Genomic DNA, 72,089 nt, shown 5'->3' with positions numbered 1-72,089 from the left:
GCTAGAAGCCATGAAATCTGAAATGGATTCGATGTACACAAACCAAGTCTGGGAACTTGTGGAGCCACCCGAAGGTATAGTACCTATAGGGAACAAATGGGTCTATAAGAGAAAGATTGGTTCTGATGGCAAGGTCGAAACCTTCAAAGCTAGGCTAGTGGCGAAAGGGTATCGCCAAAGGCAGGGAATTGACTATGAGGAGACTTTCTCGCCTGTAGCCATGCTCAAATCCATTAGGATTTTATTAGCCATAGCAGCATACCTTGACTATGAAATCTGGCAGATGGACGTCAAGACAGCTTTTCTTAATGGTTACATTGAGGAAAACGTTTATATGGATCAGCCCAAAGGTTTTGTATCTGAGGGTGAGCAACATAAAGTGTGCAAGCTTAAGAGATCCATCTATGGTCTTAAGCAAGCTTCGAGGAATTGGAATATCCGATTTGATGATGCAATCAAAACGTTTGGTTTCATTAGAAATGAGGATGAACCGTGTGTTTACAAAAAGGTCAGTGGAAGTGCAGCCACCTTCCTAATTTTGTATGTTGACGACATCTTATTATTGGGCAATGACATAGGGATGCTTAGTTCTGTAAAATTATGGTTGTCAAACACCTTCTCTATGAAGGATTTGGGAGAAGCGACCTATATTCTAGGAATTCGTATCTATAGAGATAGAGTGAAAAGAACTATAGGGTTATCCCAGAGTCTTTATATAAACAAGATATTCAAAAAATTCAATATGCTTGAATCTAAGAAAGGACTGTTACCTGCTAGACATGGCATTCACCTATCGAAAAAGATGTCACCTCAGACATCTGAAGATAGAGAAAGAATGGCTAAGATACCATATGCTTCGGCAATTGAAAGTCTAGTGTATGCAATGTTGTGTACAAGACCAGACATAGCTTACGCTGTTAGCATTACTAGCAGGTTTCAGTCTAATCCAGGTTTAGAACACTGGGTTGCAGTCAAGGCAATCTTTAAGTACTTAAGAAGGACTAAAGATATGATCTTGACTTATGGAGGAGGTGATTTAAGAATAGATGGTTTTACAGATTCTGATTTTCAATCAGATGTAGATGATAGAAAATCTATCTCTGGGTTCATTTTTCTCTGTAATGGAGGAGCAGTGAGTTGGAAAAGTTCCAAACAAGATACGACTGCTGATTCTTCTACGGAAGCTGAGTATATTGCTGCATCAAATGCAGCAAAGGAAGCTGTTTGGATGAGAAAGTTCGTCACAGAACTAGGAGTGGTTCCTACCATTGAATTGCCGGTACCTCTCTACTGTGACAATAATGGTGCAATAGCTCAGGCTAAGGAACCGAGGTCTCACCAGAAGTCCAAACATATTGGGCGTCGTTTCCATATTATCCGAGAGATAATCGGAAGAGGTGATGTCACCGTGCACAAGATAGCTTCAGCTGATAACGTAGCTGATCCGCTTACTAAGGCCATGACACAACGACAGTTAGATCACCATCTTGAGAAGATGGGACTCAAATATTGTATTGAATGGCTCTAGTGCAAGTGGGAGACTGTTAGCAGTATGCCCTAGAGCATTAATAATTATTGTCTTGATTAAAATAAAATGGCACTTCTTGATTCAATTATTCTTAGTTTAGATTTGATTGAATGTTGTCCATTATTATTTGTTAAGGTTCCATTCTCATGTGATGAGAATATGAGTGACGGAAAAACTTGTTACAAATAATATTAAATTGTTCCTAATCATAGGATTATTAATTGGGCAAGTTTAATCCAGAAGATTAGTCTCATATTTATTTTCTATGATTAATATGAGATATTAATGATAATAGAATGGCGAGTCTCATACCATTAAGTATGTGATACTAGAACAAATATGAGAGGCACTTGTGTGACAAGTTGGCTTGAACACTGACTAATTTAAATAATGAATCGTTAGCTTATTAATGTCAATGATTCATTATTGATTGCAATGGTGCATGTGATCCTCAGACCTGAGATGACACGGTTGGCTCATTCATGGGTGGTTAAAGTCTATCAATGCAGAAAATACTTGTTCTAATCACGGATGAGTATTGGCATGTGGTACCTCTAATTAGTTATGCATGGAGCCAAGTGTTTATGCAAAATGGGATCTATTATTCCATCATGAATGGTTTGATATCTTATGAAATATATCAATCTTGACTAAAGGAGTTCTTGGCCAAGACAAATTGATTCATGTAGATGATCAATTTTATAGTCAAGTAATTTGATAGATTAAGTCATACGATTGAGTTTTAGAGTTTGACATTATTACTAAACTGAACTCAATGGGGATATAGTAATAGAAGGATTTTTATGCAAAACAATTGCAGTCATGGTTCACATAAAAGGATTCCAATCTTTCATCACCGGTTGGGTGTCATGATATGCTACTAGGCATCACTCATGAACTATGTTAACTTGAGGTATATTTGGAGAACTTCTCAAGTGTTAGAAATGTTCTAACTAACGTTAATAGGCTAACGTTTATTACATTGCCAACTGGGTAATGGACCTAGATAGTCACACATAAAAGGATTTGAACTGATAGGGAAGTTGATTAGAATGGGTTTAGACTTTGATAAGGATGCTAGCACATCTTGAAACCCAAGCTAGACGGAATTTGGAGTTGGTATTTGAGTATGACTCAAATATTATAAAGATGAAAATAATAGTTAATATAATTATATTAATTGTGTTTATATTTTGATGTGATCAAAACTAAAACATGAATTAAATAATTGTATTCTATTTTTGATTTGATCAAGATAAGAATAAAAATATAAATCGGTTGTTATGGTTTGATAAAGATGATATAAGATATTGATCTAATCAAAACAACTGTATAAATAAGCCTTATTGACAAAGAGTTGTTAAGGGGTCTACTAGGGTGCAAAACAATCACGATTGTTTTGGAAAAGGAACAAAGCAATATCGTTGTTTCTTCACTACCGAAACAAAACTCCAAAATTCTGTTACCTATTAGTTTGAGTCTGTGTGGACGAACTAGAGGCCTGACGTGTGGAAGGCTTATTGCTGGAATTCAAACATCTACATCAGGCATCGCATATTCGTCTGAACAAGTAAGTACTTATTTGTTTTGAAATATCAAGGCCTGAATCAAATTGCAACTTCAAGCAAGAAGAACAAAACAAAACTGTTTGCTCATTCCGCTGTGCAAATAATTTTTCTTTCAGTTATGTGGCTTATTTTTTATCCATTTGATCTTGTTTTTGAATGGAATCTCTAAGTGATAAGCTGGACTTGTTGATGTGTGCACGGACCTTAGCCCAAGTAATGATCCAGTTCGAGTTCCATTGGGTCCAGTCACATGAGCACGGGCCAAACACTTCAAGGAGTCACTTCAAGCTCTTGTGCGAAATGTTCAAGACCAACAAGGAGTCCATTGGGATATTGAAGGCTTGGAAGGTGATAATCAAGTTGTCTACATGATGATCCAAGCCCACAAAGAGAGCCCATGAAGGGTTGGCCGACTAGGCCTTGGGCCTTAGTGCTAGGTTTCAATTGCTTTGAGTTAGATTAGATTGTTTTATTGAGTTATGGGTCGGCCCACCTTGTCCAAGGAGTGGCCGAACCTCCTTTCCTATTTTCCTTAGGGTTTCATTAGTCCCTTAGCCTATATAAAGGCTTACTTTGTACGGTTAAAGGGTACACAATTTTCATAATAAAATTCTGATTTGTTTCTCTTCAATTATTGAGAGTATTCAATCCTTTACTTGCTTTTGGCAAGGGTTCTTGAGCAATCTCGCGAAGGTCCTTGATTGTTCTACCGACCTATCCATTAGAGTAATCACCTCTGTTGGAGTCGTCATTTTACTACCCTTCAACCAATTCGTGTCGTCCGCTTTGGTTTTAAGTCCCGCAATCCAAGCGTTAGACAACCTCGCTAGATCCTTGGGCAAACGTGCTACGTGTCTCGAAACGTGTTGATCGAGAACCGTATCAGTTGGATTCAGAGCTTAGGTGGAGGTATCTTTCGTTATATCTTTGTTTTTCGTAGTTGTGTCGTAGGGTTTTTGTGTTTTGTCTGCTGCCTTGTTAATAAAAAAAAAAACGACAATGTTCATCGTTACTGTTCACCGACACTGTTCATAGTTACTGTTCACCGATACTGTTCACGTTACTATTCATCCGAACACAAAATCTGTTGGTGTGTTATCCCTTTTGTGTTTGTGTCTAGTTTGTCAATTGATTAATTAAATTGTCTTCTTTCGATTTTCTTCTTGTGAGAATTTCGTTCCTTTACTTGCTTTTGGCAAGGGTTCTTGAGCAATCTCGCGTTGTCCTTGATTGTTCGTCCGACCTATCCACTTGAGTATTCACCTCGATTGGAGTCATTGTTCTACCACCTTAAACCAACTTGTGTCGTCCGTGTTGATTTTAGGTCCCACAATCCAAGCGTTGGACAACCTCGCTAGATCCTTGGGCAAACGTGCTACGTGTCTCGAAACGTGTTGATCGAGGACCGTATCACTTGTACTGATATGTTTGGGGGGGAAAGAAAGATTGAAAATTCAGTCAAGAAGAAAAAATTCTTCATGATTTTGCAGCTGTCACCGTTTCTTCTCCACAACAATGGAGGAAGTATAGAGCGCATGCACACACGCGCGCATGAAACATCGATTTTTTTTTTTTTTTTAAAATGGGCTGATGGGCCCTTCTTGTTTTCTTTTTCTTCCAGGCTTTTTGTGGTTTTTGTCTTGGGTTTTTTGGGAGATTTGGCTTGGGTTTTGGGGAGATTTTTTATTGGATTTAAAACAAAACAAAACATATTCTATTTTCATTTTCTTTTCTCCGACAAAATAAAATAAAATGATTATTTAAACAAGGGTAAAAAATAAAAAAACCCCCTGTGGTAAACCTAATACACAGAAAAGCCCCCCGTGGTTTCAAAATATACAACACGACTCCTCATACTTTGAACTAAATTGTAAAGGTGACGGAATCCGTTAAACTTAACGGAAATGGTCAAAATGACCAAAATACCCTGATATAATTAAGCAAAAGACAGCTCAAAAAAATCATTTGTTTTATTTTCTAAATAGAGAGAATTGAGGGTTAAGGGGTAGAATTGGTATTTTCGATAAAAAATAGGTATAAAAATTTTTTTTAGGTTCCAATAAGTCATTTCCGTTAAGTTTAACGGATTCCCTCACTTTTACAATTTAGTTCAAAGCATGAGATGTCGTATTGTATATTTTGAAACTATAGGGGGTTTTTCTGTGTATTAGACTTACCACAGGGGGCTTTTTTGTTTTAACCCTTTAAACAATGATAAAGACACTATAAAAATTAATAAAATTTTTGGAAAAATTTGGTATCTACAATATTCATTTGGATTTCTCTTCACACTGTCATTTTTCTGTTGACATTGAGCTCCTAATAGATGACATCCAAAGGGGTCGAATGTGGCATTTTGCTTTCTTTATCCAAAACCATTTGATCAAATATGTATTCTGGCTTGTTTAGGGTCTCTAAGTCCTTGTTCATAATTCAACAAAGGTTGTTTTTCATTGCATACCATTTTACTCTATTTTGTGTAATTATGTATGAAACCATGTTGTTTAAAATTTTCATGTATCTCATTTATTTCATTGGATTTTGCCAAAAACAATCCCTATAATTTATCGCAAAAGGTTACTAGGAAAAGATATTGTGATAGATGGTGAAACATGACTCACCGATACTGAAAATTGAGGAGTTTCAAAGCAGATGGTAGAACAGTTATGAGTAAAGCATCTTTTCGACATTAAAAGCTCATGTTTACACGGTTGCCGAGACCAAAGAGACCACATGGTGGTGGCATTGTTTTATCACAATTGTTTCCTTTTTCTTTTGTAGGTGAGATTATGTGAATACTATTTATGTCTTCTCAAAAGGATGAGAAATGCATCACTTGTTTAGTAAAAGCATGAATTACATTGGGGCAAATTTTTAAAGTAGTGAACTCCAATTTTGACAATGCATCCCAAATTGGCTTTGTGAAATTTTTTTTTTGAAAAATTGAAAGGATAGCAACTTATGTACTCGCTTCTCAAATCCCTTAAAGGGAGAATTTTCATTTGTACATTTCCAGTTTCAAAACTTGTCACTTTTGACATTTTTCAATAAAAAAGAAAAAGAAAAAATTATTTCTTTCATTTTTCTTCTTCTAAAGTTAAAAATCAAAAGATTGCAAAATCCATCGAGTAAGTCTGTCATCAAATGCATTTTTTGTTTATTATGTTTGAATTGCATGCATTTCACTTTTCAAGTTTGATAACCCAAAACTTTCATTTTATTTCTCCTGCTAGTTGTTTCGGTTGAAGTCTAATCCTACCAACTATCTAGGTTTGGTGTGCATTTTCTTTCCTCGCATTAGTTGCTTGGACTCGAGTCTAATTCCACCAGTAATCTAGGCCCGGGGTGCATTTTTTTTTTATTTCTTCCGCTAGTTGCTTAGATTCAATTCTAATCCCACCAGTAATCTAGACTTGGAATGCATTTTCTTTTCTCCTACTAGTTGCTGAGATCCGGGTCTAATCCCACCAGTAATTTAGGCCTAGGATGTTATTGTTTGGGTTGGGATCTAATTCCACCAGTAATCTTTGTTTGGGGTGCATTTTTTATTTTTCTCACTAGTTGTTTGGATTTGGGTCTAATCCCACCAGTAATCTAGGTCAAGGGTGCTTTTTCATTTCTCTCGCTAGTTGTTTTGGCTTGAGTATAATCCCATGAGTAATCTAGGCCTAGGATGCATTTTTTATTTCTCTCATTAGTTGTTTGGATTCGTATCTAATCCCATCATTAATCTAGGCCTAGCGTGCATTTTTTATTTCTCTCGCTAGTTGATCGGACTCAGATCTAATCCCACCAGTAATCTAGACTTGGAGTGCTTTTTCATTTCTCTCGATAGTTGTTTTGACTCGGGTCTAATTCCACCAATAATTTAGGCTTGGGATCCATTTTTTATTTCTCTCATTAGTTGTTTGGATTTGGGTCTAATCCCACGAGTAATCTAGGCTTGAGGTGCTTTTTTATTTCTCTCGCTAGTTGTTTGGGCTTGGGTCTAATCCCACCAATAATCTAGGTCTGGGGTGCATTTTCATTTCTCCTACTAGTTATTTGGACTTAGATCTAATCCTACCAGTAATCTAGGCATGGGGTGCATTTTCATTCTTTCCACTAGTATTTTTGGATTCGGATCTAATTTCATCAGTAGTCTAGACTTGGGGCATATTTTCACTCCTGCTAGGTGTTTGGATTTGGGTTCAATCCCACCAAACAGTTTAGATTCAGGAATTACCTTTAATTTACTGTTGACGAGTCCCAACGTTCACTATGCACATTTCCATCTCCCTTCTTGGCAATCACCATTTAATTTACTATTGGCAAATCTCAGTGTCCACGGTCTCCCTTTTTTTTTTTTTTTTTTTTTTTTAATCAAAACCTTTATTAATGGTAAGAAAATTACAATGGAGAGGAGCTAAAACGCCCTGTCATGAAAAACAGTCCTACATAGTAACTAAGGCTTCCATTGCCGGCGAATGTAAGGATAGCTAACTCTGTCTAACTGAAGAAGCCCACGAATGTCCCTTGGAAAAGAGGTAGCACAGTAGGATGAGGACGCACGAGACGTGCTGGCTAATTTGGCAAGCGAGTCCGCCACAGCATTGAGCTCTCTGTAGCAATGATGCAAGACCGAGGTGAAGTCCTCAAGTAGATGTCGAATGTGGCAGACCACCCCCCAAATCCTCCACGGACACTTCATCTCACGTCGTACTACCTTGAGGAGAGTCAGCGAGTCAATTTCAATCTCAACGTGGGGGAAGCCATGAGATTTGCAAAGCTGTAACCCTTCGAGGAGAGCCATTGCTTCAGCACTCATATTGGTCTGCCAACCATAGAAAGTGGAAAAACCATAGAGTAGCCTCCCCTCGCTATCCCGGATGAGGCCTCCTCCCCCCGCATCTCCCGGGTTCCCAAGAGAAGAACCATCAACGGTCTCCCTTCTTAGAATATAACTACGTTCTTTTGCGCACTTTTTCTTATTATCAAAATTCACTTTTCTTCGTTGGTTTGATTAGCAATTGTGTTCCATCACGCATTATATGTTTATTCTTCAGAAGTTATGAGAGCTCAGACTTCTTTGTTCAACAAAGATCACAAATGGGTGGCGCACTTGTTTCATCATTGTTCATTTGCATTAGAACTATATTTGACCAGATTCCCATGACGAGATACATAGGCAGTTCTACAAGAGTTCGGTCACATCTTTTGCAATTTTATTGTATCATTTTTGTCCAATAATTTTAATTGAGTGTTGGCTTGTTTCTTTTAGCCTAGGTGCAGTTAGAAGAGATAGGTAAGTAATTTGGTGTCTACGTTTTTGTTTTGAATTTTTTCGAAACTTCAGACAAAGAAGGGCAAAGATGTAGATACCAAATTTTTATTTTTTATTTTTTTTGTTTTGATCTTTAATTTTGTCAAGATATTTATTTGCTTATTAATTATTCATTTTCATATATGCAAATGTGAGTTTTATTTTTTTTCTTCTTTTTGAGAAAAAAAGAAAGAAAAAAAGAAAAAAAATCCTAAGAAAATCTACACACTTTAATCATTTCCTTTTCAACCAATACATTATTAACCCATTTTAACACTCAATCTCCCATTTCCCTTTCTTTTCATTTGGTACAAAATCCATCATTAACCAACCTAATCCCACCACCAACTCTTTTTTTCTTAATTTACCCACTAACACAAAAAATTCAAGTTTTCTCTTGATTCTCTCTCCCTCTCTTGGTCTCAATCTTTTTCTTTGGATTTTTCCCTCAAGACACACCATCACACAAAAAACACAAGAAAATCACTCTCATCTCTCGGCTCCTTCTCTCCCTCCCTCAATTTTCTCACAACACACACACCATCACACACTTCCACACACAACTCTCTTTCTCAGCTCCCTCTCTCCCTCCTTTCACACATATCTGCCACGAATCAAGCATAAAAGAAAGCAAGAAGGTTTGGAAATTTTATCAAACAAACTTCAACCAAGAGACTACAACATTCTTAAGGTGTTTTCAATTTTATTTTTCATATTAAATTCACATTTTGGTTGTTTAATTTTCTCCTGCTTTTGCTGATTTCTTTTGTTGTTGTGTTATTGAAACTTTGGGAGGGCTCATAAACAAGATTAAGGAAAAGAAAATGTTTTTGTGTATGCATGTTAAGTGTTAGTTTTGGTTCAGATTCAACATATAAGTAAAGAGTGATGTGTTAACAAGTTTCTTGAACAAGAACTTGCCCAAAATTATTACGAAAAAGTGGAAATCAAGGCTGGAATATCTTCCCCTATTTGGACAGCAAAGGCAGAATTTTCCCACAAGAATTTTCCAAACATTTCTCCATCAAATCTTCCCAATTTTCCCATAACAAATCCGTGAACATATCAAACAATATATAGCCAAGATTGTTAGCAAGAGAAACCATGAAAATTTGCACACAAACAACCCTTAACAAAAGATCAAACACTTGGTGGACATAGAGATTTCTTCCATTTTCACCAACAAATCACTAGAAATATAACTCAAATCCTCAAGGGTTTCATCAATCCTTAACCCTTGGATATCAAGAAACAAATTCTTGGCCAAAATTTTCAAGATTCAAACATACAAGAGACTATCAAGCTTCTAGTACCAAAACTTCCATAAAATTTCAAATCCACCATGGATCTTCCAAGATTTAACCTAAATCCACTTGAAATGTAAAAGAATGAAGTAGATTAACCACTTACCTCTTCAAAGCTCAAACCCTAGCAAGATCTACCCAAGATGATGGCAAGATCAACCCCTAGGAGATTCTTTCTCCCAAAATCTTCCAAAAGTGTAAGTAGGTTGGTGGAAGAAAGCTTGGATCTTCAAAATTTTTCAAGAAAAGTGAAGTTTTCTCCCTCTCTCTCCCTCTCAATTTCGGCCAGCCAAGGTAGAAAAATGAAGGCCTCCTGGTTGTTTTTTTTGATCTAAAATACTAGCCACAAGAAAGGTTTCTCCAAGTCAACTTTGAATAGTGTCCAATAGTGTCTTCCACTTAAACTTTCTTACTATCACTACAAGAAATTTGGTCATTAGTGACAACATTTCTCAGTGACGAAAAAAAATCATCACAGAATGGGGTCCTTTAACCACAATACAACAAGTTGTCACAATTGAGTCAAAGGAGCCAACACATTAGTGACGATCTTGCATTGTCGTCACAATTTGATTCCCGCCAAGAGTCATGGAGAGAGCGGGAATTGCAATAGTGATGACTTTCTAAAAGTCGTCAGTATTTATAGTCCTTTCTTTGACAACTTTGCAATTGTTGTCATTGATAACATTGTATAGCCGTTAGTGACAACCTAGTTTTGTCACTGTTTGATTTAAAATATTTATGGTTTTTTGCAACTATTACTGCTAATTTTTTGTAATCATTATGTGTTCTCTAATGATTTTTAACTGTTATATAGTTATGAGCCTCCTTATTAGTTTAATTTTCTTGTATATGTAATAACTTCATTAGAATAAAAAATAATTAAAAAATAAAAATTCATTAGTGTAAATAAACTTGTGACTACTTAACTTAGAATGATTATTAGCTAATTTGATATGAATATAAATAAGATTTTTCAAATTGAACTAGTTATCGAAGTGGATAAATCCTAAACTCCATAGTTAATTAACTAATACACTTTATGTATTGGTTTAATTGTGCATTTTTTTCTTATTTGAAGATAATGGATTAATATTGAAGTTTTATATTGGATTTTAATTGAATGTGCGCTATTTAAAATGTGCTTTGTTAATTGAATATGCTCTATTTAAAATATACTAAAAATTAATGACAACCTATTTAAAATTTTGCCACTCATACTAAAATTTTTAATCATACTAAAATTTTTAAATTTGTGACACAAAAATAATGAATAAAAATGAAATCTATATTTCAAATACAATTATAAAAGACAAAATTTCACAAATTTTTCTTGTGTAAAATGGGGGGAATTATGATGTACAAATCTAGTTAAAATTCAAGACAAAAACAAAGTGGCGCAAATTTTAAAATTCAAGACAAAAAATGAGGTGCAAATTTGTCAAGTCTCTTATACCATGTAGATGCAAAACAAAAACTTTTCTAAGTGTTGAACTCTCTCTCAGACTCTCACAAATCACCTCACTTTTACTCAGACCGTCAGACGCCCACACTCACCTCGACCTCGACCTCCACTTCCACCTCCACCACACTCGCTCTCTCTGACGATTGAAGACCAGTGAAGTACCCTGGCTCTTTGGCATTGAAGACCAAGTAATTTTCCAAGTCTCTGCGGCAAAGGTTAGTTCTTTCCCTCTCTTCTTTGTCCCTAAGATAATTTGCAAATATTTTGGCCCTAAGCTTGTTTTTTTTTTTATTTTCTGAAAATTTCTACCTGCATTCTTGTTGAACCTGCATTGAGGATGTAATTTTATGGTTATTTACATGATTAATCTTTTCATCCCCTAAAATTTTATTGCCCTAAATTTTAACTTAAGGAAAAAATTAAGGAAAAATTTTTGCCTAGTTATCGTGAATCCCCTAGATTAATTGTATCCTCTACTTCTTGGCCCACTTGGGAAGGACTTGCTGCTTCCCAACTATTTTTTGTACAAAACCCAGCTACGGCTGGACTTGGTAGGGGGAGAATTGAACAAAAATTCACCAGCAGTTGGAAAATTCGGGTTATTGTCGTTGGTAGTGTAAAATGTTGATCACACTTTCTGATTCTTTCCTTCATTAGACAAACCTATCCAACAAACTTAGAAACCATTAAATTAGATGTGTTTTGCCACTAGTTTTCGGGGTTGGATTAGTTTATCTAACAAGCTAATTGGGGCTTTTGTATGGGTACGCAGAACAGGAACAGATTGGAAGTTATGTTCTTGATTTGACCCAGTTTTTTTCCTCCTGAAATTGAATATGATTGTGTAGGCTGGGTATGTCCGTATGTGTCATATGGAGGGGTTGTTCATGACTAGAAATCTGCTTCGGTTATTCTTTTTCAGACTTGGGAGTTGATGTTGTATAGTTTGAGATGTATAATTTTAGGAGTGGCTTAAATTAATTGGAGCTTTCTTTTGCATCTTTTGTAATGGTACATAATCTATCTTGTTTTTAATGAATTGTTGTTATTGTACCTGCCATGGACTTTAGTGAAAATGTGTTTTATTTGATTGGGTTTTCATTGTTAGTATTTGGCAAATTTAAGTTTCCATACATAGTGATCTGTCTTCAGTGTAATATTATATGTTCTTATTCTTGATGTTAGGATAAAGGGCTGCATAAATATGGATAGGAGCTGGATGTCAATTAAGAATTACCTAGATCCTAAATATTTAGATGGAGTCAATGAATTTATTAGGTTTGCTTTTTAAGATAAGGATCCTGATTGTAAGCTTCCATATCCTAATTGTCCTGAATACGTTGAAGAATCTGATTGGTTGTACTTATGTGACTACTTTTGTAGTCCAGAATTTAAGGTACTGGGACATATATGTCTTTATTATTCTGATGAAGGTTTGAAATCACAAGTGTAGGTGATAAGTGAGCGAAATAAGATAAATAGATCAAAACAAAAAATTGCTCATACAGTTGGAACAAAATCTTTTCTACGGCATAAAGCTGAACAGGTAATTAAATATACTAGCTGGTCTTTTATATTGCAAGTCTGGTTCACTAACTATTGCTGTGCTACAGGAAGCAAAAGAGGGAAGGTTAATTGGACCGATCGAGCTAAATGGCATGACTCATTTTAGTAGGAAGAAGAATGCAATGGTTGACGACACATCAGCTCAAAACTCAGTAAGCAAAATACCACTTTTAGCTTCAATATCATTGTTTCACATCTCCAATACACAAATGAACTCCATAAATCTGTGCTTGTAGAGAAAGATAAAGGAGCTGCAGTTGGAATCTCAAGCTAGTGGTGCGGCTAGGACTGAAGAAGACATATGTATTGAAGTAACTGGGCATGTACCTGGATATGTAGGTGGTCGTGGTCTCTCCAAAGCTAGCTTAATTGCATAAAAACTGGTGGAGATAGATGAATTCAAGAAAAGAGCTGAATAGGCTGAAAAGTGCTTAGTTGAGTTGGAAATTCAAGTCCAAACTCAGCAGCAACTTATGCAAAGGCTGGAGAACCGACAAGCTGAAATGCAAAACCAACAAATTGAAATGCAAGACCTTCTTAAGGCTTTCAAAGTTGAATTGCAGTCTAGGAAGTAAGGCAATAAGAGTATATCTGGCAACGATAAATGGTAAACAATCTTTCTCATACATGCGTTTGAATTAGCCTCATGGCTGTAGAAACTATGATTGGGTTTTCGTACCACTTGGTGAATTACTTAGAGATTAATGATATAAGCTGATATCATTTGCTACAAGTTTGGAAGTTTTTATAATTGTTATCTCGACATCTCTAATAATATGTATGACCTTGAAATAGCCTCTCCTTTGGGATAAGTCTGATGAATGAAGGCCTTTAAATGTGATGGATGTCCATAAACATATGACCAGACTATATGTCCAGATTGTTCTTGATTCAAATTTCCTTTGTTAAACTTGCAGTGAAAAATTTTCAACACTGTCCACTTTGATGTAAAGCATCCTGGTGGTTTACTATGTTGATCAAATTTTGTAGATAATAGATGAAAGCCAATGTCATCTATTGGCCCTGTTTTCATATATGAAAATGTCTTTCTTCTTTAATTTTGTTTCTTTTCTTCCTTTGGTTTTTTGTTGTGGCCAATTATAATTTGCTCTTCCAAATCAATTCTGAAAATATGTTGTTCTATATGAAAATGTACTATTTTATATGGCCCGTATACACTAACCTTTTGCTATAAGTGATGCTAGACTAATATTGGTCAAGAGTATTGATGACCTATTATAAACCTTGATTGCTAATTGTGTACTCTTCGCTGAGAAACAGCACTCATATATAAGACAAATATTTATGTGCTTATTTGTGGGAAAGTGGATCGGAAAATTGATGGTTTCTCTCATTGCTTATATCTACTTAATATGCGGCTGATCACTTGTACTATGTTGCAAGCAACTTGCCTAGAAGCCTCTTATAGGGAGATAGTAAAAGATGGCTTTTGCCAAAACTATATTGTTTCAATAGCCTTTTGCAATGAACTTTACTTGAATTGAAGCTATGTACACAACCAATTGATTAACAATGATTTGTTATGTACTTAATTTGTTATGTTCATGTGAATCAACTGCATTTTTGGGTAGATAAGCTAATCAAAGTTACATTTACTTTGATGTTTTGCTCATCTCCGTATTTACTACTTATTTTTCTTCCTTAATGCAGAAAATAGCTGTTCATTCAACCTTTTTGGAAGATCAATGAATACTATTGAAATTTCCAGCACTAGAGTCCATGCCTTTGACTGACCGACATTGGAGATGAATATGTCTTTTGTTCATGCAGCTCACTTACGAGTTTTCTATTTCTTTATTTCAGTAGTCTTTTGTAAAACGACCTTAATTTGATGTAAAATTTTGGGATGCCTAGACCCCTTATCGAAACATTTATTTTGCGATGTAGAACCTATATGACATTTGGAGATAATTTGTGGTATATTGGCATGCAACTTCTAATGCAATTACAACTTTTATTTGTTTTTTAATGGCATGCAAGATATATTATTTTTCATTTTTAGATATAATTGTAGCAGGAAAATCTTCAAATTTCATGGTGATAAAGTGTTGTCACTGAATCAAAATTCTCCAGTGATAACAACCTGTTGTCATAGAATTAAAAAGTGTTTAGTGACAACAAAAGTTGTCTGTAATTAGTCTATACCAATAACAACTATGAATTAGTTTTAGTAACGACATTGCTTTGTACATCATTGACAAGATACTATGTCATCACTAAAATTACAACAATTATTGACGACACTAGTTGTCGCAAAACAGTCCCATTCACTGACGACTTTTAGGGTCGTCACTATGTACTTTTACCGACGGGCCTTCAGTGACGACTCTATGACAACTAGAAAGTTGTCAATAAAAGTTATCAGTGACGACTTTTTATTTTTTTGTGACAAAAATGGCTTATCACTGAAGACCAATTTTCTTGTAGTGTATCAATCCTTAGCTTTTCCAACCTTCTTTTAACTTCTAAAATCTTTCTTAACTTCACTAATATCTCAACTTATAATTTTCTAGGATTTTGGCCTAATTCACTAATAAGTTGCAAAATCAACAATTTTCAAGAAATTAATTGCTCAAAAGTTAAAATATGCAAGTAAGAGAAACTAATTTAACAATTAACAAGTAAATCACTAAATGAATTCAAAATTTATAAAAATATAATTTAAATAAAAATGCAAATAGTTGGGAGGTGAGAAAAAATAATTTTCTGGGTCATCACACATTGACTACAACCTTTCTTAGCCTTTAATTAAAACAAAATTTGACCAAAAACCTATCATTTTCTTCCTTGACTTGGCTGAACCTTTGAGAGAAAAAAAAGGGAAGAGAAATTTCATCTTCAACCTCTAATTCTTCTTCAATGTTGAGTTTTCATCTTAATCTTTCAATCTACTCCATAAAAATTGACATTTAGGGAGGATCAAGGGCTTTGGAGGAAGGATTTTGGAGAAAAAATCTCTTCGTTTCCATATCTTCATAGGGTTTCAAGGTACCCATATCAAGAAGCCTTCTTTTCTTTTAATACTTGCATATGAGTGGATTTAGAGCTTGATTTTTGGTGATTTTCATGGAAAATTTCATGGTTTAAGTGATGATTGAAAATTTCAGCTTTGATGGTGAAATTTCAACTTGATATGATGATTTGAGCATGGCCATGATCTAGTAACTTTGCCATGTGAATTTTCTAGCTTTTATATGTTCTTTTAGCTCATTATAGAAATTTCAGCTTGTGACCATGAATTTCAGCTTAGGGTTTGCATTTTTCCAGCTTTGGTATGATGATATATGGGCTGGATATTTGTACATTTTGGCTAGCCTCATAGTCTAGAACTAGAGTCTTTTATAACCTAGAACTTATGGTCTTTAATTGTGGTGGATTAGATCTTTGATGGGTTTCTTTGAAACCTTGATTTAGGTAGATGACTTGAGAAAAAATTTCTATTTTGAAAGCTTCTTGCTAACCGAAACTTTTGAGTGCTGTTAGCCCTTATTTTTCAAAACTTTTGGGGTAAATCTTTCTCCACAAACTTTGTTAGACATTAAATTTTGATTGTGAGTTGGATTTGAATCAAAAAAATCACGAGCTTAAGTGGGAAGGTTGACTCAAGTGTTGCTGAAAATTTTTCCCGCAGGAGACTCTGAGCAGTCTTGGGAAATCTGTTATATCTTGGTGGAAAAAAATCTGAATTGAGTCCCATTTGTTGTATTTGAAATTAGACTCATAGTTTTTTAACCGTGTAAAATTCATGGTTTAGTTCACTTTCTATAAATACCAGAAAAATTTCCAAGTGGGCTGAAAATCCAAAACTATCCTATTTTTGCACTCAGTTGAGCAGTGAATTGAGGTTGAGATTTGACTAAGTTATGGGCTGAATTTTATGAAGGTGTCTTCTAGAGAGTTGTAGTTTTTGGAGTCTATTTTCTAACGGTATAAGATTTATGATTTTTGGACTTACGAAATTCAAGTTATGACTTTTCAAAGAGCATTACAAAAATTGGGATTTTTCTTATGAAATGACAAACAAAACTTGGAAGGTTTTGGCCGAATCTTGGATGGAAATTTGTCTCATTTCCTCTAACTTTAAAGTGAAATTTTGCTCAATATAGCTTGCTAATCAATTGCCCTCGAATGTGCTTTTAAAAGGAGCAACAAGTTCGAATTAAAAGGGGTGAAAAGTGGAGCGTCATGCTAAGAGTTTTGTGGGAAATTTCACTTGTTTGATGTTCAAAACTTGGAGGATTTGTTGGTGTTTTTGCTAAGAAATAAATGATGGTTTGGTGAAGTTTTGACTTCATAAGTTTAGTAAACTTGAACGCTCATTTATATATATCAAAACTTGGGCAAAAGATTAGGAGTTAAGGAAGTGAAAGTGGTTTTTCCCTCCCATGTGTGTTTTGTTAAACTCTTGAGCGGTTTGGCTAACTTTTGAATCGAAAACTCTTGCCACGTTTTGACTTACAAATGGAGCACTTTTGAATGGTCCTTTGAGTGTTACCTTAGTGGTTAAGTGAAGAGAGTTTCTCTCTTAATTTGACAAGAGATTGATCATGCCTGAGAGAAGGGTCTGTGAGGACCCGTAATTTTCTTAATTTCTAGGTTTTAATTTCTTTTAATTATACGTTTTTCCACCTTTTCTTTATTCGAAAAATTGTGCAAATAAATTTTATGAGTAAATATAGCTTTTAAATGATTTTTCTAGTATCGGTTAGTTTTTGAGGAATTAAGAACGTATAACGGACGTAGGAACCGCTAGTGCGGAAAGTTCGGAAAAATTCGGCCAGTTCGGTTAAGTTTTGGATACTGGGTTTAATTTACCGGGTGTTATTAGATATTTAGAGGTGCCAAGTGCATAGGTGTGAGAAAGACAAAAAGGTTAGGCATGATATTAATGAGAGGGACAAGTGTCTTGACATGTGTCACTTAGAGATTAAATCCTACATTTGACTTACTATTCATCTTTTTACCATTTTACTAAATAAACCCAAAATTTGACCAAAAACTCTTCATCTTCAAGCTTCATATGGCCGAACCTCTTGCTCCAAGAAAAGAGAGAAAAGCTTCCAAGTTTCTTGCTCCAATCTTGCCCAATCTCACAAACTAACCGTTTAATCTTGAATTCCTTCCATAAAACCTCTTCACTTAGTGTTTGTGAGTTGTTTGGTGGAGTTGTTTGGGAAGCTAAGGTGACAAGTTGCTCTCCCTCTTGTTTTACTAAGGTGAGTAGTGGATGAACCCCTCTCCTCCTTTAATTGATGCTTAAATCATGCTTAGTGGTAGTATAAGATGCAAGTTTATGGATTAATTTTTGATTTGTGGTTGAAATGATGAAGTTTTATTATTTTTGGGGATTTTTCTGTTTTAATATAAACATGATTGTGTGGCTATCTATGATGATTGGAAATGGTCTATAATGACTTAAGGAGGTGGGAAAAGTGATTAATTGCAACCAATTTCTGTTTTGGAAGAAAATTGAAAAACCTAGGGTTCTTAAGGGAGCGTTCTGTCCGAATTTTTAGGTCCTAGATAGAGGCAGAATTGGCCTTAGCTCAAAGCATAAAAGTTGTAGAGAATGACATTTTAGAGGTGCCTACAAAATTTCAGGTCAATCGGAGTAGTGTAGAATGAGATAAGTCGAAATTACTATTGCTGTTCTGGTTTTACCCGAAATTGAGAACTGCGCCTGTAATTGGTTGTTTTGCCTGGAATTTCTTCCGAATTGGTTGTTGAGGCCTTCTGATGAAATTTAGTCCTGTTTCTTAGCGTTCAGTTGGTTTTGGAATTTCTGGATTTGGAGTTGTAGAGCCTGAGTTATGATGTTTCCGCTAGAATGCGTTTTGGTGAATCTGTTTTACGTTGTTGATGTAGTATCTTGCATTTTTGACCTGTTTGCACTCAAAACTGGGTTGAGTGACCTTCTGTGATGTTGTAGCCCTGTCTTTTAGCTTCGATATGGTGGGTCTTTCACCCTCATCCGATAAGTATAGTGAAATTTGTGCCATTACCACAAAATGAGGACAAAAACTATTTTTTCAGGGCCAAAGCTAGTTACATTTCCGAAATTTCTGGTTTCCTCTAATGCTTATATATGCTTATGGAACCCTATTGTGATCGTGTTGGCATCGGTATGTGACTTGTAATTGAGTCTTCTTGTGCTTATTGGAATATTCTAGGGCTTGACTTTTATTTCCGGTTATTTTCCTAGCTAACTTTTGTACTTGGATAACCTTGAGCCTATTGAATGGCTGTGGTGATGAATGTATATTGAGTATGACTTTGGGAGTTGATTGAGGAAAATAATGAAGCCGTGATGGCTGGAAAAGTAAGAAATTTAGGGGAAGTGCTGTCCAATTTTTTCTAGGCCAATTGGTTCCTTTAAGTTTGAATTGGCTTGTGATAGAAATGAAGGGCTTTTGGGTTGTTGAACCTAGGTCTTCATGTTACCTTTTTGTTCCCAAAAATCATGTTTTGTAATTATTTGGCGAGGCATACGACTAGTAGTCGAGCCTCACATGTGCATTTTGTTTACTCGATTCTGGATGTGAAACCTTCAATTGGTTTACTTTGATTATTTTAGGGTTTCTTGGCGATTAAAGCCAATCCGAAGTGAAAACTTTTGAGGTATCTGTACTTGAACCGGTGAGTGTACCACTCCCCTCCATTGCTGTTTAACTTGATTTCTGCTCTGCAATCTGTTTAATTTGTTTGAGACGAGGGTGTACTTTATCACACTCGTTCTCTTGTCTGTTCATATGCCAATTTTGGTGTCAATCTGAATCTGTATCTGTATCTGATATCTGTATCTGTATCTGTATCTGTATCTGTTCGGACGTCGTTTGGAAACTTGTAACCAACGACCTTTCTGTGACTTATGAGCTCAAATCCTGTGGCTAAGTTATTCGAGTCGGGCCGGCAAGGGCCTGGACGATTAGATAACGAACCACGGTAGTCTGTTTTGGGATCTTTGGGTATTGAGACCCTTGATTCCGGTATACTCGAGTATTACCATTTCTGTTTCTGTTGAGGTGAGCGGGCCCGGTAAAGGGGTGTTTGGTGGACGGAATTTGGTGTAAAGTGGGGTCTACGGACGTGTTGGTTCTATATACGTTGACGGAGAGTCAACCGGCTTGGATCAAGTACTGCGCTGGAAAGCTGGCTCCTGAGAGCCACCTGTATCCTTCCTATTTGAGTTCTTGTGTTTACCTGTCTTACTTTATAGCGAGCATGTGTATCTGGTTTGTATAACGTGAAATACCTGATTTTTCTGCTACATGTTTGGTACCTCATTGGGCGTAAGCTCACCCCCTCCTCGTTATCATTGTTTTCCTTACAGGAACCTCTTTTGGAAATCATGATTTTGAGAAGCGAGTTGAGCTAGTTAGAAAATCTTTTGTTCTTTTGTATAGCTCCTCGAGAATGAGCAAACCTTAAATGTATTTCGTTTCACTGGTTCCATTTGAATTGTAAACCTAGTGACATGTATATATGAAAGCGTTTTCCCCATGTTTAAGCTTGGCGGTCTTCAATCGCTCATTTCGTTTGGGTCCTCTCGCGTAATATCGGATTTGTGTGATTCGACTCCGTAGTCCTGGCGAGAGTTGGGCAGGCGGTCCGCTGAACCCTTTGGTTCGCCTTAGGGTGAGGTGGGGCTGTCATAGGGTCGAGGGGAAATTGTTTGGCCTTGGTTGAACGATTATAGGTAATCGTTGATTGTGCATGTCTCAAGTATTCAATAGGAATTCGAAGGAAATCCCGAGGAGAACTTGTGAAAGCCTTCCTTGTCTTGCTTAATTGACTATTGTTGAGTGTTCCAACTGCATGTTCCATGCTCATTGTTGCTAGAAATTTGTTAGACTCTCGATTTGACATTTCATAGGCGAGTGTGTACTTTATCGCACTTGACCTAACTTGACTAAACACTTGATATCTCATTCATGCATGTACAAGTAATTTGATTTGCATGTGACCTGTATCTTGACTTGAAATACTTGAAATGCTTGAAAATGTGACATGCTGGCCATTACTTGTGACTTGATCATAGCTAGGCGAGTGTGTCCATACATCCATGAACTTGAAATAATCGATCCTGCGTGCGAACTTGCATGTATATGTGCATGATTGTAGACCGGCTACATTTTTCTTGCAACGGTTGATTGTAGACTGGCTGCATTCTTTTTGCAGCGATTGAACTAGGCCCTTGTACCCTTATTCGAGACGTCGGCTAAGTGGGACCTTGGGTTACTGATGCATATGCGTGAATGTAGGTCGGTAACGGCTGAACTGAGCCCTCGTTGGACCTCTTGCTTGAGACTGGCCTCAGAGTGGTCGGGTAAGTTGGGCAACCTTGGATAAAGGACGAAACTCCTAACCTGTTTACTCCTGACTGGAATTTATGACTTGAACTCTTGACATTTCTGAATATAGAGCATTAAGTGATGACTAACATCTCTAATCATTACCTGCGTGAGCGTTGGATGACAGCCAACGACTCCACTCTTGAATACTTGAATACTTGGGGCTATAAACCAGATCTTGAATACCTGAATATCTGGGGCTATAAGCCCAACCCAGGGCTAGTTGGTCGAATTGAGTTGGCAAGGGATTGGTTGAGGAGATCGATGAACCTTGGGTACTTCTTTGACGTTTGGACTCGGTAGGGGGATGATTGTGAGAACCCTCATTTAAAAATATAAATTCTCCTAAACTACTTGCCTTGCCCTTAGATTAAATCATTTAAAACATTTCCTTGCATTGCATTGCACTACCTTTTATTTGAAATGTAACATTTCCTTGACTTGGCATTATTTTATTTCACTATATATATACTATGACCAAATATCCTTTTTGTTGTGGTTGGAACTTTATGTGATAGTTAAGGGTGTTATATTTGACATTGAAAACATTTGGAGGGTAGCAACCTTATTTGGCAAAGTTTAGAAGAAGAATGGCCAAGATTGAGTCATATGGCAAAGCCCTAGCTTTTCTTGTTTTTTAACCCTAGCCTGATCTTGAGCAAAAATCAAAAGTGAAGGAACCTAGGTTAGTTGAGTGAACTACCTTCAACTCTAGTGTGTGATTCAAGCTTGAAGCCTTGGTTTTGGTGGCTTTTGGGGTGATTCAAGATTCACTTAAGAGAGGTATATGATCCTTAAATCTTAGCTTTCTTGTGTTATATCAAGTGTTTGAGGTTTTGATGGCAAACTAGGAGTTGTATGGATGTTATTTGTGGTTAAATTTCTTAAGCTAAACAAGTGGAAGTAGGGTTGGTTGTTTAGCATGTCATGTGTTTGATATTTTGTTTAAGCTTTGCTTATGTTTTTTCTTGATGTATTAACATGTTTTGGATCCTTTTAAAGTTAGGGATAACTCTTGGAATATTGTTTGAGTTAGCTTTAATGAAAGGATGGAAGTTGGAGTTGCATGTGAACTTGTGGACCGTTTTGTTTTCTCTTGGCTGACCGGCCTTGGAGTGAAGGTTTCTCCTTGATTTTTATGACTCATTTGCACCTTAATTAAGTCTAGGAAACTTGGCTAAACATTGGTTAAGCTTATGTGTGAGTTGAGATGGAAATGAAGCAAGTAAAGTGGTTGTTTTGGGCAAGTTAGTGGACTGTTTTGGTTCTTCCTTGTTGGCTAGACTGTTTTGGTTCACTTAATCATTTTGTGTGTTGCATTTTAAGCTTCAATGGTGCTAGATAACTTGATCCCCTGTATATGAACACTAAGGGATTGAATTGCTTGAATTTGAGCCAAAACAAGTGAAGTTGGCAAGAAGAGATAGGGCAACTTTGTTAGGGTTTTGAGCTGATCAGAACAGAAAAATCAGCTAACTTCCCCAGACTGCTAGTATTGATAGGAGAGGAAATAGAGTCTGAATTTTATACCGTTGGAAAGCCTTCGAGTCTAGTTTTCTATGCTATCAACAGCACATGATTCCGACTTTCCTATAGTGAGATATGGACGCTTTCCCGAAACTGCGTGGGCGTGACTGTTTTACCCGTGAAGACACTTATGAACTTAGATGAGATTTTTCTTTTGCTCAACTTTCTTGTACTTGTCAAACTCATTTTCTTATGAACTTTTACTACATTTTAGGCCTTACTTGCATGGTGTTTTGAGTCGATTTAACAACCCACTTGGTCACTTAATGAACTTACTTTTGGGTTGGAAATGAATCTGGATTGTTAACGATTTCACTCGTTGCCCTAGGATTGGGAAACAGAGGTGAACGTAACCACGGAACTTGACATTTGAACTCTGCATTTCTTGACAGGTGAGTGTTCGATTGCCTGCTAACTGTCTATGTGAAATATCTGAATACTTGATCTGTGACTGGTTGAGCTAAACATTTGTTTTGACAAATTTGAGGCGAGCGTGTACTTTATCACACTCGACCTCTTTCGATTCCACTAAGGCTCTGTATACTGCTATTATAAGATGTGATTTCTCTATATTTGACTGTATGTGAGTTGTTTGAGTGATATCCCATCAACTACTATGACTGTTTGGGTACCTAATCTCATAGGTGAGTTGGTTGTATCGAGCCAGTAAGGGCTTAGTCGAGAAAGCCGATAAACCTGAGGACTGTTTACTGAATCTGAAATCTGGTATACTCGAGTATTACCTAATTACTGTTTGAGGTGTTCGAGTCCGGTAAGGGGATTGACTGGTGGATAGGATTTGGAGAAAGTGGTGTTCTACGGACAGTATATTCTTTAAATGCAAACGTTGACGGAGAGTCAACGGATTCTCGTATGATCAAGCTTAAGTGGATTTGGCTTTTGGAAGCCACCCGTATCCTTGAATTGAACTGTGATTAAATTGTTATAGTACAATACGGTGTTTACTTGTTTATATTACACCTTTAATTGGCTATGTGCTTACATGTTTATTTGGAACCTCACTGAGCTTTAACTCACCCCACTCCTTTTATTTACCTTAACAGATCTGGGATGGAACTGTGGTCGAGAACTTTCATAACTTTACCTTTACCTTGAACTTGTACTTTGGATTGTAACCTTTTGTTTAGAAGACTTTACCTTTGACTCTTGTAAGGTTGAATTTGTAAGTTTGCCGCATACTATATAAATTAAGTGTAGAACTATAAGTTTGACATTTAGGTCTATATTCTAAGTTTGGAAAGTGGCGTGGCGATTATATTTCCGTTATAATCTGTACCCTTTATTTCGAAAATATTTCATTAGTTTTCTTAGGTTGCTAGTTTATTAGTTGACTGAGTTCCGGCGAGAGTTGAGCAGGTAGTTCGCTAATCCTTAGGGTTCGCCTTGAGGAGAGGTGGGGCTGTCATAGGTGGTATCAGAGCCTAGGTTTGAAGTGGCCTTGGCGTATTAGAAATTTTTGACTTTAAGATTTTATTTGATCATTTTTCCTTAAGAGTACTTAAGTCTTATCTATGCTTTGTGTAGGATGGATGGACCTAGTGGCCCTAGTGGTAGTAAGGTTGATGAGCAGCCCGTGCTCCATTACCGATGATTAGATACTAGATCAGGCCAGGAGGAGCTGCCGTGCATTGGAGTCCAACTAACCGGTATCGGCATTGCGAGTGTCGACACACTTACGCCTATCCCAATCCAGTAGTTTTGGCTGTGGTGGAAGAAAGAAAGGTGCTAGCAAAGGATAATGCTAGGCTTGAAGCTGAAGTGAATCAATTAAAGGAAACTATTAAAATGCAAGCCGACCGGATTAAGGAACTTGAGGATGATGTAGTTGAGGGTCAAGAAAGGACAAATGACCTCTGTGTGCAACTTGGAGCAGCCCAGGAGCGGCTGGTTAGGGGAACAATGAAGGTGAGGACTAGAGCTGAGTTGATCCTGAATATTTGTGGAGACTTACTTGGGGACTTAAGCGATGAGGCTTCTAACATAGGAGACGAGGCAAGAGCTGAACCTGTCCAGGATGGGAGGTCAGCTAGTCCCGTGGCGGACTAAGTCTTGACTGCTAGGTTACTATTTTTGGTGATTTTGACTATTGTACATAGAAAGGTTAGGGGATGTGGTGGCTCGATGGTTGTACAGCTTTTTTTTGACTCGATGGTTGTGTGACATGGCTTGATGAACTATGCCTGTACTTTTGGGGCTCATGCTTGATACTTTTGGCTTTGTTAGTTTGTAAATAACTGATATTAGCTTTTGAATGTATATTAACTTTGACTTTGACTTTATTTCGATTTTGGCGTTTAAATGCTGTGTTTTCACTTGCTTATCATGATTTTGACTTTATTTCCCTTTGACTTTTGATTATGCACAAGTATCTATTATATACAAATACTTCCATTAGTTAAAATCCTTGGACCCTAGACCAGTGAGAAATAATGGAGGGTAGACGACAACGTGGTTGGGGCCGTGGACATGGACCCAGGCAAGTCCAGGATCAAGAAGAGGAATAAGGATCTATAACAAATCAAAACTAAGGACCTGGACATGAAGAAGGGGACCAGTTAGCTACGGCAATCAATCGTATGACTTATTTGTTAGCTCGATTGGTTGACCAGCAAGGTCAAGTGCCTGGTAATCAGTAAAGGGACCCTGAAGTAGGTGAAGATAGGACCTTAGAACGGTTCCAAAAGTTTTCTCCTCCTAAATTTCTTGGAGGACCAGATCCCGAAATTGCCAAGAACTGGTTTGAAAGAATGGTGGATATATTTGCTGCATTATACTACACCGAAGAAAGGCAAGTGACTTTCGCCATTTTCCAGTTGGAAGGCCTGGCTCGTTCCTGGTAAGACAGAGGGCAAACCCCACGTACTTGATTTAATTTCACTAGGGAATTTAACGAGAAGTTCCTTCCGCCTTTAATTCAGGAGAAAAGAGAGGATGAATTTATCAAACTGCGTCAAGGTACTTTTGTGACGCCCCCACTTCTCCCTAAGGCGAACCAAAGGGTATCCGCGGGAACGCCTGCCCAGCTTTCGCCAGGACTCGGTACAATTTCCATTCAAGCTTAATACAATACTAGTCATTACCACGAAGTAAAGTAAAAAAAAAAATGCGGAAACGATCGAACTTAACAATATATAACAACCATCCAGTCCTTACATCAGGTTCTCAAAAGCTACATCAGTTCCAAAATATACATAGCCAAGAGGTCTAATCAAGTACATTGAAACCCTAAAACAAAAGTACATCCCATGGGTTTCTTCGAGTCTTACTCCAAGTCCAATCCTGTTAAGGAAAACAAATTTACGGGGAGAGCAATCGCTCGTGAGGCCAAGAAACACACATGCAAGCACGTTGTCCAAATAACAATTCCAAATCAATAAGTGAAACAATAATATTCGAGTAATTAACAATTCAGTGAAATGTAAACAGAAACAATTCAAGGATATGATAGTCCTTAGGAGCTAATTTTCACTTGCTTTGCAAACCTCAGTCGTATATGTTCCCGTGATGATTTTTCGTCAACCGGGTCGATATTTCCAATCCGTAGAACTCCGCTTACTTCTCATGTCCGTCCACCGTACACCGGACCGGGCCCGCACGACATTTATAAGGCGATACTCCACGAGTATGCCAAGTGAGATCTCTCCAATAGATCAAGCTTATCATGTAATTCTCATGGCTCACCGAGATTCCCGATCAAACCCATGCCGGCTCGAGTCCCATGGTCGGCCTATGAGTTTGGGCGTCCCCCATGTACATTTGAGAGTCGAGGAGATTCACTCCAACGACGTATGCAGCCATAGCATACCATTTCATTTCATTCAAGCATTCAATCATTTCATTTCATTCAATCAAGTCATTCAAAATTCATTCGTTTCATTTCGATCATGAGTCATTCATTTCAAATAAGAACGAGTGTGGTAAAGTACATACTCATTTCATTTTCAAAATCTCTAATCAATTATAACAATTAAGCATGTATCAAGTATTCATACACTTGATGTGAGGACTCGTAAAAAAATTCCTTGTTTTATATCATTTAATTCTATTTCTTTTCCTACATTTTCTTTATTTTATTTTACTATTTTAATTTTCTAGACATTTTATAAGTGAATATAATTTTTTAAAATATTTTTCTAGTATAAGTTAGTTCGGGTCAATTTGGAAGTGTATTAAGGACGTGGGACCCGCTAATGCGGTTAGTGCGATAAAATTTTAGACGACTAGGTTAAGTTTCGTATTGAGGAATATTATTTTACAAGGTGCTAGGAGATAATTAGAGGTTAGCTAGATAGATTAACCATTGGAAGAAAGAAGATAAGCTTGAACCATTAAAAGTACCATGTGTCACGACCCGATTGGATGGTGGACTTGACCAACTTTTCTTCACCTTTACTAAATACAAAATTTGACCAAGATCATCTTCATTTTTTCTTGAGCTGGCCGAACCTCTTAGAGGAAGAAACAAGAGAAACTTTTCAACCTCAACTTCAAGTCCTTGCTTCAATCTTGATTTCCAACCATTGAAATTGTAGATTACTCCATCAAAGTTGCTTACTAAGGAGGATTAAAGCTTCTAGTGGAGGAATTTGTGAAAGGAAAACCCTAAGTTATCATCTTTCTTGTGGTGTCAAGGTACTTTGCTTACAAAGTTCCTCTTTGTTCATGCTAATGTCAAATTAGTGACTTGTGGTGGCTAAATAGGTTGTTTTATGGAAGATTTCAAGGATTAAAGTGGAGTTATATAAATTTCTAATTTTTTTGGGAATTTTTCTGTTTTCATATGATGGGTATGATTGGCCTTGGATTGATAGCTCTAAATTGTGTTAAATGGAGCCGTTGTGCATTAATTGCGGTTGTTTGCGAAAAAGTTTCAGTTTTGTGCGGAAATTTCAGTTTTAGGGTTCCAATCTGCCCTGTTCTGACTGGCTTTATTCATGCATGTTAGAGGCCGAATCAGGCTTAGGTTAAAACATGAAAGTTGTAGAAAATGGTGTTAACTAGTTGCCTACAAAATTTCAGTTCGATCCGAGCAATGTATCATGTGAAATGACCAAAATACCCTTGAATGCCCACAAACCTTGTTTCACGGACTGTTATCTGTCCTCACTGAAATTTCAATTTTTGACCATGAAAATGCATGATTTGGCTTTGGAGGTATTCATAAGAAATGTAGGTATATGTCTTGGCTTCGAAACGCCATAAGATTCGTTTCAATCCGATAAATGTAGCTTCAGTTGTGGTTATTGTGCCGAAAGGTGTGTTTTATAGTCTATGATTTGTATGTGGTTGATTTGAGATGAATTGGTGTTGATTGTAGGGTGGAAAAGTAAGGAAATGTAGGGGATATTCTGTCCAAATTTTGGGAATGTTGGATTTCTTCGAGTTTGGTTTGGTTTGGGATATATATAAGAAGGGCTTTTGGGGTTGTTCGAGCCCTAGGTTTTCATGTTACCTTTTCGTCCCAAAAGCATATTTTGCACCCTTGCATTAGTAATTATTTGGCGAGATCTACGACTTGTAATCGAGTCTCATTTGTGCATTTTATCTACTAGATTTGTGGCTATGGGAACCATAATTGTTTACCTTGGTTATTCTAGGGTTTCTTGGTGATTAGAGCCCTACTTTGGTTGAACTTTTGAAGTATCCTTGCTTTAACTGGTGAGTGTACCACTCCCCTGAATTATTGCTAAACTGGTTATCTGTACTTGCAAATTGCTATTTGAGTGTCTTTACCGACTGTTTATTTTGTACGAGACGAGTGTGTACTTTATTGCACTCGTTCTCTGGCCTGTGTGACTTGTTTCCTGTATATACTTGAATCTGTTACTTGCGCTTGATATGATGTCGTTTGGAAGTGTATCCAATGACCTTCCTATTAAATCTGAGCTCAATCTCATGGGGAGTCAATTGAATCAAGCCAGCAAGGGCTTGGTTGAGGAAAATTGACAATCCATGGGTGCCTGTTCTTGAGAAATCTTTGGGTATTGGAGACTCTAGATTTCCGGTATACTCGAGTATTACCATTCCTGTTCTTGTTTGGCGTTCGGGCCCGGTAAGGGGTATGTTTGGTGAACGGGATTTTGGCGTAAGCGGGGTCTACGGACATGTGTGTTTCATTAAACGTTGACGGAGGGTCAACGAGGCTGGATCAAGTATTGCAACGGGGATTTGGCTCCTGAGAGCCACTTGTATCCTTTAAATTGTGGTGTTCGTTCATTTCTCTTATTTGATGTGTATATGTGCCCTAAAAGTGATTTCTCATGATTTCTACTGGTTATACTTTTGGTGCCTCATTGAGCTTCTAGGTCACCCCATTCCGTTATCCTTGTTTTTGTGAGGACCCATAATTTTATTATTTCAAAATATTATTAAATTGGTCATTTTAAAAATATTTCGTACTCGAGTTACCCAAAAAATTACTAAAGTACATGAATTTCTCGAAAATAAATTTTACCGATTGGTTCTTTAAGCGCATATTATTTTAATGCCCAAATTTTAGACTACTAGTAATGTACTATTAATGTACTAGGGAAATTACCTCAGAGGTTTAGTGCACAAAAGTTGCAAACGATCGCGAAAATTGGACACGCGAAGACCCTAAACGGACCTAGCATGAGTTGACACTTAGACTTAACCATTAAGTCACCAATTCTCTCCACTTTCATTACAAAATCTGATTGCACTCTCTCTCCTCTCTTCGCTCTCTCTGTTTGGCCGAAAATAGGAAGAAAAAAAGGGAAGAAAAATCTAGCCAAAATCCTTACAAAATTACTTCAATCCACTTCCAAATTTCATCATCCATTAGAGGGCTTTGATCCTAGCTTGGAAGAGGGGGCTGTTCATCGGTTTTCTTGGAGGAATTTCGGTCAAAATTTCTGCCCTAAAGCTGTCCAATAAGTTCTTGAGGTAACTCACTCACCCACACTTCAATCTTGCAAAATTATAGCTCAAATGGAGCAAAGGTAGCATGGGTTTGCAACCTATGGCAGAATTTTGGTTGATTGGTTGAGTAATTATTTTATTGCAATTTCATGACATGCTGGACGGCTTGAGGATGCTTATTGGTGGCTGATTTGATGAATTAACATGTTGTGGTTGCTGATATTGTGCTATGTTACATGTATATAGAATGATTGATGGAATGAAGTTGGAAGAAAGTTAGAAATTTGGAGAAGGTGCTGTCCGAAATTTCAAGGACTTGCTGCCCTGTTTTGCTTTGATATTTTCGTGCATAATTTGGCTACAAATGTGAGTGATATATGTTGTGTTATGTGTGTGGTGGTTGTCTACAAAAAAAAATTAGCCAATTTGGTTGGATAAATTTTGAGTTATGAGCAAAGAGGCAAAACTGGACTAGGTCCAGAAATTTTCTGACCAGTGATCTTGTGGAGATCATAACATTTTTCTCGATGATCAAAATTGAGTGCCATTTGCGGCATTTGAAAGTAGACTCTTAGAGCTTTAAAATGGTACCAAGCTCATTTTCTAGTTCGTCCCGAGCGATTCGTGGCGAGTTTTGAAAGTTGGCTGCCTGTTTATTACTGTTCATCCGAGACTGTCCAGAAAATCCATTTTGTTGCTTGATTTTGAACCGCTTATGTCTGGATTTTGGAAATGATTTCTTCTACATAAATATATCCTTGTGAACCTAGTTTCTAACACCACCAACCGTTTTCAATTTCACTGAGAATCGAGTGAGATACGGCCTAATTAGCGAAGTGCATTAAATCTGGAAAATTTCTGGAAAGGCCAACAGTCCAGGAATTTTAGCGAACTTCAACTTTTTATTTCTTGAGCTAGGAACATCGGAATCGAGTTCCGTTTTTTTTTATTTGAAACCTGGATTGGAACTTTACATGCATATCAAATTTCAAAGGCTGGTTTTGATTCTATGATTTTTGGCAAAATTCCAAAGTTATTGGAAAAACTTGGACTGTTTTGACCTATCTTCAATGAATAGTAAACTTTCTTGGAGAAATTGACTTGTTTCTGATTTGATTCTTGGAAAGTGACCTTCTACAAAGTTGTTATGCTTCGAATGAAGTTTCTGACGGTGTAAAATTTTCCATTTTTAGACTTTCCGAACTTCCAGGACTGATTTTTCCAAGAATGACTCGAAAAGTGAAAATTTCCAATTTGGACCTAAATGTTCTTTTAAGGGCCTAGGTTACATTTTTACAACTCTTAGAGCATTTCAAACCTATTTTCATGGTGAACTTGAGTTCACCTATCACTTGAGACCTCATTTGAAAGTCGGTTCCTTATGAACTGAAATACTTTGTAAACTTGAATTTTGGAGTCAAAATTGACTATTTCTTTTCTTTACACGAATACTGTATGGCCTGGAATTTGAGATACAATGCATTATTGCATACTTTCAGGATCTCAAGAGGACTTCGAGGGAACTCCCGGCGAAGCGTCTTAGAGCTAATTTCTCGATCTTTGACTTTTGATACTTGGTGAGTGTCAAGTGCATGTTTACTTGCACTTCACTTGAGATTTGTTGCCTACATGAACTCTACTTGAACTTGTTGTTACATGAACTATACTTGTTGACAGAAGTGTGTACTTTACCACACTTCATCTCCCTTACTTGGATCAATACATGACTTGCTAAATGAATTACATGAAATTACTGGATTTTACATGTACATGACCTGAAGTCGAATGCAGAGAAAATCTCATCGACTAAAACTTGATTTGTTTTGAAAACCTGACCTGTGGGGACGCCCAAACCCAATGGTTAAACCTCGTAATCTCGCAGTCAATCGTGAGGTCTTGGTCAGGAAAACTTGGTAAACCTTGGGATCGGAAGCTTGATCTTTTGAGATCTTGTTTGGCATACTTGTATAGTATCGCCTTTACGTGCCTGTTGGTTACGAATCCGAGAGGGTGAAATGATGGATGGAGGGAAGTAAGTGGAGATCTACAGATTGGATATTTATTCGGTTGACGGAGTGTCACCCCTGGTTCGTGGATGGGGACTATGGCAAATAATCTGGAAATGAGCTCCGGAGAGCTCCAGTATCCTTGAATTGTTTGTGTTTATGAGTACTTGCCAATACTTGAAACTACATGACAATTACTTTTGATCACTTGATCATGTTACTTGAACTACGTGCGCATATTTTATTTTATTTTATTTTTTTTCTTGGCCTCACTGAGCGATTGCTCACCCCATTAGTTGTTTTCCTTAACAGGAATCTGGATCGGAGATGTTTTGAAGAGATCGACTTGTTTTTTTGATATTTTAGAACTTTGGAAATGAAATTTAAGGGCTGGTTATGGACTTGTATTTTGGAAATCTGAATGTATATGTCGGATTCTTGTGTTGTAAGTTTGAATATATTGAAGGAAACGAATTTTATTTAATTTGTCTCATTTAGCCATTAATTGCTCGTTAGTTTAGGTATGAATGGACCTGAGTCCTGGCGAGAGCTAGGCAGACGCCCCGCCGATACCCTTGGGTACGCCCTTGGGAGAAGTAGGGGCGTCACAGTTTTCCTTACAGGGGACCATCTTTTGGACCAATGATCATTTTGAAGAATGAAATGAGCTAGTATAAATACTCTTTTGTATAGCTCCTCGAGAGTTGGAAAACCCTAAATGTACCTTGATCCAAATATTTCCCTTTTGACTTGTAAATTACAAACATATGTATATAAAACTGTTTAATCATGTTCATGCATTATATTTGGTTTGGAAATGTTTATTCGATTGGGTTCCAGCCGCATTGTGACGTGGCAGTCACTGTTCATCCGCGGCCTGTTTTCGTTCTTCATTTCATTTTTTTTTAATGGTCGTTGTAGCGCTCGAACACTGTATTATCTTTCGAAACAAGTATTTCAGGGTGTGATTAGCTTAGTAGTCCTGGCGGCACTTCCATTTCGCTTGATTTTTCGTGGAACGTTGTACCAAAGATTGATTATATCTTTTAGTTCGGCTCAATTGGGTTCTAAATGTTTATCTTCTCGAAGTTCTTTTGAGCGTTTGGTAGGGTTTACGTTTGTTCCGGATCCGTAGTCCCCGGCGAGAGTTGGGCAGGCGGTCCGCCGAACCCTTTGGTTCGCCTTAGGGTGAGGTAGGGCTGTCACGGGTGGTATCAGAGCCGCTTCGCGTGGTCTCTGCGCGGAGTGAGTTTGGGGCCAAGTGGTGTTGTGGTTTCGCTCATGTGAATGAGTAGAAGGGACTAAGTACTCTTTTGAGCATAAGCTATGAATCACGGTGTATTCTAGGTTTCAAAACATTATTCTGGTACTTGGAGACTATAGATACATATGTCAGGTAGGAATTACAAATGTAGATGATTTACTCTTGGGACTGGCCAGCTCGAGTGGTGAATTATCTTATTTTGGATTCTTGTACCCGAATACGAAAAGGGATGAAAGCCTAGGTTAGAAATGACTTGGGCGAATTAGAAATCTGATTCTACGGAACTTTATATGATATGTGGATGATTAACCCTACCTAAGATATAAATTGTGATATTCTTTTAGATTATGGATGGAACCCTAGGGGGGAGCTTTTCGTTAGTTGCTTTTGTACTCTTGGTCTAGTCCATAGTGTGTACTATTGAATGACCCCCTTACCTCCATAGGATTTCATTTGCTTGTATCTGACTGACTGTTACTGTGTGATTTGTTTGATATAGTCGTGTTATATGTATATTGCTTTTGAATTGATTCAGACGTATTATATATGTCGCGCCCCACTTTTTGATTCGTGTGGTGTGGTGTGTGAGTAGTGGAATGTGAATGTGTGTAAAATGAAAAGTAAAAGGCCATGGGACTTTGAGAATGCGACGATTTGGCCAAACAAGGTTCGAAAAAGGGTTTTTTGAATAAAAAACGGAGTCGCCACTTGGTATAGAGTTAGGGTGTACCAAGTCACCCAAAAAGTGATTTTTTAAAGAAAAGGTAGAAAGAAACCCCTTTTAAACGACTCCTAGTCCACGTAAACCAACGAAAAAGGTTCGGGAGTCACATTTGACGAAGGGGAAGGCAAGGATAAAAATCCAAGGCACCCCTTCGACCTAGCCAAGGCTAGTTGCGTGATTTAGCCCCACTTTTCCCAATTTTTCTACCAAAAATATGTTATTGCACGTTTTGGATTTGACTAGATGAATGCAAAAAGAAAGAAAAAATGCAAACCTAAATTCTAAAATGTCTCTTGTAAGGTTTTTGGTCCCAACCACATGAGTTGTGGCGGCCAATAAAAGAAAACCTTATAGAGGTCGATTAATGCAAATGATGGCTAAAGTGCAAGTGTGCAAGTGTATAAAAAGGTGCACGTGTGAAATTGTATGAAAAATCCAAGTGTTTGTGTGCAAGTGTATGAAAAGGTGCATGTGTGAAATTGTATGAAAAATCCAAGTGTTCGTGTGCAAGTGTATGAAATATAGTGATAAGTGCATATAGGTATAATTAAGTGCAATTTTGTGAAGTAGAAATCAAAATGAACAATAAGGAAAGGAAAAGTGATGAGGAAATGTGAATTGAAAAAAATGAGTAAGTGATAAATGAGAATGAATGAACCTAAAGGAATGCATCAGGTCGGGTATGGGAATGACTCCTAACTTTTTCGACTTCGATTTTCCCTTTGATTAGAAAGCAAAACTAGCGTGCTAAGGCTATCGAGTAGCCACACTCGCTCGTTTCCCTTATCAGAAGGGGACTCTTCAGGCAAATGTACCCTAACTAGCATGAGATGCAAGACCTAAAGTGAGGGGAAAGGGGAATCGAGGAGCATGCCAGATGATAAAACTAAGGAAAAATGCATGATATGTAGTGGACAGGCAAATAATGCATTAATGAAAAACAAAGGAAAAATCCTATTGGGTCTAGCGTTGGGCTAGCCCTTTCTATGAATTCCTAATGAAATAATGAGCCACGACTAGCATTGGACTAGTGTGGTGACGTACATTCATCCATCACATTCATTCATGGCTATGGAAAGCGATTAGACATGCCAAACACCTATAAGCACATAGCACATAACAATTAGCATGCTCGACTAAATGCAAGAACCTAATAAAGCAAATTAACACATAGCAACAAAAACAAGCAATCAAGCTAATAAACCTATTACATTTGCTAGCTAGGCACAATGTCTTCAATAGGTCTTCATCAAGTGCTCCCCAAGCCCTATCTATTACAAGCCAAGAGGTGTACACATACCCCATAATGAATAACTTTAAAAAAAGGGAAAAGGGAAAATGGACAAGAAAGCTCGCCAAGCCCTATCTATTACAAGCCAAGAGGTGTACACATACCCCATAATGAATAACTTAAATAAAAGTAAAGTAAATGAAATAAATGCAAGGAATTAAAGAAGGGCAAGGAAAGCGAAGTAGACATGCATATTCACATAACACGTAGGAGCACGTAGGAGAAATGAAAGTTAAGGAGATAGAGGTTACCTCCCTTGCAATTAGGCCCCAATGAAGTGAAACCACTTATTTATCCTCCAAAATAAAAGAAATGGTCAAGGTACCAATTTATTTGGGAAAATTAAAGGAAATAGGCAAACCCAAGCTCACTTGGTCATAAAGCCCCTAACGTCATGACTTAAGTGCAATTGACAAAGCATGGTAGTTAATTGAAGCAAAGCAAGCAATGAAATTGCAAAAATTAAAACTACGAAGGACCAAATTGATGACATTATTCAATTGGTTGGGCCATAGTAGGACAAGGGGAGACTTGGGGGCCAAAGTGTAATTTTTGAAAATTATTTCATGCAATCTTCATGCAGGCTACGTAAACACAAAGTTTCTGCAGCTATTTTCTATTAAGCTTGAATCAGCCAAGAATGAAAACTGCTGCACTTCTCATTTCCAAGTTTTGATCAAAACCATTCCATCTAAACATATAACCATTCCAGCATGTAGGGTTAAGACAACAACTCTTATTGCAAGATTAAGACAGCAAATCTGGGATGATAGCTGCTAGGGGGCAACGGCTAAACAGACTGCAGCAAAAGACTCGACAACCCCAAAACAAGAGTGCAGCAAAAATCTGCTGCACTTCTCTATGACTTTACAACTTATTAACTACCCAGAAATATTACATTAGATTTCAAAAAAAACATAAAAAACATCATAAACATTAGGTTAAACCATGCAAGCTAATAACCCATATAGTTAACAAATACTCTAAACCAAAATGACTGGATAGGAATGCAGCAAAAAAAATGACACTTGCGGCTATACTACGGTAGCTAGCAGTTTCATTTCTTCCTTACCCAGTTCAGGGGTATTCATGCAAGATGACACAAGACTGGACATTTCCTAAACTAAACAGCCATAGCCATGGAAGTTCAGGAAACAACAGCAAAAGGAAGAAAAATGCAGTCCGGCCGAATCGTCAAAGCTGCAGCAGAATTTCTGCCATGAATTTTGCAGCTCATTCCACGCGGTTTCTCCAAACAAATTGCACCAAGCTCATGGTTTATCAATTCAAAACAATAAAAGTCTCAACCCATTTAATCAACAAAATCTGGACAAGGTTACTGATTTGTCGACAAAGAGAAAACAAAAACATGCAACAACAAACAAAAACATGAAACCAGAAACAAACAAATGTGCTCAGACTTTGGTTAGAACAGCTAAGATCCTAAAAGGCAAAGAAGGCCACGGCTGCCACGGCTTTTAACTACTTATTGTAGTCTAATGATATGCTGCACCTTGCTACTTAAAATGGTAAACAAGCATATACATGGCATCATCATCACCCAACACGCCAAAGCAAAAGAAAAACTAAGCCCAGCAAGTGCTTGCCACAACGATCAAACAACAAACCAACCAAAGGAAAACTCAACCCATCCCAGGAACTTCAGCAAAAACCATCACTCGACAACTCTTAACGGAACTAAACACTTCAAGCTAACAAAATGGAACCCAAATCAGAAGGTAAATACCAAACACATGATTAACATTCAGGCTTCGCCCAGATAGCATGCGATAATCTTAACCAGACAAACAATCACAAATATAGAAAAACATGGTATTTCACTCAAATATAGACAATCAAAACAGACAGGTTAAATGAGTAATTGTTGCAGCCAAACAAAGAAAAAGAAAACGACATACCTGAACTGCTACAACAAATTGAAAGTTTCAGTCCTGTTGCAGTTGGGTGGTGGTGGTGCTGGTGGTAGTCGACGGACAGCAGCAGCAGCAAATGCGGACTGGTGGTGGGAGGTTCGCGAGGGGTGGTTATGGCGATGAGCAGCGATTGCTCTGCTTTCCTTTTCTTTGTTTCTATCTCTCCGATCCTCTCTCTCTCATCGCCTCCCCTACTCTATCTCTCAGCCAGTAAACCCTCCTATCTGTTTCTTTTCTAGCTCTCTTCCGCCACTCTCTACTCTCTTCACGGGTTGTCCTCTCCCTCAAACCCCCGAAGCTGCTTTCTTCTCTTTGCAGCCTTTCCTCTGCCGTCCTTCCTATCCCCCCTCCAGATTATCTCAGCTTTCCAGCCCCCAAAACCTTTTCTTTCATTCCCTTCTTTAGACTTCCGTCCGTCCTCTGTCCAGCCGTCCTCGATGCCCGTAGCTTTCCTCTGCGTTTTTCTCTATCCCTAGCCGTCACTCCCCAGCCTTCCTCTATCTCCCCCTCCGAATCCTCCTCTTTTCTTTTTTTCTACTGCCCTTGACTCTCTCTTCCATCCTCTCTTTTGCGGCTGCTGCTTCCTTCCTTTTTATACCCAGTTAACCACCCCCAAAACCCTGTGTTCAATGGTCAGCAATCATCCCCGTCCAGCCCCCTTTTTCTTGGCCATTTGATCAGCCTCCCTTCGTCCTTTGCACGCTGCAATAAAAATGCAGCGTGCAAGCGGCGACATTTTTTCAACTTTACAACTAATTAATTAAACAAAATTGATAATAATAATAATAATAATAATAATAATAATAAAAAACAACTTAATTAACATTGGATAACAATAAATAAACTAGAAACAACAAAATGCAACTTCCATTTTCCTTTTTTCATTTTCCATTTTTCATTGTTTTTCTTCTTTTTTCCTTTTTTTTTCAAAATAACTTTACAAAAATAAGTAAGATGCTAAAAGATTGATTTTAAAAGACATAAAACATATTTTTTGGAACACTTTTCTTTTTCCTTTGAGAAATTCTAGCTAAAATGGCTAAAATAACTAAAACTAAAAGTAAATAAAACTAAATGTGACAATTAAAAAAAAGAACAAATAAAAATGAATAGTAAATAAATAAATAAATAATAAAACACCAAAAATTTGGTGTCTACAATATATATATCTGACTGACTGACCTCGCTAGTTTGTATCTTGTATTCGCGCCTCGAGCCTAGATTAGTTAATCCAATGGAAGGAACTCGTAGTGGACGAGGCCGGGGCCGTGGACGTAGGCAACCCTCGAATAAAGGAGGAAATCGGGAACCAATGCCTGAACCCAACCCTGAACCTAGAGTGGATCCTAACGTTCAGGTAGCTGCGGCTATCCAGCGCATGACTGATCTTTTAGCTCATGTAGTCGAGCATCAAGGCCAAAACCCTACTCCTCAACCTGGAAACCCTGGTAACCATATAGAGGGAGAAGATAGGGCCCTCGAACGATTTCAGAAGTTCTCCCCACTGAAATTCCTTGGAGGACCAGACCCTGATGTGGCCGAGCGGTGGCTAGAGAAGATGATTAATATTTTTGCGGCGTTGCACTATACTGAGGAAAGACAAGTGACATTTGCTGTCTGCCAACTGGAGGGAGCAGCCCGTTCTTGGTGGAATGTAATAAGACTGAAATGGGAAAGAGTACAAATACCGAGAACGTGGGCGAATTTCATGATAGAGTTCAACGTGAAGTATTTCTCACCCCTAATTCAAGAAAAGAAAGAAGATGAGTTCATTAGGCTTCGTCAGGGAGCTCAAATTGTCGTCGAATATGAGAGCCAGTTCACTAGGTTGTCGAAGTTCGCTCCCGAGCTGATCATGACTGAGCAAAGGAGGATAAGGCGTTTTGTCCAGGGCTTAAATGTTGAGATTCAGAAGGATCTGGCTGTAGCCCAACTGAGTGCCTCCAGTGGCGCGGTGGAAAAAGTTCAACGAGTTGAAAGCGCGAGGTTGCAAGTTAGAACCTTTCAGGCGAGAAAAAGAGTTACTCTTGAAAGCAGCGTAGGACAAGAGGATACGAGTACACCTCCCAAGCTCGAAAAGGGAACTGGAGGGTTAAGATTTCCTGGAATGTCAAGTGATGCTTCACAGAGAGGCTCGGGCTCTGCTTCCCATGGTCCATGCGGGTACTGTGGAAAGCCGAATCACACGGAGGATGTCTGCTGGAAAAAAGGAAAAAAATGTCTACGTTGCGGGAGTGCAGATAATCAAATTGCTAATTGCCCATGCAGATCTTGAGAAGGGAGTGGGAATCGACAATCAACCAAGACCAACCCTAACCAGTCGAAGGGAGTGGGAATCGACAATCAACCAAGACCAACCCTAACCAGTCGAAGGGGGAAGTGACTGGATCGAAGGTGTCGACTCAAGTGTATTCCCTAGAGTCACATCAAGCTCCTGACTCGTCTGAGGACGTAGAAGGTATGATCCGCCATTTACGTTAGATTTTAATAGATCCCGTTCATAAGAAAATTTCGAGAAGGAAATTTCTTTAAGGGGAGAGAATGTGAGGACCCGTAAAAAAATTCCTTGTTTTATATCATTTAATTCTATTTCTTTTCCTGCATTTTCTTATATTTTATTTTACTATTTTAATTTTCTAGACATTTTATAAGTGAATATAATTTTTAAAAATATTTTTCTAGTATAAGTTAGTTCGGGTCAATTTGGAAGTGTATTAAGGACGTGGGACCCGCTAGTGCGGTTAGTGCGATAAAATTTTAGACGACTAGGTTAAGTTTCGTATTGAGGAATATTATTTTATAAGGTGCTAGGAAATAATTAGAGGTTAGCTAGTAGATTAACCATTGGAAGAAAGAAGATAAGCTTGAACCATTAAAAGTACCATGTGTCGCGACCCGATTGGATGGTGGACTTGACCAACTTTTCTTCACCTTTACTAAATACAAAATTTGACCAAGATCATCTTCATTTTTTCTTGAGCTGGCTGAACCTCGTAGAGGAAGAAACAAGAGAAACTTTTCAACCTCAACTTCAAGTCCTTGCTTCAATCTTGATTTCCAACCATTGAAATTGTAGATTACTCCATCAAAGTTGCTTACTAAAGAGGATTAAAGCTTCTAGGGGAGGGATTTGTGAAAGGAAAACCCTAAGTTGTCATCTTTCTTGAGGTGTCAAGGTACTTTGCTTACAAAGTTCCTCTTTGTTCATGCTAATGTCAAATTAGTGACTTGTGGTGGCTAAATAGGTTGTTTTATGGAAGATTTCATGGATTAAAGTGGAGTTATATAAATTTCTAATTTTTTTGGGGATTTTTCTGTTTTTATATGATGGGTATGATTGGCCTTGGATTGATAGCTCTAAATTGTGTTAAATGGAGCCGTTGTGCGTTAATTGCGGTTGTTTGCGAAAAATTTCAGTTTTGTGCGGAAATTTCAGTTTTAGGGTTCCAATCTGCCCTGTTCTGACCGGCTTTATTCATGCATGTTACAGGCCGAATCAGGCTTAGGTTAAAACATAAAAGTTGTATAAAATGGTGTTAGCTAGTAGCCTACAAAATTTCAGCTCGATCCGAGCATTGTATCATGTGAAATGACCAAAATACCCTTGACTGCCCACAAACCTTGTTTCACGGACAGTTATCTGTCCTCACTGAAATTTCAATTTTTGACCATGAAAATGCATGATTTGGCTTTGGAGGTATTCATAAGAAATGTAGGTATATGTCTTGGCTTCGAAACGCCATAAGATTCGTTTCAATCCGATAAATGTAGCTTCAGTTGTGGTTATTGTGCCGAAAGGTGTGTTTTATAGTCTATGATTTGTATGTGGTTGATTTGAGATGAATTGGTGTTGATTGTAGGATGGAAAAGTAAGGAAATGTAGGGGATATGCTGTCCAAATTTTGGTAATGTTGGATTTCTTCGAGTTTGGTTTGGTTTGGGATATATATAAGAAGGGCTTTTGGGGTTGTTCGAGCCCTAGGTCTTCATGTTACCTTTTCGTCCCAAAAGCATGTTTTGCACCCTTGCATTTGTAATTATTTGGCGTGGTCTACGACTTGTAATCGAGCCTCATTTGTGCATTTTATTTACTGGATTTGTGGCTATGGGAACCATAATTGTTTACCTTGGTTATTCTAGGGTTTCTTGGTGATTAGAGCCCTACTTTGGTTGAACTTTTGAAGTATCCTTGCTTTAACTGGTGAGTGTACCACTCCCCTGAATTATTGCTAAACTGGTTATCTGTACTTGCAAATTGCTATTTGAGTGTCTTTACCGACTGTTTATTTTGTACGAGATGAGTGTGTACTTTATCACACTCGTTCTCTGGCCTGTGTGGCTTGTTTCCTGTATATACTTGAATCTGTTATTTGCGCCTGATATGATGTCGTTTGGAAGTGTATCCAACGACCTTCCTGTTAAATCTGAGCTCAATCTCATGGGGAGTCAATTGAATCAAGCCAGCAAGGGCTTGGTTGAGAAAAATTGACAATCCATGGGTGCCTGTTCTTGAGAATTCTTTGGGTATTGGAGACTCTAGATTTCCGGTATACTCGAGTATTACCATTCCTGTTCCTGTTTGGCGTTCGGTCCCGGTAAGGGGTATGTTTGGTGAACGGGATTTTGGCGTAAGCGGGGTCTACGGACATGTGTGTTTCATTAAACGTTGACGGAGGGTCAACGAGGCTGGATCAAGTATTGCAGCGGAGATTTGGCTCCTGAGAGCCACCTGTATCTTTTAAATTGTGGTGTTCGTTCATTTCTCTTATTTGATGTGTAGATGTGCACTAAAAGTGATTTCTCATGATTTCTACTGGTAATACTTTTGGTACCTCATTGAGCTTCTAGCTCACCCCCTTCCGTTATCCTTGTTTTCCTTACAGGGGACCATCTTTTGGACCAATGATAATTTTGAAGAATGAAATGAGCTAGTATAAATACTCTTTTGTATAGCTTCTCGGGAGTTGGAAAATCCTAAATGTACCTTGATCCAAATATTTCCCTTTCGACTTGTAAATTACAAACGTATGTATATAAAACTGTTTAATCATGTTCATGCATTATATTTGATTTGGAAATGTTTATTCGATTGGGTTCCGACCGGATTGTGACGTGGTAGTCTCTTCATCCGCGGCCTGTTTTCGTTCTTCGTTTCGTTTCTCTTTAACGGTCGTTGTAGCGCTTGAACACTGTATTATCTTTTGGAACAAGTATTTCAGGGTGTGATTAGCTTAGTAGTCCTGGCGGCACTTCCATTTCGTTTGATTTTTCGTGGAACGTTGTACCAAAGATTGATTATATCTTTTAGTTCGGCTCAATTGGGTTCTAAATGTTTATCTTCTCGAAGTTCTTTGAGCGTTTGGTAGGGTTTACGTTTGTTCCGGATCCGTAGTCCCCGGCGAGAGTTGGGCAGGCCGTCCGCCGAACCCTTTGGTTCGCCTTAGGGTGAGGTGGGGCTGTCACACTTGACACTCACCAATACAAGAAACAAGGAAGTGTCCACTTGAAGGTTCAGGCGTTCACCGTAGGATCCTCTTGAAGGTCCTCTTGGGTGCCTGAGTAATTGATAATAAACTATCACTTGTACATCCCAATTATCATGGAAGATCGTACACATTTACAATCTAAAAAATATCGTGAAGACGAGCCTAAAATCTTCTTGTAAATCAAGGGTTTAAAATGGGGTCCAAGAACACAAGAAAATCTGATTTTTATCCTTAAAATCTTTGGATGGAAGTAAGTTGGTATGAAATCATGTAAATTATTTTCCAAATGAACGACCGAAACCGGACTGAGAAGGGAGACATCACAATCCGGTCGGATTTCTGGCCGGATTCGAGGCAGAGGGCAACCGAATTTTTTTTCAATTTTCACCACCAATCCGGCCAAGAACTGGTCGGACATATGGCTGGATTCTGTGTCGCACCCCATTTTTTGATAAAAAATAAGAATAGTATAATAAGTGAGTGAGATATGGTTTGAAAAATAGTGATGTGTGTGAAAAAGAAAAAGGCCATGGGACTTTGAAATGCGACTGTTTGGCCAAAATAGTAATCTAAAAAGGTTTTGATGAGAGTGTAGGAGTCGTCACTTGGTATCGAGTTAGGGTGTACCAAGTCACCCAAAAAATGTGGATTTAAATGTAAAACCTTTTTAGATTGACTCCAAAATCTACGATATATCAGAGAAAAAATGGTTCGGGGGTCGCAGTTGAAGAGAGGGAAGGCAAAGACAATGTCTAAGGCACCCTCTCAACCTAGCCTAAGCTAGTTACAATGTGACAGCCCCACCTCCCCCTAAGGCGAACCAAAGGGCTCGGCAGACCGCCTGCCCAGCTCTCGCCGGGACTCACTACAGTCCTCAAATAAAATACATCACTCACATCCAATAACATAGGGTACAACCTCAAGAATAAACGAAATAACATTTTTCAAACTTAGAACGAGATAAGATACATTACAAATCTCAAGTAAGGGTATCATTCCCCGAATAAGACAAAAGTCCTCAGTTCTCAAATAATTACATCAAATACTTATCAAGTGAATCGAATTCAAATTATATATGAGATATCCCTTCAGACACTAATAACTCAATACAAGCGCTTTCTTTGGCCTCGAGCCCTGTGGGGAAAAATTATTTTTGGGGGTCACTAATTAAGCCTCAGAACTTCCACTTCCAAACCTGTTAAGGAAAACAAATTGGGGTGAGCTAATGCTCAGTGAGGCCAAGGGAAAAACATGCAAGCATGCTAGCAAAGACACAATATAAAGCAATAACTCGAGTAACAAGTAACTGCGAAACGTTAAGCAACTAGGGAATTTAATCACAATAAAAGGATACGGGAGCTCTCAGGAGCTAATCCACGCGCGATCCAAGCTCAGGTAGTTGACCCTCCGTCAACTTTCACAGTTATCCATGTAGAACTCCACTTACTACCTCTAGCCACCATGACACCCTCTTGGATCCGTAACCAAACAAGCATGTAGGTGGTATCACTTAACAAGTATACCTAGCAAGACCCCTTATTTGGATCAAGTTATAACACTTCCCAAGGTTCACCAAGTTTCTCGACCAAGCCCTTGCCGGCTCGAGTTACAAGGCTAGCCAATGGGTTGGGGCGTCCCCCCCCCATTCACTTTTAGGTCGATGAGACAAAGCTCCTATCGACAAGATTTGGTCATAGCATTGAGACGGGATGAGCGGTACCTCCTACCCTAAAAGGGCATGATACATTCTGCCGCTCAATGCTCACGAAAAACACTTTCATTTGCATTCACATGTAACACGTATCACTTATCAAGCAAGCAATTTCATGAAAGAGAGGACAAGGGCGATAAAGTACGCCCTAGCCTCATTAACTAGCAAGTACAAGAATCATTTCATTTAAACACTTCACATGCACTTGATACTCACCAAGTATCAAAAGTCAAAGTTTGAGAAATTAGCTCTAAGACGCTTCGCCGGGAGTTCCCTCGAAGTCCTCTTGAGATCCTGAAAGTATGCAATAATGCATTGTATCTCAAATTCCAGGCCATACAGTATTCGTGTAAAGAAAAGAAATAGTCAATTTTGACTCCAAAATTAAAGTTTCCAAAGTATTTCAGTTCATAAGGAACCGACTTTCAAATGAGGTCTCAAGTGATAGGTGAACTCAAGTTCACGATGAAAATAGGTTTGAAATGCTCTAAGAGTTCTAAAAATGTAACCTAGGCCCTTAAAAGAACATTTAGGTCCAAATTGGAAATTTTCACTTTTCGAGTCATTCTTGGAAATATCAGTCCGGAAGTTCGGAAAGTCTAAAAATGGCAAATTTTACACCGTCAAAAACTTCATTCGAAGCATAACAACTTTGTAGAAGGTCACTTTCCAAGAATCAAATCAGAAACAAGTCAATTTCTCCAAGAAAGTTTACTATTCATTGAAGATAGGTCAAAACAGTCCAAGTTTTTCCAATAATTTTGGAATTTCGCTTAAAATCATAGAATCAAAACCAGCCTTTGAAATTTGATATGCATGTAAAGTACCAATCCAAGTTTCAAATGAAAAAAATGGAACTCGATTCCAATGTTCCTAGCTCAAGAAATAAAAAGTTGAAGTTCGCTAAAATTCCTGGACTGTTGGCCTTTCCAGAAATTTTCCAGATTTAATGCACTTCGCTAATTAGGCCGTATCTTACTCAATTCTCAGTGATATTGAAAATGGTTGGTGGTGTTTGAAACTAGGTTCACAAGGATATATTTATGTAGAAGAAATCATTTCCAAAATCCAGACATAAGCGGTTCAAAATCAAGCAACAAAATGGATTTTCTGGACAGTCTCGGATGAACAGTAATAAACAGACAGCCAACTTTCAAAACTCGCCACGAATCGCTCGGGACGAACTAGAAAATAAGCTTGGTACCGTTTTAAAGCTCTAAGAGTCTACTTTCAAATTCCACAAATGGCACTCAATTTCGATCAATGAGCAAAACGTTATAGCTACACAAAGGTTGCTGGTCAGAAAATTCTGGAGCTTGTTCCAGTTTTGCTTCTTTACTTGTAACTCAAAATTTAACCAACCATTTGGGTTGATTTTTGGTAGACAACCACAATACACATAGCACAACATATCTACACCAATTTGGAAGCTCAATTAACACCAGAAAATTTTCGAAATTACAGGGCAGCAGCAAACAAGAAAGTCGGGCAGCAAGTCAGAAATTTCAGACAGTACCTTTTCCAAATTTCTAACTTTCTTCCAACTTCATTCCATCAATCATTCTATATACATGCAACATAGCACAATATCAGCAACCACAACATGTTAATTCATCACATCAGCCACCAATAAACATCCTCAAACCCTCGAGCATGTCTTGGAATTGCAAGAACATAATTACTCAACCAATCAACCCAAATTCTACCATAGGTTGCAAACCCATGCTACCTTTGCTCCATTTGAGCTATAATTTTGCAAGATTGAAGTGTGGGTGAGCGAGTTACCTCAAGAACTTAGTTGGACAGCTTTAGGGCAGAAATCTTGACCAAAATTCCTCCAAGAAAACCGATGAACAGCCCCCTCTTCCAAGCTAGGATCAAAGCCCTCTAATGGATGATGAAATTTGGAAGTGGATTGAAGTAATTTTGTAAGGATTTTGGCTAGATTTTTCTTCCCTTTTCTTCTTCCTATTTTCAGCCAAACAGAGAGAGTGAAGAGAGGCGAGAGAGTGAAATTAGATTTTGTAATGACAGTGGAGAGAATTGGTGACTTAATGGTTAAGTCTAAGTGTCAACTCATGCTAGGTCCGTTTAGGGTCTTCGCATGTCCAATTTTCGCGCTCGTTTGCAACTTTTGTGCACTAAACCTCTGAGGTAATTTCCCTAGGACATTACTAGTAGTCTAATATCATGTTCTTAAAATCTCCAATTAATCAAATTAATGTGGCTGTCGGGGTCTTTTCGGCACGCGCGCGTATAAAGGTCAAACTTAAGGGTTTTCTCGTTTGAACTTGGAAATTCAACTTATTCGATTCTAAAACTCTAAAATCTGATAATCCAAGTATATATTGACGTGCGCGGAGTATACATATACAATTAAGCTCATCCTAATCAAGTTTTACATTTATAAACTCCTAAATACCCCACACGCGATTTATCGCAAGTATACGAATCGTGAGCGAGTATAGGGTATTAAGGGTCGATCCCACAAGGAAGATTGCAATTACCGGTACTACTAAAGCTTCTCTATTATTTAGACTATCAATTAATGATAAGAAATTTAACCTACTGCACTTATACAAGAAATTAACAAATGAAAGTTCCTTAGGTTGTGGTATCCCTAACTACTCATGCAAGTGCTATATTTGGATCATTGAGTACTACATTTAGGCTAATTATGGTGTAATTTCCTTATGCATTTGAATCCTACTTTCGTAGTGAATCAATTATACCTATAACTAATCCATACCTATTTTCATGGTTATGAAATTAGCTACAAGTTCATTTCTTCAATGAAATTACATGATATGAATCACCAAAAACCACATAAGTGCACCTCTACTTTCGTGAGTGTACTCCTTATGTTTAGCACTTCTTGAACTAGTGTTAAATCTCAATTTTCATTGCAGAAACAACACCTTAGATCATCACAATCAATGGTACCAGATTAATCATGATTTAAAGAGCTAAAATGCTAAATAGCTTGCTCAAATCATAGCAGTCAAATAGCCAAATAATAAGCACTAACAATCATAGAAAGTTCAACCAAACCCAAGGTATAAACTTTAGAAACACATAATGAACACAAAATCCAGAACTTGTATATTAACTAAACTTGGAATCAAATACAAAAGATAAAGAGTTTGGAAGGAATACAACCCTTGTCACATGAGCTTTCTTCCTTGCTTTCTTCATCCTCCATCTTCATCCTAATCTAGATAATAAACAAGAATGGAAAGCTACACTACTCTATACTAAGCTAAACTAACACTTGGGAGATGAAAGAGCTACATTTCTGCAACTTCAAGCTTCTCCCGTATGTCTCTCTATTTTTTGCTATGAACTCCCCATTCTCTTATTTTTGCAATGCATTTTGCTATTTAATGATGAAAGGTAGTCAAGAAATGAGGATTACATCTCCCTTTTACAGCTGGGAATGTTTCTCACATGTATAGCATCCAATGTGAGTTGGTGGAGGTGAAATTGAGTTTTACGCGTACAGAGCAGCCTTTTCTGACCTGTGATCCGAGCTGCTACAGTACCTCGGATCCGTATGGATCCGAGCTCGGATCCACTAACCCAGAAACAACCGAGGGTTCGGATGAATAGTGGATCCGAGTGTGGATCACTTGCTCTGTTTTTGGTCCAACTTCAACCGATCTTTTCTTGATGATAAAAGCTGATTTAGCTCTTGACCAAAACATAAAACTTGTAGCCCTTTGAGTTAGCTTTCCAATGCATCAAGAATCACCTCATTTGGATCTGTGTAGGCTGAGAAATGACTGAAATACCCTTACCTGCTCATTGCCCTGTTCCAGTTTCGACCAGTAGAAATTTGCTATTGTAATTCGGCATTTTGACCTGGAAAACCTTCAAACTGGATTTAGATGTCTTCACCAAAGTTGTAGATCTATCTCTTATCTTCAAATGGGTTCAAGAATCATCCCAATCCGATCATTGTAACTCAAGTTATAGCCGAAATACGAAAATGTGTCAAAACTGTCAAAATACACAAAATCCAAGTAAAAAGTGATAAAAACCTCATTTAATCACTTAAAAGCATTTTTCACCAATTATAGCCAAAATGATTCATATTCTTCCAATAATATAACCAAAGTGACTAAAAATAATATAAAATGTCATACAATTATTACGTAAATTAGTCACTTATCATATATATTTGACAATAAAAAAATCACGATAAGCAATTCATCTTGAATAAATTTGGGCATTAAAATAATATGCGCGTAAAGAACCAATCGGTAAAATTTATTTTCGAGAAATTCATGTACTTTAGTATTTTTTTTTTTGGGTAACTCGAGTACGAAATATTTTTAAAATGACCAATTTAACAATATTTTGAAATAATAAAATTATGGGTCCTCACATCCTCTCCCCTTAAGAGAATTTCGTCCTCGAAATTCATACCTTAACTCAAAAACTCCAGATGTCACTTTTGCATCCCACTCTTACGAATTGTAAAACTTATTTGACATTAAATATCACGTAAGTCTTGTATTCTTAATCTGTTCACGACGAGCGAGATAACAATTCTTTCATGCGGTTCATAGATTCAATTGCCTTAAGAAATTTGTCAATTCAAGAACAAATGATGTAATAGCCCCTTTTAAATTGGTATACGCAATGCACTTTACATATCTCGTAGATCAAATTCGATAAGATCTTATTAGCACACAAGTTTTGTCCTACTGGATCTTAACCCTAATAATCTTTCAAAATAGGTAGTAAGAGCCCTCAAGAATCCATAACTTCAAAAATCATATCCGGTTCCGTATACATGTATGCAGATATCGAGGTACTAAATGAAACCTTAAATTCAATAATATCTTATTGTAGTCCCAAGTCATTTATGAGTATTACCACCAATTTTTTTTAACCCGAATACGACTTAAAGACCCAAATCCATTAATGCTACTGGTGTATTCATTACTCCCAATGGCATAATTGAATTTCAAAGTGCTTACTTTTCTGATGAACTAGCCTTAATCACATCTTCCTCTAGAATCCTCAATTAGTTGTAGTCCTGTATTAAATCTAACTTGGAAAGTACAACAGTCTCTTGTAGATACTCAAATGATTCATTTATGCAAGGTAAAAGATTTTTATTCCTAATACCCACTTGATTCCAGCCTCGATATTATAGACATGGCCTTCTCACAAGGCTATAAGCGTAACAAAATTTAGATATACGAATAAGTCATGAAGTTGATTAAATGCAAAGTAAACTTTCATTTGCTATAAAAGACCATAATAATTTCATCAAGTTAGGATAAGTTTATCAAATCATTTCAAAAGAAAAGGGAATAAACAAGATTGTAGCAAAACATGCTAAGTCATCCATGTTCAAAGCAACAAAAGATTTCATCCATTTGCTTAATCCTGACTGTCAGCCTATCAACAACTCAAAGCATCTAAATGAGTAGCAAATCAAAATTTAAAACTTAACTATCCACAACCTATAAATTCTCATGCATCTAAGTCATCCAGGTATATTTACTCTTACCTCTCCACGAATTTGATACGTAAGAAAATCCACACACACGAATAAAGTAATACCCCTTGATATAATGATATGTACTTCCATTCTAAGGTCTTACTCACGTATGTAGTGAAACCATAAATTATACAACATATGAAACAAGTTCCAAACCCTGACTAAAAACTGTTACGCACTAGTAGGACCAGAATCCTTTTCCTCAAAAGTTTGTCTAAATCAAACCAATCATGACCTACAAGATAAAGTCGAGACTTTTGATGTATTTTGAATGTATCTGTGGCAAAATGTAATTCAAAATTTTCAAAATTAGAGTTAAAGATACAAATTTTCTTCATGATCCAAAACTAAATTTTCTTAGTAAGAGATTTCAAATAATGTTTAACCACAATCATCAATACATATTTCAAATCTCTCAAATAAATTTAAGAAGATTAATCATGCAACTTAATGCATGAATTTTAAAACATATACATAATAATCATAACATATACATGGAGGGTGTTCCAACACTTTTCCTCAAAGTTTCAAGTTAAACCTATCTTCGGGTAAAGCGTATATTTTAGAAAATACCTTTAAGAAAGATAAATAGACATGCAGGTTCATATTCGCATAACCTGTGATCCAACACCTTTACCACCCTTTTATATCCAAACCAAGAGCTAACTCTACTAGTACATAAAACCCAATCATTTCTAATCTCTGATTCATAACAAATAGGCATTCATGTTCCTAAGAAAAGATTCGAACTTGAACTCTATCTGATTTCGATTCTCAAACGAGTTCAAAATGTGTATACATATATATATATAAATTTTGTGAAAAAGTAAAACAAGTGAATCTGGGTATAGTAATAGTCAAGTAAAATTGAAAGCGCTTTTGTTCAAGTAGAACAAATAGGTAATGAGTTCAAGTCATCTCACCAAACCAACGAAATACTTTTGGAGTTCAAACTTTCACAAAAGTTGAAATATGGCCATAGGACCACTCATAATATACGTATAAAGCAACTATTAAAATTTCGCACAGGAAAATCTCACTAAGTTCCCAACTAGGTTAATCCATTATACACTGGTAGATCTAATCTTCTGGTTTATTCTCGATTCATATTCAGTACTAGGGTCTCATTAAATTATATAAGACTATCCATCAATTTTTCTCATGAGTACGGGGTTGTCTAAGCCCTAGGCCACGACCTTTTTTTCCCATTCCTGCTGCCATACTTAATAGAAGTCTATAAGCGCAAGAAAAGGAATAATTAAGCATAAAAGAACTTAATGCATATACAAGTTGCAAAAATATTTAGAATCAAAATATGCTTCTTTACATGTATCAAAAGTTATAGCACGAGTTAAGAAGTCACAAAACAAGCCCAATATATCAAATACTGTATATAGGCAATTAAGTGTCACAAAAAATAGAAGTATATGCAAGCAGGGTACAAAAGGCCTCACGGCGTGCACCACCCTTCCTAAGTCCATAGTTAAACCAAAGGGTCCAAATATCACTAATTTCAATCAAATCACATGCCTTTACAAAATTAGATCCAATCAAACCATAACACAAGCTGAAACCAAAGGTTATCCATTCGAAATTCAAAATCTTTAATAAGCAAGCCACCAGCCAGAGCACCATCATCTCCAAGAATAACCAGTATTAGGGTTTTATAGTTAAAGCCTCAAGCTCCAAGTTCAAACCCAAGAAATAAGTACAACTTGCTAACTTACGTGTCAAATGGAAACCAAGTCAATTCACACTAACTTCGTGCTCTTGAATGCGGTTACTCTATATCTCAAAGTTCCCTCAGCCCGTACACCTAAAGATAGGCTCACTCTTCTGGAAAACCAAGAATTTTAAAACATAAGAAGAGTCTTTAAAGTAACCAAAAATCTTATCAAGTTCAAGATTTACATTATAAAAACATAAGTTCGCCATTCTTCCTAAAACTCAAGATTTTTATTTTTTTTTGTGTAAAGCATAGACAAATTCAAGTGTGAGAATACACCAGTATACAATCAAGGGGGAAAACTTAGTTTAGAAAATTTTAACCTTGTATCAGCCCATCATATACAAAATTCAACAAACTCATCAGTTATTCACAAATTTTCAGATTGAAATTCAAGTAAAATTCACATATTTACCAATATTGGAAAATTATACTTACTTAAAGCATATATATATTATTTCCAATCATCGTTTGAAAATAAAACTAGTACATCTTAGTTTTTCTTTAGAATTTCAAAGCAGAAATTCTCTAGGAGGTAAATGGGTGGGAAAATGCATTTTATTCCTTTAATACTCTTTTATCTTGGTTCAAAATCATCATACATGGAGTTTGACCATCAAATCTCGGTCTGTTATCCTCCATAGCCAGTACTAATAATTATCTCAATTCCTTCCACACTGACAAGTATAATAATAATTCAAATTCGTCCAATCTTTCACTACTAATCTCTCATCCCATATTTTCCATCAATATAACATCACCTAATTCCTCAATTTCATTTCTACAAGTCCCAAGTAAGAAACTCTCAAATAATCAATTTGTTTAACCCATAGGATACAATAGGTCCTCATTCACATAATATTCAAATTAATCCCACAGTCAGGCATCCTAAACTTTAAGCCGAGGATACACTACAAGATCTAGAGCTTAAGCTCTGATACCAACTGTGACAGCCCCACCTCCCCCTAAGGCGAACCAAAGGGTTCTGCGGACCGCCTGCCCAGCTCTCGCCGGGACTCACTATAGTCCTCAAATAAAATACATCACTCACATCCAATAACATAGGGTACAACCTCAAGAATAACGACATAACATTTTTCAAACTTAGAATGAGATAAGATATATTACAAATCTCAAGTAAGGGTATCATTCCCCGAATAAGACAAAAGTCCTCAGTTCTCAAATAATTACATCAAATACTTATCAAGTGAATCGAATTCAAATTATATATGAGATATTCCTTCAGGCACTAATAACTCAATACAAGCGCTTTCTTTGGCCTCGAGCCCTGTGGGGAAAAATTATTTTTGGGGGTCACTAATTAAGCCTTAGAACTTCCACTTCCAAACCTGTTAAGGAAAACAAATTGGGGTGAGCTAACGCTCAGTGAGACCAAGGGAAAAAAATGCAAGCATGCGAGTAAAGACACAATATAAAGCAATAACTCGAGTAACAAGTAACAGCGAAACATTAAGCAAGTAGGGAATTTAATCACAATAAAAGGATACGGGAGCTCTCAGGAGCTAATCCACACGCGATCCAAGCTCAGGTAGTTGACCCTCCGTCAACTTTCACAGTTATCCATGTAGAACTCTACTTACTACCTCCAGCCACCATGACACCCTCTTGGATCCGTAACCAAACAAGCATGTAGGTGGTATCACTTAACAAGTATACCTAGCAAGACCCTTATTTGGATCAAGCTATAACACTTCCCAAGGTTCACCAAGTTTCTCGACCAAGCCTTTGCCGGCTCGAGTTACAAGGCTAGCCAATGGGTTGAGGCGTCCTCCCCATTCACTTTCAAGTCGATGAGACGAAGCTCCAATCGACAAGATTTGGTCATAGCATTGAGACGGGATGAGCGGTACCTCGTACCCTAAAAGGGCATGATACATTCTGCCGCTCAATGCTCACAAAAACACTTTCATTTGCTTCACATGTAACACGTATCACTTATCAAGCAAGCAATTTCATGAAAGAGAGGACAAGGGCGATAAAGTACGCCCTAGCCTCATTAACTAGCAAGTACAAGAATAATTTCATTTAAACACTTCACATGCACTTGATACTCACCAAGTATCAAAAGTCAAAGTTTGAGAAATTAGCTCTAAGACGCTTCGCCGGGAGTTCCCTCGAAGTCCTCTTGAGATCCTGAAAGTATGCAATAATGCATTGTATCTCAAATTCCAGGCCATACAGTATTCGTGTAAAGAAAAGAAATAGTCAATTTTGACTCCAAAATTCAAGTTTCCAAAGTATTTCAGTTCATAAGGAACCGACTTTCAAATGAGGTCTCAAGTGATAGGTGAACTCAAGTTCACGATGAAAATAGGTTTGAAATGCTCTAAGAGTTCTAAAAATGTAACCTAGGCCCTTAAAAGAACATTTAGGTCCAAATTGGAAATTTTCACTTTTCGAGTCATTCTTGGAAATATCAGTCCGGAAGTTCGGAAAGTCTAAAAATGGCAAATTTTACACCGTCAAAAACTTCATTCGAAGCATAACAACTTTGTAGAAGGTCACTTTCCAAGAATCAAATCAGAAACAAGTCAATTTCTCCAAGAAAGTTTACTATTCATTGAAGATAGGTCAAAACAGTCCAAGTTTTTCCAATAATTTTGGAATTTCGCTAAAAATCATAGAATCAAAACCAGCCTTTGAAATTTGATATGCATGTAAAGTACCAATCCAGGTTTCAAATGAAAAAAACGGAACTCGATTCCGATGTTCCTAGCTCAAGAAATAAAAAGTTGAAGTTCGCTAAAATTCCTGGACTGTTGGCCTTTCCAGAAATTTTCCAGATTTAATGCACTTCGCTAATTAGGCCGTATCTTACTCGATTCTCAGTGATATTGAAAACGGTTGGTGGTGTTAGAAACAAGGATATATTTATGTAGAAGAAATCATTTCCAAAATCCAGACATAAGCGGTTCAAAATCAAGCAACAAAATGGATTTTCTGGACAGTCTCGGATGAACAGTAATAAACAGACAGCCAACTTTCAAAACTCGCCACGAATCGCTCGGGACGAACTAGAAAATGAAGCTTGGTACCGTTTTAAAGCTCTAAGAGTCTACTTTCAAATGCCACAAATGGCACTCAATTTCGATCAATGAGCAAAACGTTATAGCTACACAAATGTTGCTGGTCAGAAAATTCTGGAGCTTGTTCCAGTTTTGCTTCTTTACTTGTAACTCAAAATTTAACCAACCATTTGGGTTGATTTTTGGTAGACAACCACAATACACATAGCACAACATATCTACACCAATTTGGAAGCTCAATTAACACCAGAAAATTTTCGAAATTACAGGGCAGCAGCAAACAAGAAAGTCGGGCAGCAAGTCAGAAATTTCAGACAGTACCTTTTCCAAATTTCTAACTTTCTTCCAACTTCATTCCATCAATCATTCTATATACATGCAACATAGCACAATATCAGCAACCACAACATGTTAATTCATCACATCAGCCACCAATAAACATCCTCAAACCCTCGAGCATGTCATGGAATTGCAAGAACATAATTACTCAACCAATCAACCCAAATTCTACCATAGGTTGCAAACCCATGCTACCTTTGCTCCATTTGAGCTATAATTTTGCAAGATTGAAGTGTGGGTGAGCGAGTTACCTCAAGAACTTAGTTGGACAGCTTTAGGGCAGAAATCTTGACCAAAATTCCTCCAAGAAAACCGATGAACAGCCCCCTCTTCCAAGCTAGGATCAAAGCCCTCTAATGGATGATGAAATTTGGAAGTGGATTGAAGTAATTTTGTAAGGATTTTGGCTAGATTTTTCTTCCCTTTTCTTCTACCTATTTTCGGCCAAACAGAGAGAGTGAAGAGAGGCGAGAGAGTGAAATTAGATTTTGTAATGACAGTGGAGAGAATTGGTGACTTAATGGTTAAGTCTAAGTGTCAACTCATGCTAGGTCCGTTTAGGGTCTTCGCGTGTCCAATTTTCGCGCTCGTTTGCAACTTTTGTGCACTAAACCTCTGTGATAATTTCCCTAGTATATTACTAGTTGTCTAAGATCATGTTCTTAAAATCTCCCATTAATCAAATTAATGTGGCTGTTGGGGCCTTTTCGGCACTCGCGCGTATAAAGGTCAAACTTAAGGGTTTTCTTGTTTGAACTTGGAAATTCAACTTATTCGATTCTAAAACTCTAAAATATGATAATCCAAGTATATATATATAACAATAAAAAAATCACGATAAGCAATTCATCTTGAATAAATTTGGGCATTAAAATAATATGCGCGTAAAGAACCAATCGGTAAAATTTATTTTCGAGAAATTCATGTACTTTAGTATTTTTTTTTGGGTAACTTGAGTACGAAATATTTTTAAAATGACCAATTTAACAATATTTTGAAATAATAAAATTATGGGTCCTCACATGCATGATTTAATCATGTTTTTCCTAATTTCTAACCAAAAGATGTATCGCATTTGTATGTAACTAATATGAATGCAACCTAAACCTAATGAGGAATCGAAAGGGACAAATATCTCTTAGAGGCTCGATTGGACTAAATCACATGAGTTGTGATAGCCAGGGATAAGCCTTCCAAGAGGTCACGAGTAATGCTAATGGAATGAATGTATGCAATGTGAAAACATGAACTTGTGTGAAGTGAAAAAAGTAATAATAAAAATAATAGCGTGTAGGTGGGAGTGTGCAAATGGGGGTGCAAGGTGAGGTATGTAAAGTGATAGTGTGAAGTGCATGTGTGCTCAGTGGTAGTATGTAAAGTGCTAGTGGTAGAGTGAGAATGTGTAAAATAAGAGTTGTGTGAAGTGAAAATGTGGAACAAGGGATAAAATATGAAGTAAAAGTGTAAAGTGATAGTGGATAAATAAAATGCATGAACCCTAGGGGAATGCAAGCAAGACGGGTATGGGGAGACCCTAAATCGTGACTTTTGCTTTTCCTTTTGGTTAGAAAAAGAATGAGCGTGCTAAGGCTATGTGTAGCCAAACTCGTCCATTCCCCTTACCAGAAGGGTGACTTCCTAACCTAATCAGGCAGATGACCCTCATACTAGAATGAAATGTAAAATCCTAAGATTGTGTTTCAAATGCGGAAAAAGGGGTAGAGGTTCATGCAAACATGTAAAAATGCTAAAAGAAAAATGCATGAAAATGTAGTGAAGGCATGCGAGTAGGTACTAGCGAGAGGCGGCCCCATTGGGTCTAGCATTGGACTAGCCCTTTACTAACGCTCTCTCACAAGCATTGGACTTGTGAGCGATTGGGAACAAGTAACCATGACTAGCATTGGACTAGCCACGGTTATATCGTACATTTGCATTCACCATATACACCAGTAAATGGGCATAGTTAAAGCAAGTAGGCACGTGAGCACGTAATTCACATAACACATAAGCATGCATATCTAAATGCAAAAACCTAAGAAAGCGGTAACACATAGCACATAGTTTCACATAGCACATAACACATAAGCATGCTTATCTAGATGCAAAAGCCTAGGGAAAGCAATTAAACACATAGCACCTAAGCATGCAAATCACACAAGCGAATAAAAATCCTAACTATTACATTTGAGGGGGGCCTACTACAATCTAAAGGGGGAAATGAAAATAAATGAATAAAATAAATACCTAACTATTACAACTTGGCATTCAAGCCTTTCAAATGATCAAAACCAAGCTCGAAAACAAATATTCAAAACTTGAAACAAATAAAACAAATAAATGAAATAAAACATTCAAGAGGCATGTAATTAAGCACATAAAGTCACATAAGTGCACATAGGAAGTCAAATAAGTAAAAATAAGGGATAGAGTGTACCTCCCTTGAATTGGGGCCCCTAACAAAGTGAAATGACTTATTTGCCCTCCAAAATAAAAGAAAAGGGTCAAGGTATCACTTTAATTAACAAATAATCACATAACGATGAAATTGAACCATTAAAAGCATTTAAATAACCAAACAGTCCATATTCACAAAATGGGGATCCAATTGAAAGGAAAAGGAAAGTTTGAGGGATCAATTTGATTAATCTTTCCAATTGCTTGGGCCGTAGTAGAATTCGACAAGAATCCAGGGGTTGGAATGCAACTATTGGAAGCTTTTCATGCAACCCATGCAATCCACGAAGGAAAACAAGATTCTGCAATACTTTCTATTAAGCTTCAACTACCGAAACAAAACCTGTTGCTCCTTGTTTTCAAATGCAGATTTCAAATCCGAACCCACAGCTTTAAACTAGGCAACAAAACTACATAATCACCACCATCCAAACATGCAGAAAACTTAGAAAGATATCATGCCAAAATTCTGGAAAAACATGCAAAAATGGTTCGGCAACTTGGTTGTTTATTTTTCCAGCAAGTATTCGAACATGATTCAAGTGTTTTAGACCCAAACATGCAAACTCAACTCACTCATCCAATTTTCTCTCATCAAGTAGGTAATGAGACCCACTTGGTGGGCTGTTACGGGAAAGGAGACAGCAAAACAGGAGCATGAAATGCAACTTTTCTCATTTCAAACAAGAATTCCAGATTTCCATTTTAACAACATCCAATGATAAAGCATTGTATGGGCAAGATTAAGGCAAATAAAGATGACTTAAAGCTCAATGTTATAGCTTTCTACCCGTGTTGTTAATTATCATCCAAATGCAATGGTTTATCCACGGGAAATCCAATAATGAAACTGAACATAAAATGCAGCAAAGGAACCTGCTTGGAGCGGCTAACGTTTCAGCATTTACATGGTAATATCTACTGCTATAACAAACCAGAAACTTGCAAGAAGCAACAAAAGAAAGTTTGAAACAAAGCTAAGCATTCTATACAACCGACATTTCACAAAGCTGGTCATGCAAACCAGGAGAACTATAGCAGAGAGGGTCCAACAGCATGCATTTTCAACAAAAAATTTCAGGCAATCTGACCGAAACTTTCTAAAAGCTACAGAAATTCTTCTACCTATCAAACGTTCGAGCCTGTTTTCTATAGCCTTGGATCAAAACACGTAACCCCAACATCAAACATTCCATGGCTCTAAGCTACCCCATTCCAGATTCATACACAAAAAGAAACAAAGGCACGGTCATGAACTCCCACCAATGACTGAGTTTCATTATCAACTAAATACATCAACAACACAACATCAAAAGCTTGGACGGACACAAGATCATGAAGCCCAAAACCTGAACACAACCCATCATTTTAATCATATGCAAATATGGTAGAAGCTTTAAGCCAAACAACACAGCAAAAGGGCAAGAAGATGCGGCGATCAATATGGCAAAAATCTGTTATATATTTGACCCTATATATTGGGAAAGACAGCTCGAAAATTACCTCAGCTACCCCAGGATTTGTTACCAAATCCGCCGTTGGCAATAACGCTTGTCCGGCAGTGGCAGCGGGGAGGAGTTGAGGTGGTGGAGTCGGCGGCAGTAGAACGATAGCAGCAACAGCAGCGGCGTTTTCCCTTTTTCTTTCCCCCAAAAGACTTCCTCCTGCCCGAACTTTTCCTTTTCACTCTGTTCCTTCTGGTTTTCTCTCCACAGTTTCTTTCCTCCTCAAAGCTGCGTTCTTTCTTTTTCCTAAACCCTAGCCGCTACTAGATTCTCCTCCCCTCTCAAATCTCTCTCAGCCGTCACCTCTCACTGTTTTTTCCTCTCAGCCCTCACACACTCCTCAACCCTTTCCAGCCTTCAGGTCCCCTCTCTCATTTTTCCATATTTTTTTTGCTCCCTCCGTTGCTCTCCCTCACTCTATCTCTCACACTAGCTCTCTATTGCTTTCTCCCTCCGTTGTTTTTCTTTTTCTCCGCCGTTGCCCTCTATCTCCGTCCCCCTTGAAACCTTAGCTTTCCCAGCTTTTTATATGGAACCTTATCACCGAAACCTAGCATCTAAGGCACAGGAATAATGTGACAGCCCCACCTCACCCTAAGGCGAACCAAAGGGTTCGGCGGACCGCCTGCCCAACTCTCGCCAGGACTACGGAGTCGATTCGCCCAAACCCGACATAGAACGCGCGATAGGATCCAAAGAAATCGAACAATCGGAAACTACATATATATACAGTGGAGTCTCGAACAAATTAACATACAGTGCAATCTGAGGTATTCATACTACCCAAAATACAATTAGGGCTTCGTTTGCAAAAGAGCAAGTACAATTAGGGTTCCCAACCATTGAGGAGCAATACAAAATATCTAAACTAGCTCAACTCATGCTTCAAAATCGCAGATCCAGAAAGTGGTTCCCTGTAAGGAAAACAAAGGTAACAGGAAGGGGTGAGCTTTCGCTCAATGAGGTACCAAACATATAGGGGTAAAATCATGGTCTTTCACGTTTAACCAATCAGATACATATACTAGGTATCAAGGAAAGCAGATTAGACACAATGATTCAAAGGGAAGGATACAGGTGGCTCTCAGGAACCAAATTTCCAACTGCAGTACATGATCCGAACCCGTTGACTCTCCGTCAACGTAAATAGAACCAACATATCCGTAGACCCCACTTTACACCAATTTTTCGTCCACCAAACATACCCCTACCGGGCCCGAACGCCGAACAGAACAGAAGTGGTAATACTCGAGTATACCGGAATCAAGGGTCTCAATACCCAAAGATCCCAAAATAGACTACCGTGGATCGTTAACTAATCGACCAGGCCCTTGCCAGCTCGACTCGAGTAATTTCGCCACAGGATTTGAGCTTAGAGGTCACAGAAAGGTCGTTGGATACAAGCTTCCAAACGACGTCAGAACAGATACAGATATAGATACAGATACAGATACAGATACAGATAACAGATACAGATTTGGCATATGAACAGACAAGAGAACGAGTGTGATAAAGTACACCCTCGTCTCAAACAAAATAAACAGATAGTTCAGTCGTTCATATCACAGACTGCATGTACAGAAACCGAGTTAAACAACAAGTGATGGGAGTGGTACACTTACCTATTAAGGCAAAATAATGTCCAGAATATCTTTCCGGGTAACACTCTCAATCACCGATGAACCCTAAGGTTAATCAAGAGAAAATATTACAGTTCCTCCAACAAGAGTCAGGTGAATTGAAGACAATTCAAATACCACTAGTACAAAGTATAAATATGATTTTGGAAGTGAAAAGAGTACATTTAAACCGAAGGACATGAGTAAAATATTTGGAAACTTATGCTCACTCGAAAAACTTTGAAATATCCATTTGAGTCAAAGAAAGGAAGAAAACGTATTTTTTTTAGTCGTAAATGTCTTTTTTCCAAGTGCACAAGTTTCCGTGTGAGGCCCCAATCAGTTCGTAAGTTGATATTAGGGTTATTCATTATTTCGGTGTGGTGAAGTTAGGGTTAGGGCTAAGGAGGAAACCCTAATCTCGGTTAAGATTGAAAACCCTAGTTTATGTATTAGTTTGAAATGGTTAGCAAACTCTAGATTAGCAAACCTCTAGTGTTACAATTTATTAGAAAGCTTAAGTGGAGTTTTAGTTATCGCCCGCCTTTTTCTACATTTTCTTTATTCGAAAATTCCCCAGATAATTTTTATTGAGTAAATATAGTTTTTAGATGATTTTTCTAGTATCGGTTAGTTTTTGAGAAATTAAGAACATATATCGGACGTGGGACCCACTAGCGCGGAAAGTTCGGTAAAATTCGGCCAATTAGGTTAAGTTTTGGATACTGGGTTTAATTTACCGGGTGTTATGAGATAATTAAAGGTTGTTATATGGATGAGAGTGGAGAGAGACAAAAGGATATGTATGTATTAAATAGGGTGACAAGTGTCACCATATGATTAAATCTTACAATTTGACTACTATTTACCTTTTTACTAATTGACCAAATAAACCCAAAATTACCAAAATCATCTTCATTTTTAGCTCCTTATAGCCGGCCACTCTCCAAGGAGAAAGAAGAAAAACCTCTTCACTTTCTTAGCTTCAATCTTGCTCAATCTTCGATTTCAACCGATTAAATTCGAAAACTCTCCATTAAAATCCTTCTCTTAGTAGTTGTGAGGTGACTAGTGAAGTTGTTTGGAAGCTTAAGGTGCTAAGTGGTCTCTTTTCTTGTGTTGATAAGGTGAGTGACTATGGAACCCCTCTCCTCTATCTAATGATGTTAAATTAATGACTTGTGGTTGTTATAAGTGTGATTTGGTGGATTATTTCTTGAATTTAGTTAAGATTGATAAAGTTTTCTATTTATTTGGGATTTTTCTGTTTGCATATGATTAATATTATGTGGTCATGTATGATGGTTGGAAATGATTGAGAATGAAGCTAGTTGGTGTGAATGGTAGTTAATTGCAGCAAATTTCTGGTTTGGAAGATAAATTGACAAGTTAGGGTTTTTATGAAGAACATTCTACCTGGTTTTGTAGCTCCTAGTTAGTAGCCGAATTGGCCTTGGCTTAAAACATAAAAGTTGTAGGGAATGACATTTTAGAGGTGCCTAGAAAATTTCAGGTCAATCGGAGTATCGTAGCTTGAGAAAAGATGGAATTACCCTTGCTGCCCTGGTTTTACCCGAAATTGAGAATTGCTTCTGTAATTGGTTATTTTGGTTGGGAATGCTTCCTAATTGGTTGTTGAGGTCTTCTGATTAATTGTATCCCTGTTTCTTAGCTTTCATATGGCTTTGGAATTTCTGGATTTGGACTTAGGTAGCCTGATTTATGATGCTTGCACCAGAATGCGTTCTGTGAATCTGTTTTTGAGGTTCTGTTGTAGTATCTTGCATTTTTTACCTGGTTACACTCGAAACTGGCCTGAGTGACCTTCTGTAACATTGTAGCCCTATCTCTTAGCTTCGAAACGGTATATCTTGCACCTCCATCCGATAATCGTAGTGCCAATGGTACCGAAACCGCAAAATGATGTCAAAAACTGTTTTTATGGTTTAGAACTTAACTTTCATTTCCGGACTTTTTCCGAACAGGAAATTTAAAACGGGACTGACCCGAACAGGAAAATTTAAACGGGACTGACTCGAACAGAAAATTTAAAATGGGACTGACCCGAACAAGACATTTAAAACGGGACTGACCCGAACAAAAATTTAAACATGGGACTGACCCGAATAAAATTTAAATCATGGGACTGACCCGAACAAACTTTTAAATCATAGGACTGACCCGAACAAAATTGAAATCATGGGACTGACCCGACAAATTTAAATCATGGGACTGACCCGAACAAAATTTAAATCATGGGACTGACCCGAACAAAATTGAAATCATGGGACTGACCCGGGAACAAAATTTAAATCATGACTGGGAATGACTCGAACAAACTTTTAAATCATGGGACTAACCCGAACAGAATTTAAATCATGGGACTGACCCGGACAGAATTTAAATCATGGGACTGACCCGAACAAGGAATTAATCATGAAACGCACACTAGTGGGACTGACCCACGTCTAGTGGCAGTGTAAATGAAATGCTCACTAGTGGGACTGACCCAACGGCTAGTGGCAGTGTAAATGAAATGCTCACTAGTAGGACTGACCCAACGGCTAGTGGCGGTGCAAAAGAAATGCTCAATGCTCACTAGTGGGACTGACCCAACGGCTAATGGCGGTGCAAAAGATATGCTCACTAGTGGGACTAACCCAACGGCTAGTGGCGGTGCAAAAGAAATGCTCACTAGTGGGACTGACCCAACGGCTAGTGGCGGTGCAAAAGAAATGCTCACTAGTGGGACTGACCCAACGGCTAGTGGCAATGTAAATGAGAGGCTCACTAGTGGGACTGACCTAACGGCTAGTGGCGGTGCAAAATGAAATGTTCACTAATGGGGCTGACCCAACGGCTAGTGGCGGTGCAAAATGAAATGCTCACTAGTGGGACTGACCCAACGGCTAGTGGCAATGCAAATGAAAATGCTCACTAGTGGGACTGACCCAACGACTAGTGGCAATGTAAATGAAATGCCTCACTAGTGGGACTGACCCAACGGTTAGTGGCAGTGCAAAATGAAATGCTCACTAGTGGGACTGACCCAACGGCTTGTGGCAATGTAAATGAAAGGCTCACTAGTGGGACTGACCCAACGGCTAGTGGCAGTGCAAAATGAAATGCTCACTAGTGGGACTGACCCAACGGCTAGTGGCAATAAAGAAATGCTGGTATGTATGAAGAAACTGTATAAGACTTGCTTGAAAAATTATCCAAAGATTTGCCCCAGTGTGATGTGTTGGTCAGTGGGATTAAACCCGAGCCTGCCTTAGTTGGTGGTACAAAATTCAAGCCCAACGTGGCGTTTGTGATGTTGGTGGCACAAAATTCAGACCCAACGGGATGTTGGCGGCACAAAGTCCAGGCCCAACGGGATGTTGGCAGCACAAAGTCCAGGCCCAACGTGACTTTTGTGAAGTTGGCTGCATAAAAACCAGGCCCAACGGGATGTTGGCTGTAACAGCCCCACTTTCCCCTAAGGCGAACCAAAGGGGTGAGCGGACTGCCTGCCCAGCTCTCGCCAGGACTCACGATGCAGACTAGCACTATCTATAGCGATCCGGAACTTACGAACGAGCGCAAACGAGTCAAAATGGTAAAATAACCCAAAATTTAAAAAAAAATGAAATCCGAATTCGGCCATGAATAGTGACCGACCCGTCAGAACCCAACCGAAATAGCCAACAAACATTCACATCTGAACTTTAGCGTCTACAAATCAAAATGACATACAAAAGTTTTCAAAAGTTAATATATACACACGGTTTGCCAAATCAAAAGAGAAAACGCCCCAAAAGTACACTTAGGGTTTTAATGCATGAACTATACAAAAGATATGTTCAACTAGCTCAATTTGGCAGCCATTTGTCAAATCCAGACCAAAAGGGTTTAGTTTCCTGTAAGGAAAACAAAAGGAACGGAAAGGTGTGAGCTTGCGCTCAATGAGGTACCAAACAGATAGCATTAAAATCATGGCATTTCACATTTAACAAATCAGATACACATGTCAGATGTAAAGCAAAGGAACCAATGATTCAAATCAGAAGGATACGGGTGGCTCTCAGGAGCCAAATTTCCAGCGCAATACTTGATCCAAACCGGTTGACTCTCCGTCAACGTATATAGAACCAATGCGTCCGTAGACCCCTCTTATCACCGAATTCCGTCCACCAAACACCCCTTTACCGGGCCCGCTCACCTCAAACGAACAAAATGGTAATACTCGAGTATACCCGGAATCAAGGGTCTCAATACCCAAAATCCCCGAACAGACTACCGTGGTTCGTTATCTAATCGTCCAGGCCCTTGCCGGCCCGACTCGAATAACTTAGCCACAGGATTGAGCTCATAGGTCATAGAAATCCGAACAGATGCAGACACAGATAACAGATTCAAATTTTGCATAGTAACTTGGCATATGAACAGACTAGAGAACGAGTGTGATAAAGTACACCCTCGTCTCGAACAAATAAACAGATTGCAGAGCAGAAATCAAGTTAAATAGCAATGGAGGGGAGTGGTACACTCACCGGCTCAACTTCAAAAGTTTTCACTTCAGATTGGCCTTAATCGCCAAGAAATCCTAAAATAATCAAAATAAACCAATTGAAGGTTTTACTTCCAGAATCGAGTAAACAGAATGCACATGTGAGGCTCGACTACTAGTCGTATGCCCCGCCAAATAGTTACTAATGCAAGGGTGCAAAACATGATTTTCTTAGAAACGAAAAGGTAACATGAAGACTTAGGCACAAACAACCCAAAAGCCTTTCATTTCCATCAAAAGGCAAATCTACTTAAAGGAACCAAACGGCCTAGAAAATCGGGCAGCACCGTCCCTAAAATTCTTACTTTTCCAGCCATTTAGGCTTCATGATTTCCTCAAATCAGCCCCAACATTTCACACCAAAGGTCATCTCATTTCCCAAAAGCCGTACAGGGCTCAAAGTGGTACAAGTACAAAAGTTAGCTAGGAAACAACCAAAATGAAAGCAAGCCCTAAGAGAGACTCGACGACGAGTCATAAAACAATGCTGAACACAACCCCAATAGGGTCTCATATGCATAAATAAGCATGATAGCAAACCAGAAATTAGAAATAGCATTAGTCTTGGCCCCAAATAGAAAAACTGTTTTGCCCTTATTTTGCGGTAATGGCGTCAAATTCACTACGATTATCGGATGGGGGTGTAAGACCCACCGTTTCGAAGCCAAGAAACAGAGCTACAACAATGTAGAAGGTCACTCAATCCAGTTCCTAACACAACTAGGTCAAATATGCAAAATACTATACCAGAATTCCCAAAACAGGTTTGCAAATCACACAAAACTGTAATTACTATAACTCAGTCTATACAAGTCTAAATGCCGAAATTCCAAAGGCATAAGATAGCTAAGACATCCAGTAACATTTCATCAGAAGACACCAACTTCAAAATCCAAACCAAATCCAGTCAAAATAGGCAATTACTATCGCAGTTCCGCACATTCTGTAGTAAAAACGGCATAACTCTCTCTATACTACTCCAAATGCCCTGAAATTTTTCAGGCACTTCATACTCACCAATACCTACAACTTTCATGTTTTGAGCAAAGTCCAATTCGGCCTCTAGCTATGACCTAAAATTTCGGACAGAATAGGGGTTCATGAACCCTAACTTTTCACAATTCACTTCAAATCCAAAATTGGTTGCATTTATCAACAATTCACACCCACTAGAGTCAAAGCCCCTTATTACCAACCATCAAAACAACCATACCATCAAAATCATATGAAACCAGAAAATTCATCATAAAATGGAAAACTTCACTAAATCAAGCCAAACCAAGAAATAAATCATATATTCCAACACTCAAGCCACTTCTAAGCATACTATAACCATCATTAGGTGTAGTAGAGGTTCAAGCATCACTTACCAAGTATCAAGAGATGTAGAGAGGTGTTGGCCACCTTAGAGCTTCAAACAAACTTCACTAATACCCTTACTATCACTAGAAGAAAGGTTTTTATGGAGTAGAATCTAATCTAGGCTTTTGTTTGTAGAAGATTGAAGCATATGGAAGCTTGAAAGTTGAAGAATTTTCTTCCTTCTTGCAAGTGAGAGGTTCGGCCACAATGAGAAGAAAAATGGTGAATTTTGTGATTTTTTTGAGATATATAATCCTTTGGTCAAAAAAGTCAAAAATGTGAATAGTATTTCTTAAGTCAACTCCAATGATCTTGTGACACTTGTCACTATCATAAATGCATTTCTATCCTTTCTTTTCTCTCTCTCATCAATCAAATCTCACTCTCTACTTATCTCTTAACACCCGATAAATTTTTCACAGTATCCGAAACTTAACCTTATTGGCCGAATTTTTACGAACTTTTCGCACTAGTGGGTCCCACATCCAATAGATAATCTTAATTTTCTAAAAATTCACCAATGCTAGAAAAACATCTAAAAACTATAATTGCTCATAAAATTTCCCCAAGAAAATATTTCTAGCCAGAAAATGCAGAAAACATGCCATTAAAGGGGATAAACCCTAGGAAAATTATTAAGAGGAATTTACGGGTTCTCACATTGGCAGCACAAAGTCCAGGCCCAACATGATGTTGGCGGCACAAAGTCCAGGCCCAACGTGACTTTTGTGATGTTGGCGGCACAAAATCGAGGCCCAACGGGATGTTGGCGGCACAAAGTCCAAGCCCAACGTGATGTTTCAAAAAACAAGAAATTAAATTTGATTTGTCAAGAAACAAGAAATTAAACTTGATTTTTTTTGATTTTTGACTTTTTTGATTTTTTTTGATTTTTTTTTTGATCTTTTGATTTTTGCTTTTTGATTTTTTTTTTGTTCGAGAGAATCTTTTCAAAAATGATTTGCCCCAGTGTAGGGCCCTTTTTCCTTCTTCTTTCTTCTCTTTTTTCGGTAACGGCCTTCCACATCATTAGCTGCTTCTTCATCGATTTCAGCCATGAATTCCTGCACAGGGGGCTTACCAAAGTACAACATGCACTTAAAATTTCTTATTTTATTGATGCACCTACTACTCATGTGAAAAGCAGCATGATTGATTCAAACATATCTTGCTCGACTCTTGGATGAAATCCTCAAATGTGTTACAAAATCTGCCCCAGTGTGGGCTCCTTTGATTGTAAAATTTTGTTCAGATGATTCCCAATTTATTTGAACAAAGAGAAACCGCACTTTCTAAACTTAGAAAATAATCATATATACAATGTGAAGAAATTTAAACGTCGAGTTTGAACTCATGCAGAAATTTCATGATGAATCCCTTAGAGTAACACCAAATTCAAGAAGATTTCTTCCTCACTTTTAGCATCGGTGCTTAGGGTAACGGGTCACCACTTCTTGCTGGCTCATCTTTCAGGACCAATCAAGTGGGCGTTATTTCTAATTTGGAAGTGGCTAAAGGAAATGGGAGGTCAAGATTTGTCTTATTTTTGTGCCCATTCGATATCACATCCTAGTGAAAGCAAATAGTTTGTCACCCTTATTTCTTAAGAAAACTTAGTCAACACATAAGCTTTGTAAGCTTGTAACAGAGGGGTAAAAACGATACCAAAACATGCGGAAACAGGTTATATGAGTGACAGGTAGATTTCTAAGGAGCGTAACCCTTGCTTTGAGTTGTCATGAGGGATAAGTCAGCGATGGACTTTATGAGCTTGTAATGCAGCTGGAAAACGATAGTTAAAAAAAAAAATTTCGAGGGTATTGCACCGAGGATCGCATTTTTTTCAAAATTGTTTCTCATTTCATACTCAAAGATCTCGGACTTTGTTTGCATTTTTCTCATTATTTACCAGGGACTTCAGCGTCGAATTTTTTTTTTTCGACCTGGTGGGTTTTCACATGGTGAGCAGTGTCAACCCCATACCCAAGCAATTAAGAAATACAGCTAAAATTTTCCGGCATCAGAAATTTTCTTGACAGGGCCATTGCAAAGAATAGAAGTCAGGACTTTCGGCTTTTGTAATGGGGTCTGGTGGGGTGTTTAGAAAAGTTGAGACTTGAAGGCAGATTTCAAAAGTGGTTTAAGTAATCTGAGATCGCATTGTTGCGCCAACCCTATTTTAGGGTTAAATCAAAACTTGCCCCAGTTCATTCTCCATTGAGGCTTTTTCTTTCATTTTCCTCCTTTTCTTTTCTTTCTTTCTCTCTTTTCTGGCCTTCGGTCATTTCATTCACCGAGGTTTTCTTTTCTTTCATTTTCTTTTCTTTCGGCCTTCCTTCAAAAATTAAATTTGCCCCAGTTTGGGGTTTTTCTTTTTCCTTCTTTTTCAAAACTCAATTTACCCCAATGTGGGGTTTGCGATTCTCAGGGGTTGTCAAACGAAATAGTTTATTTTGAAAGTTCAAAAGGGATAACTAGCGATAAAATATTTGATTGGAAAGGAAGACGGCCTGGCTTTCGTTCCATTCCTCACATTGACCCTAAAAGGAAACGTTCATTAATGTGAAATTTCTTGCATGTATCTGAATTAATTGACCGAGGAAGACTCTTGTTTATCCATATCTATGAAACATAAGTGATCCGCCGGACAAAACTCGTCATTGTTCTCTTTTCTTTTCCTTTTTTTCAAAATTGAAACCCAGGTAGAATCAAATTTCCCCAATTCGCGGTTCCCTTTCCCTTTTTTTTTTTAAATTTAGCATTTTTTCTTGCAAAATTCCCCAATGTGGGGTGCGATCATAAGTGCATTCGAAAAGAACCACCCATTTTAGCTCAAATAAGGATGCAAGGGATAAATAGTGTTTAGGTTGTAGAAACGATGGCCAAAGCATCATTCTTACGCCTCATGACAACCAAAGTAAACGAATTGCTCGTTGAGAATCCATTCCCTTTTGATATTTGAAAATTTTCCAATGTGGGGTAATGATCATTAGGGCTCTTATTTGAAACGAAATTATTCTTTTAAGGCTCAAATGGGAGAGCAAATGATAAAAATCTGTATAGATAGAGAAATGAACGCTTGAAGTATCATTCCAAATTTTCCAAACAAATAAGAATAATGCATATTTTTGCTTTCACTTAGATGTGGATTGAATCTGATTAGACACAGTGAACATTTTCAAGCAAAAATTGCCCCAATTTGCAATTTATTAATCAATGTGACTGATTTTTCTTTGAGATTAATAGAAGTGGGAAAAAATAATGAATTGTACAGTGGAGGAGAAAAGGGTATCTCATTTGGCCTTTTGAGTGACCTCTTTTAAATCCGAGGATCACCAATTTAGTGTGAATTTTCAGGCAAGAGGTTGAAAAATCTCAATTTGAGCTTATTTCTTAAAATTCATCATGAAATCTCTTAATGAGCTCAATAAAGAATGTACACGAGTATATATAAAACAAATAATTGTCTGAATAAAAGCTTTATTATTGCCAATGTTTGAAAAATTTTAAAAGCAATACATATGAGAAAAATTCTAAAGAATTCCTTTACACATGTATACACACTATTCTCTCTTAATAGGCCCCTTTTTTCCTTTGAGCAATGAAATCTCTTAGATGTTTTGCACGAGCGCTTTCAGATGAATTTTCAAATTTACATTGTAGGGCCTGCCCAAGAATCAAGCAATACTTGTAATTTTCAGGATTCATTAGACAAAATCGTTATCAAATATAGAAAGAATATTTTTACTTCATTGAAATCTCTTTTATAAATGCAGGGGAGGGGGAAAAATAAAAGAACAAAATACCCAGAGTTAGTAAGCAAAATTTCAAAATTGGTATGCATGTCTTATGGGGGAGCCCTTTTATGCCAACGATAGGCCTATCATGAAAATGCAATCCTCTAGGGTAGGCACTATACAATACCTGATGGATCCGATCAACTTATTGAGTGAAAAATAATTTGAAAATTTTGGTCAATTGGAGTGGCGAGAGACATTTGTCAAAATGAGGACAACGTCCGAATGGATTGATCACTTTGACCGATACAAGAATTTGCAAAACGCACCGGTTTGACCTTGACGAACTTCCTATCAGAGAGATTGAAATTCGTTGACAAATTTTCTCAGTGAAGCATGGGTCAAAACCCCAATCGACCAAATGGCTAGATGCAATGGATGATTTTTCAAAATCGACTAGGTTTCCCAATTTGAAATTCGACATTGAAATCCTAATTGGTCAAATGGGTTGAATGAAATTGACAATTTATTTACAATCGACCAGATTACCCTAAAAAGGGTAAACTAGTCAAATGAATTAGATGAAATTGATAATTTATTCAAAGTTGACCGGATTGCCCTAAAAATGGTAAACTGGTCAAAGGAATGAAATGGATGATTTATTCAAAATTGACTATGTTGTCCTAAAATGAATGAATTGGCCAAATAAATTGAATGAATTTGATGGATAATTTGATCAAATGAATTGAATGGAAATGATGGTTTATTGAATTGTCTACCTATTGGTAGTTTCAAAAAAAAATCATTGCGATGCATTAGTCTATGAATCTTCTAAAATCAAGATTTGGCCTCAATATGTTTATCGTCTCAACAAAGAAGGACCATTTGTAAATTTCTTCAAATTAATGTCCTTTCCGCAAGGGATTTTTACCAGTTTTTTATAAATGGCCAAAAAATGATTGTTAGATGTTCATATTCTAATGTGCAAAATTTTTTCTACGATTATGGAAGAAGATCGGATCCTACCTTACCTTGTGCACTACCCCTTTGGAAGGTACAAGAAACATAAATATGCAAGTCTCATTGGACTACATGTCCGAGACATAAGGTGGTTTATTCCTATCGTGGGATCCCCTAAATGGCATTCCCTTCTACGGTTTATGCATGATGCCATTTTATCAAAACAATAAAATATACAATTTAAACGATATCATGACCTAAAGGGACCCTTTATACGCCAGGGTGGGCCTAGAATAATATGATATTATTAATTTATGAATGAAATACACCCAAAATTTTTAAACGTGCAATAGCCTATTTACAAGAGTAGGTTCTAAAAGGAGATCATGCCAGACCTCTTATTTCCCAACGTTTGTGAATGTAAAAGACAAGAAACAAAGAAAGTTAGTTCAACATATGACACGTTGTGGCAATCAAATAATAAATATAGAAAGCAAAAATAAGGAAAGAGGGTTGGAATCCCTCCCCTCGTGCCTAGTATCCCTAATTCAAGATAAGGTCGACTCTACCCTAGGCAATTCTATTATGGATGCATGAGGTTTGGTTCACTAATGCATCTAGACTCGATAAGGCTTCGGCTCCCAAGCCTTCAGACCTAAAGGTGAAGGGTCATCACTCCCAAGGCCTTCGGTCGGTGGCTCGAGTGATCCCTTATGCATCGCTATGGGTGCAGTGCACACCATCTGCCTACCTAAGGAAATCAATCCTAATCCTACAGGGAGATGTGGGATAGCACCCACAAGAAAGAAAAAAAGGGATAAATAAAACTATGCATGCACGTATAAGGTGCTTTTCTTTTGAGGGGAGGGATCGAGAACCAACGCGAGGCTCTAGGGTAATATCCCCCTACTCAAATGCAATGCAAAGCACGGAATCACATAAATAAACCATCCATCCATCCAAACAATCGTACGCCAATAGTGAGGGAGTGAGTTGATACGCGCGAAATGCAAAAATCCTCAAAAGGCAAAATGCAACCCTAAACATCCAAATGCAATACATGAAAAGGGTAGAAAAGGATAAGAATAACTAAATCAAGTGCTCGGACCCACTTAGGAAGTCCCCAGTGGAGTCGCCAAGCTGTCGCGCCCCATTTTTTAATAAAAATAAGAATAATATAAGTGAGTGAGATATGGTTTGAAAAATAGTGATGTGTGTGAAAAGAAAAAGGCCATGGGACTTTGAAATGCGACGGTTTGGCCAATAGTAATCTAAAAAGTTTTGATGAGAGTGTAGGAGTCGCCACTTGGTATTGAGTT

General features: G+C 37.7%; 1 long non-coding RNA gene across 4 annotated transcripts; it reads right to left on the bottom strand.

Annotated features, from left to right (window-relative positions):
- Positions 1-43,166: 43,166 nt before the first annotated feature.
- Positions 43,167-54,998, bottom strand: LOC113758339. 4 transcript variants are annotated; one of them, XR_003466674.1, is made up of 5 exons: positions 54,830-54,998; positions 54,561-54,607; positions 53,269-53,346; positions 44,168-44,245; positions 43,167-43,435 (listed from the first exon to the last, which is right to left on the bottom strand). It is a non-coding gene; the product is annotated as an uncharacterized LOC113758339 (long non-coding RNA). The 4 variants fall into 4 exon arrangements; XR_003466673.1 differs by lacking the exon at positions 54,561-54,607; XR_003466676.1 differs by lacking the exons at positions 53,269-53,346; positions 54,561-54,607; positions 54,830-54,998 and adding exons at positions 45,468-45,514; positions 45,737-45,907.
- Positions 54,999-72,089: the final 17,091 nt, after the last annotated feature.

The sequence above is a fragment of the Coffea eugenioides genome, unplaced genomic scaffold (assembly GCF_003713205.1).
Source record: "Coffea eugenioides isolate CCC68of unplaced genomic scaffold, Ceug_1.0 ScVebR1_48;HRSCAF=264, whole genome shotgun sequence".
NCBI lineage: Eukaryota > Viridiplantae > Streptophyta > Magnoliopsida > Gentianales > Rubiaceae > Coffea > Coffea eugenioides.
Note: the sequence above shows the minus strand (reverse complement) of the source record. Positions and strands in the feature narration are given on the sequence as shown.